Source organism: Hibiscus syriacus, unplaced genomic scaffold, assembly GCF_006381635.1.
Source record: "Hibiscus syriacus cultivar Baekdansim isolate YM2019G1 unplaced genomic scaffold, ASM638163v2 tig00110271_pilon, whole genome shotgun sequence".
In the NCBI taxonomy this organism is placed as follows: Eukaryota; Viridiplantae; Streptophyta; class Magnoliopsida; order Malvales; family Malvaceae; genus Hibiscus; species Hibiscus syriacus.
In genome coordinates, this window is record NW_024062657.1 from 1,528,999 (window position 1) to 1,601,087 (window position 72,089).

General features: G+C 32.8%; 4 protein-coding genes and 1 pseudogene across 4 annotated transcripts; 3 read left to right on the plus strand and 2 right to left on the minus strand.

Moving 5' to 3' along the window:
- The first annotated feature begins 3,848 nt into the window (after window positions 1-3,848).
- LOC120115783 (chromophore lyase CRL, chloroplastic-like) lies at window positions 3,849-6,551 on the plus strand. Its single transcript, XM_039136392.1, has 10 exons — window positions 3,849-4,137; window positions 4,212-4,261; window positions 4,444-4,504; window positions 4,602-4,637; window positions 4,796-4,846; window positions 5,122-5,214; window positions 5,509-5,613; window positions 5,938-6,030; window positions 6,113-6,286; window positions 6,503-6,551. The coding sequence occupies exons 1-9, from the start codon at window positions 3,958-3,960 to the stop codon at window positions 6,254-6,256; spliced, it is 813 nt and encodes a 270-aa protein (XP_038992323.1). The 5' UTR covers window positions 3,849-3,957; the 3' UTR covers window positions 6,257-6,286; window positions 6,503-6,551.
- Window positions 6,552-15,340: 8,789 nt separating this feature from the next.
- On the minus strand, window positions 15,341-19,554 carry LOC120115784 (annotated as a pseudogene).
- Window positions 19,555-23,961: 4,407 nt separating this feature from the next.
- LOC120115786 (probable alpha-mannosidase At5g13980) lies at window positions 23,962-31,095 on the plus strand. Its single transcript, XM_039136394.1, has 29 exons — window positions 23,962-24,361; window positions 24,452-24,535; window positions 24,636-24,724; window positions 24,853-25,027; window positions 25,172-25,291; window positions 25,392-25,475; window positions 25,567-25,638; window positions 25,971-26,084; window positions 26,402-26,502; window positions 26,598-26,691; window positions 26,781-26,948; window positions 27,027-27,116; window positions 27,338-27,403; window positions 27,515-27,571; window positions 27,742-27,961; window positions 28,071-28,219; window positions 28,367-28,426; window positions 28,519-28,578; window positions 28,661-28,732; window positions 28,934-28,981; window positions 29,063-29,182; window positions 29,301-29,366; window positions 29,471-29,583; window positions 29,726-29,810; window positions 29,903-30,013; window positions 30,097-30,192; window positions 30,456-30,503; window positions 30,589-30,657; window positions 30,891-31,095. The coding sequence occupies exons 1-29, from the start codon at window positions 24,164-24,166 to the stop codon at window positions 31,086-31,088; spliced, it is 3,027 nt and encodes a 1,008-aa protein (XP_038992325.1). The 5' UTR covers window positions 23,962-24,163; the 3' UTR covers window positions 31,089-31,095.
- Window positions 31,096-43,091: 11,996 nt separating this feature from the next.
- On the plus strand, window positions 43,092-54,691 carry LOC120115756 (ADP-ribosylation factor GTPase-activating protein AGD1-like). Its single transcript, XM_039136367.1, is given in 17 exon segments — window positions 43,092-43,136; window positions 44,175-44,251; window positions 44,756-44,856; window positions 44,953-45,023; window positions 46,148-46,210; window positions 47,073-47,183; window positions 47,473-47,520; window positions 47,614-47,751; window positions 51,550-51,762; window positions 51,850-51,981; window positions 52,069-52,293; window positions 52,407-52,493; window positions 52,579-52,917; window positions 53,029-53,165; window positions 53,233-53,326; window positions 53,949-54,448; window positions 54,577-54,691. Coding segments are annotated over 17 exon segments (2,496 nt in total).
- A 425-nt stretch (window positions 54,692-55,116) lies between these two features.
- Window positions 55,117-58,631, minus strand: LOC120115785 (pentatricopeptide repeat-containing protein At5g61990, mitochondrial-like). Its single transcript, XM_039136393.1, has one exon. The coding sequence runs from the start codon at window positions 58,495-58,497 to the stop codon at window positions 55,447-55,449; it is 3,051 nt and encodes a 1,016-aa protein (XP_038992324.1). The 5' UTR covers window positions 58,498-58,631; the 3' UTR covers window positions 55,117-55,446.
- Between the last annotated feature and the right edge of the window lie 13,458 nt (window positions 58,632-72,089).

Sequence of the window (72,089 nt, forward strand, 5' to 3'; positions counted from 1 at the left end):
TACCTTAAGATGCAGCCCACGTTGAAGAAGAAGAGAGCAATATGATTTACCAACTCATCTTCCCTTTTTTCTTCATATATATCCCATCCAAAACCATTTAAAAATATCTTCCCCTAAAATTTACTATTTTACCCTTGTTATAATTCCATATTTATTATAATACCCAACACACCAAATTCCTCCATAAATCACTAGACTTATCACTTTATTCTAATTCACCAACTAAATTTATAAGTTCTTACAATTTAGTCACTTACCCGGTAATTGGGATGTTACGTTATTATCAATTAGTCACTAGTAAAATGGTTGAATTGGCATCAACTTATTTTTTTGCGGGAAAAATTATAATAGTGACAATATATTTAGTCAGTATTATTATCCATAATTATGATGAAAACATTTTGTCACAGTCTTAGTTGATGATTTGTGAAGACAATTATTTTTGTCACTAGTCTTAGTTGGTGATTTATGACGACAATCACTATTAAAGTGAATAGTTATGTCCTTCTATTTGGTCATTAATAAGATGCTAGAATTGAAATCAATTTTTTTAACAACAAACAATGTAATAGTTATAGCATGTTAAGTGATCGCTATTATTATTCATAATTGTGACAATAACAATTTTTGACTAGTAATGTTACCATTCTTGAATTATGTCACAAGTATCACTACAAGAATAAATATTTTTACTTATAAATTGATAGTGACTATTAGTAAAATTGTCACAAATATTAAACTTTTGATGAAAAAAAATTGTACGGCACTATTAAAAAATATAATTGTGATGTATTTTTATTTCGTCACAATAACAGTAATAATTATGATGATTTAATATTTCTCACAATTAAATTCTCACTATAAGTATATAATTGTAACACAAATTTCACCCTCACAAAAATTTAGACATTATTAGAATACACAAATTGACGTCAATTATATTTTTGGCGAGATATGATAGTGATAATATATAAAGTGATCGCTGTTATTTGATATTTGTTATGACAATAAAGTTGTTTGTCGCTTAAAATTTTACTTTTTTTGTGATAAATATTGACATCAATAATAATTAAAATTGTTGTTAAGATAAACTAGTTTGTCTAAAATTTTGTTATTAGTCTCTATACTACGTGCAAATTGTTGTTTTAGTTATTATGATCTAATTAATATTTATATGTTTATATTTTAAAACCTAGCTAATTATTTTTATATTTATCTTCCATGAACGTATTTCATATAGGAAATCATAGAAAATTTAATCAAATTATAATAATAATTAATATTATATATATTAAAATAAATATAATTAATTCCAACAATAGTTTAACCTAAATATTATTATTATTTTTCAACAGCAAATATTTGTTTCTTAGCATAGTGTTTAGGCGTTGCACTCTTTCTTGAAGGTCCCAAGTTTAATCATCTTAAAATTCATGCATTGTATTAATTTATCAAAAAATTACATATGAAACCAACAACTAGTTGGCATAGCGGGAAGAGACACTAGATCCTTAAGCAAATTGGGTTGAAAGGATCGACATTGTCTATGTAGTACCCGATCTAGAAAAAAAATGTGGAGATGTCACATTATCTATCGTTAACAATGAATGCAATTCAAGTTCCTAAAGAAGATGGATACAACTAAAATGTAAAATATATACTATAATTGATTTCATGATGATTTTTTTAATTAATCAATTTAATTATGTAGTTGTGATAAAATATTTGTCACTAATAAAGATACTATTAGAGTCTAAATTTTTGTAACTGTTATTAGTCTTTTTATGTCAAAAAACGTAGTCACAAAATATACTTTCAGCTTTAAACAAATTTATCACAATTCTATTGATAATAGTATCAAACATTTGGTCACTAAAAAATACTTAATTTGATAATATTGATGGTCACAAAATATATTTTTAGTGTCAAACAAATTCATCAAAATTTATATTGATAATTGTGTTGAATAAATGTTAAAAAACGAACAATTGTGATAGTTTTTAGAATAATTGTCACTAATATAATAGTGACGGAGTTATTAGTGACGACAAAAATTTTCACTATGCATTTTACTGTTTAAATTTAATGTCTTTAGTGATCATTTCCATCGTCACTAAAGGTGAATTTCCTTGCAATGCAAACTTAAAAATCAATCCACTAATTATTAAAAATTTCAAGTTATTCGAGTCATTCAAATTGTATTTTATAACTAGAGTTGAATTTAAATTTTTTTTAGTCTAGTCAAATTGAAAACATCAATTTTTTTAGTAGAATCGAGTTTTGCTCAACTCTAGTACTAGCATTTTATTTATCATTTTTACCATATTGTTATTAATGTTAAAAAAAACTCAGATGATTCAATCAAATTATGCTTGCATCATGAAAATATAAAAATATTGATTTAAAAAAAAAATAAAATCCAAAGTTTATTTTTAAAAATATCAAATTATTTTTAGTTTTTTTTTATGGTTTTATATTTTATTTTTTAAAAATAAAATAAACATAACTACAATTTTGAAAAAGAATATAACTTTTGAAAATATAATATTTTTAATTTTTATGAGTTTTTTTATATTTTTTTTAATTTTATTACATGTAGACAATTTGATTGGACCACATAACGTTTGTTTAATGGTAACTGAAATTATAACGAAGTGATGAATATAATACTAATATAAAGATAAACTGAAAATGTAATATAGGGACCAAACTAAAAGTTAGACAAAAGTATATGAAGAAATTGGCTATTAATCCTTTAAAAAAATTAGGATAAACTACATATTTAGTCACTCACCTATTCTCGTTATTCCATTTTGGTCACCAACTATTTTTTTAAATAATATCTAAATTTATATTTTGGCTCATTTTTAGTCGTCCACCATTAAAGAAAGTACAATTAAAAAAACATTAAATAAAGTAACGATGATGCTGACATGTCACCATAAGATAACACCATATCATAATTGAAAAAGATAACACCATATCATAATTGAAAAAATAAAGAAAATTAATGCATCATTGGTTTCATTTAGGAACCAAAACATAACGTTAGATATTATTTTAAAGAGTTAATTGCATCATATTCTCCAAACTATAACTCTTATTTTAGATTGATCCTTAAACTTTTGAATTTTTTAATTTCATCTCCAAACTATGAATATCATTCTAAATTAGTCCTTAAACTTTTGAACATTCTAATTACATCCCTAAACTATGACCCTCTTTCTAAATTGGTCTCCAAACTTTTGAATATTCCAATTTCGCCCCCAAATTCATCTAAATATGTAATTAGTTTCAACCATAGTTTAACCTAAATTTTACTTTTTCAAACATATAATAATAAAACTTGGCCTAAATATTTTATTAACAATGAATGTGATTAATATATATATATATGTATAGTTTAGGGTGAATTGAAATGTTCAAAAAGTTTGGGGACTAATTTAGACTGAATACCATAGTTTGGTGATAAAATTGAAATGTTAAAAAATTTAAGGATTGATTTAGAATGATAGTCATAGTTTAGTGATGAAATTAAATTATTTAGAAATTTAAGGACCAATTTAAAATGATGACCATAAATTAAGAATATGTGATATAATTAACTAGATTTAAAAAATAGTTGGATGATGAGTACAGAACCACAAGAATTGATGGTTAACTAACTATATAGTTTAGTCATAAAACTTACATATTAGAAACAAATTTCAGACAAGACCACAATGGTGAACGCTAGTGAAAACAGAAAGAGAAGAATAACGTGTTAATCACTGACACAGCACCAAACCAGCAATAAACCCTCGTTTTCAAATCCAAAACAAATAGTAATTGTTTCCAAATCTAATTTCCCTTTATATCTGGAGAATCCCTATATTATTATTTTCCTCTCAATCTTCGCAGGGAATTATATAAGAACATATGGGTGTTTGGATGCGCTGAGAAGTTTAGGGGAATTATATGGAAAAAGGTTCGGAGTCGGGTTCGAAATCGGACTCGAATGGATGGAGCCGAGCTCGAGGTTTGGTGGTGAAGACCTTGGTTCTAATTGGCGGCGCCTATTTGCTCAAGAAGTTCACCAAATCCACCACTCGTTGGGACCATGCAAAAATCGTTGCTCGTTCTCTTAGCGGTGAAAAGGTGCTTCATTTTCTTTTCCCTTTTGAATTCATTTTGGGTTTCGAATTTGTTTCTTTATTCGTGTTTGTTTGTAGTTCTCGTGGGAGCAAGCCTCTAGAGACCCAGATAATTACTTCAACATCAGGTGCTATTTATTTACTGTATCTAGGATGAAAAAGAAGAAGTTAATTTTAGTTTCTGTGGGTGTTGATTAAGCTTCATGTTACTTGTTTCTTAGTTTATGTTATGGTTCACGGCATATCCAGCAATGGGTATATGGCTGATGCTTTAAATACAGCTAAATTTAAGAAATACTGATCATTGCAGAACACTTACTTGTCCTGCAACAGAGATGGTGGATGGTTCAAAGGTTTTATATTTTGAACAGGTTTTTGTTCAACTCAGTGCCTATTCTATCTTTTCGTTTTGAAAGTTTTATGTTAATATGCTTCAATTTAGTGGTTTGCTCTTTTTTATTGGCTTAGGCATTTTGGAGGACTCCTCAGAAACCCTTTCGGCAGGTATGTTACGGCTCGAAAAGATATAGCAATCAGACAATCTGTATGATAATTGAGTTCCTTCAGTTATATTTGTGCTTTTGTTTTTCGTGTTTTCCTTTGAACTCTTTTTCACTGGAGCACCTTTACCTCGAACAATTCTGACAGTTTTCTGGTTGTAGAGGTTTCTCATGGTGAAGCCTTGTCCAAAAGATTTGAAATGCGACGTTGAGGTTTGTTTCTGCACTGATTTACGATAAGAGTTTACTTTGCGGTTGAAAGATATTGCGTTTAGGATTTAAGAAGAAGATAGAAAGAGGCATGCTAGGAAATAATCTTGGTTACTTTTGAGGAGTTCAAAATCAATGCATTCCTAAATCAATGCCAATGTGTTCTACTTCTTATGTTTAGTATATTCACACTATTTCTTTGGTCAACTATTTTCTTCATTTGAAATCTTTGGAGCTTGCTGGCATTTGGATTTCTGACTTGTATTTTACTGGCACAGGTAAGTTCATTCGCAATTAGAGATGTGGAGGAGTACAAGAATTTCTGTGATCGCCCAAGGGATCAACGTCCCCTAGCTGAAGAAGTTATTGGTGTAAGCCTTTTCACATTATTCCCTTGTGTGGTAGCATCCATGTATTTGATTTCTTTGGTTTTTTTGGTACTTGCTATTTCTATCTTGTCATAGCTTATCATGCTTAGATTCTTGTTTCTTTATTAAATCTGGAAACAATTTTCTTTTCTTTTGCATTTTAGAGCCTGCCAGTGGTTGGTAATCATTTGCAATTTTGTCAGTAAGATGTTTGGTGCATAAATTTGTGTTGAAGGCCTATATTTCGGCAACTTCCAGAAATGTAATCATGTTTGTAAAACTATATTCTCTGAACAGGATATTGCAGAACATCTGACGACTATACATCTTAATCGGTGTGAAAGAGGGAAACGCTGTTTATATGAAGGTTCGACTCCACCAGGTGGATTCCCAAATTCATGGGTATATTCCTCTCGCTGTCCATGATGTTGTCATTCCTTTTTATTTCCAACTTTGCAAGGTTGTAAACATTCACGTCTCTCGTAGTTGGATTTTAGTATGGGGTCTGATCTTACAAATATACGAAAAAAACTAAAGTGCATATCCAAAACGAACACATGCCTCTTATCTCATACTCAATTTTGAGTTCAAGTAACATAGGAAACAGTTCATTATGCATCAATGTATGATTATTTAACAAGCAGCTAGCATGGATTCTCTATTGCAATGAACGGTGCTGTACTAACAAGTTCCATTTGCTACTCTCTTTTTCACTGTTGTTCTAAGAATGGAGTGACATACTGCACTTCCGAACTTTCGGTTTTGAAGAACAACGAAATACATACCTGGGATAGGGGATATGATGATGAAGGAAATCAGGTCAATTTTGACGATCTCTGTTATGCATTCCTCCATATTTGTTTTTCTATAACGATGAAGTGAAAATCTCTTTGTTAAACAGGTGTGGGGAGTGAAGAAAGGCCCTTACGAGTTCAAGCCTGCATCTGCCTCTAGTTTTAACGGCAAGTTTTCGCCTCTAAATTTTCCTCTATCACAGCACCCCATGGAGAAAAGGATAGAAGGGTCATTTGTCTTGCAAGAATAATTGGTTTTTAACTTGTTTATATATATATATATATACATATACATAGGGTTAGGATCCACTTATACAATATAAAATTCTTTTAATTTTACATAAATTCATATTGTTGAGATTAACTCGTTTTTTTTCAGTGAATATCTTTTAATTTTCTACTATTAATCTCAGTCATCTGTTTTTCCTCATTTAACGGTCCTAAATTTATGTAAAATAAAAAGAGTTTTATATTGTATAGTCCCTATACATATTCTTTGTAGCTTGTAAAATTTGATCTCATTTACTTAAGCTTAAAGATGTATTAGTTGTTGTTTACGAGAGGTGGAAGCTTAGGTAATCAGACTCAATGAATACTTTAGGTTTTGTGAAAGGCACAGTGATCATTCTTCATTTTGTCTCATTAATAACACTAAAATATTTAGATGGTTTTATTTTATTTCTTAAAAAATTAAATAAAAACATTTTTCAAAGAATATCAAATGTTTTAAATTCTAATTTTGATTCGCCAAGTAGCCTGCCGTGTACAAAGAATTCCACGTCACTGTTTTCTGGTCACTTAAAAAAAGGCTTAATATATTTTTTTGAGAAAAATAACCTCAGTGACCAAAAATCTCAGATAATATACGATTTTGATCAATTTTTTTTGGATTTGTGAAAATGATCAATAAAATCGCAATACGATCTTCAATTCGCATTGCGATCTCCACTATCGCAAATTCGCGTTGCATTTCGCGTTGCGATTTTTCATTTCGCGTTGCGATTTTCCATTTCGCGTTGCGATTTTCATTTCGCGTTGCGATAGTCTACAATGTCGTTGCGATTTTTCAAATTCGTTGCGATAGTCTACAGTTGTCGTTGCGATTTTTTAAATTCGTTGCGATAGTATACAGTTGTTATTGCGAAAGTCTACAGTTGTCGTTGCGATTTTCCAAATTCGTTGCGATAGTAGACTATCGCAACAACAACTGTAGACTATCGCAACGAATTTAGAAAATCACAACGACAACTGTAGACTATCGCAACGCGAACTGGAAAATCGCAACGCGATTTTCAACTATCGCAACGCGAAATGGAAAATCGCAATGCGATTTTCAACTATCGCAACGCGAAATGCAACGCGAATTTGCAATAGTGGAGATCGCAATGTGAATTAGAGATCGCATTGCGATTTTGTTGGTCATTTTCGTAAATCCAAAAAAAATTGGTCAAAATCGTATATTATCTGAGATTTTTTGTCACTGAGGTTATTTTCTCTATTTTTTTTTTCTTCAAATTATACCTTTTTTTTAAAATGGTGGTTACTTTTTTTTGATTAATTCTATGTTTAATGTTATCAACATTACCACTTTAGGTGTTTTGACTGTAACAATTGTTAAAAAAGCTTGTTAAATTATATATATTATGTTTTGATAATTTTGATTTTTTAAAATTACGAAAGAAAACTTAAAAATATCATTTTATTTAAAAAAACATTTTTCTAAAATTACTTAAAAGCCTCAAATCTTTAAAAGTCCTAATTCCTTAATCCTAACCTTTTCTCTCTTATTGGATGCCGATGTAGCTCTTGTTATCTCCTTTGTCTGTTGTTGTTAGTCTTACTGTCGATATAGCCTTCAGAGTCGTTGTGTGTCGAGAATCGCATGGGTGTCGCGAATTTTGGATGTCGCAATTTTTCAAACTATTGGGTTCGTCGAGTTCGGGGTGGTCGGAACCATCTTGTTGTCAACTGGAAGTTTGGTCGGGTGGGGGATCAATAGTAACAGTGGCAAAAGATGCAGTTGACGTTGGTATAAGATTGAAATTAGGGTTTTAGAGTTTTTGGATTTTTTTAAGATTTTTGAAAATTTTGGATTTTTTAATAAAAAAATATTTTTAAGTTTTTCTAATTTTAAATAAAATTTTAAAAATTATATAAACACGACACGTTTAACTTAACGAAATATTTTAACGGTCATTACGGTCGAGACACATAAAATGGTAATGTTTATAACATTAAACACTTGAATTGGTCGAAAAAATAGTTTAGACACCATTTTAGAAAAAAGTTATATAGTTTGAGATTTTTTTTTAAATATTAAGCCTTAAGAAAAATACTCACATCACTGTTTTCTATGTGCAAAGCACACTTTGCACCCGTAACATTCCAAATAATTTTTTTTATCTAAATCTGATAACTGCAATTTTTTTATCAATAAATGAAATGTATGAAATATATATTAGGTGTGTGACACAGGTCGATCCAGATTAATCAAGACAAAGTCTTAGAAAATCGGGAGGGTAAAAAAATGTGTTAAATATATTAGTGGAATGTTTGCTTAAATAAATGTTAAAAACAAAGACACCAAAAATCTATATCTATATCTTAATTAAATCCATAAAACTTTTGTTCATAATATTATTATATTATAATTTTATGTTAGGCTTACAATATTAATTATAGATTTTTTCTTAGGTTACAATTTTTTTATATTTATAATATTAATTGTTTTTTGTTATACTTTTTATTTTGTTTATAATATTAATTTCAAATTTACAAAAATGTAATGTAAGTGATAAAACATCAATCTAGATCTAACATAAAGTAAATTAATTATCAACCATAAAATTATGTATTTGATAGTTGTAGCGGTAAGCAGTGAGACTTATTTTTGTCACTTTTGGCTCAAGTCCTATGAGCGAAAATTTTTATTTATTTTTATTTTTACAGAATATTGAGCACTTATCGGCAATCTAATAAAATATATAATGAAAATATATAAGTCTGGATGATACTATCAACGTTTATACAATAAGTCAATAATTTATAAATATTAAAAATTAAAAAATTAATATTATAAATATAACAGAAAATTATAACATAACATTTTATAATTTTTTAATATTTATAAATATAAAAATTATGTCAAATTTTAATATTATATATATATACTTTTATGGCGTATATTATATAATCGTGTAATAGTTATATTTTAACATGTACCTAAAGAAATAGTTATTAATTAAAATTAAAATAAAATAAACAATTATGACTCTACAATTTCTTTGAAATTAGCATTTATAATTTGGTTTTACTTTTTATAGTATTTATAATATTGAAATGAATTGATACATGTTGAAAACAATTTGATGTTTCGATATAACAAATATAGTATTATTGAATTTTAAGATTTTATTCAATTTTAAATTACATATTCGATTAAAATTAATTGAATATCAAAAATATTACTCCAAGTTTTCAAACGTCAATTTTTATTCTTACTTAAGTGTAAAATTGTATTTGAGTCTTAAAATATTTTTGAAACAATTTTACAAAGTATTTCGAACCATACTCGAGCCAAAAATAATTTTTACAAAGGGATGTACCGATACACTCTTTAATGTATCGATACACACCCAGCATCGAATGCATTTTGTGTACCGATACACAACCAATGCATCAATACACTCCTGACTCCTAAAAACAACGAATGTAATTTGTGTACCGATACACTTAAGAGTGTACCGATACACTTAAGAGTGTACCGATACACTTAAGAGTATATCGATACACTCGTCGGGTTTTGACTTAAAATCCCTAAAATTCATTCATTTTGTCAAAAACCCAAAACAAAACTCATTGTCGTCGTTCTATCCACTCAACCCCTACTCTCAAACTTGCTCAAATCCAACGTTTCAAGTCGGAATCTATTTGTTTTTCAACTCATAACCTGCTTCACTCAACAAATTCGTGCAAACAACATCTATTCTCACTAAAATCCGAATTTTCAAGGTAATTTTTTAAAACCACTATTTTATTAATTTTTGAACTTAGGACTAGTTCTAGGTTGAATTAGATATCGAGCATTGTTCATATTATGTTTCTAAACTAGATTCTACAACAAATTTTATATCAAAAACACAAATTTTATCAAAAAAATCGAAATAAAAAAATTTTGTTTTTGTTTTTAAATTTTTTTTTATTTAATTATGTTGTGTTCATGAAAACTATACATAATATGATTTTTCAAACATTGTTTTCAAAATATTTTTCAAATTTTGCCCATTAGGATATTATTTAGAGAACCTTGACTATTGCAGACTCATATTGAGTTTTGGGAATTGATTGTTTTGCATACATGTATTTTCAAATTGCAGGTATTCCTTTATCCATTCCAACTTTAAGCATGCCTCACTCCAAACGCCTAAGTCGTCATCTAGTCGGTCAAACCAACCTCAAAATTGACCTCCTATTCCACCTCAAAATCCAAACACAAATGCTCCCGATATAACTATCTGTAATTCTTGCTTTAACCAACCTGGTCGTCGAGAAGATCTCTACCATAGGTTCGTTAACTCATTCGAGTCATAAAATCCGGGAAGAGCGTATACCCTCAATCCAAGCTATGGATGAAATTCGAATATCTTCATACCCTCTGATCTTGGAAATTTGATAAACTCTTTCACCTCAAACCTATTGTTTATCACCAACTAGTCCGCATTTTCTATTCTAATGCGGTTTGTGTCCAAAACGAGTCTCGTACCGCCACCGTAGGAATTCGGTCTTATCTCTTAGGCCAATTCATTTATATTGACTCTGACACAATAGCTAACACCTTTGGGTTAGATAACGATGGTTTAGATAATGAGAGAGAGATTGTAGCTACTCCTTATAGAGCCAAGGCTAGTGCAAGTGCATTGTTAACTGATCACGAGTGTTTTTTTTTCACTTAATCATCTCTTGGTGGTTTAGACCATCCGGAGGTATATATTCTACGATTAGAGTACTAGATCTTTGGTGGATACATTGTATCCAAAATAAAAAGAAAATAAATTTGCCATAAATTATTTTCTCTGAGCTAGTTGAAACCGTAAACAACGTCCCGTCTAAACATGCAGAAACCTTAGTTTACAGTTGTCTTCTTAGCAGTTTGTTTATCAAATCCAACCTTAGGTTCCAGCTTGATGTAGTCATCCCCTAAAGAACCAAATAAATTTCACAACCTTGAAGAAATCAAGATGGTCCGGGGAAAATGATCAATGGGTTCGATCCACCAAGAAAACATCGGGTGCTAGCTCTTTACGAGCTCCTCCAGCATCGGCTGCAAACGATGATTCAGAGGTTGAAGAACTCATACGCGATATAGATGACCACGTACCCGAGGACAAGCCAGTACAACAAGAGACTCAGATGCCTCCAAACTTTCGATCGTTTATGGAGAATCTTGACATGAGGTTTGCATCCATCGAGTCCCATTTAACTGCTAACAACGAAGTGATGAATCATCGATTCGATGCTATGGACGAAATGGTCGACGCGCTTACACGAGATGTGGCTAAAATATGGGCACATCTATCTCCTCCCGATCCACCTATGGATGATTAGACCTTTTTTTTTCTTGCTTTGTTTTCTTAGGTTGATTTAGAACTTAATTGTCAAAACATTTTGGATGTTTGGATTTATATGTTTTGAATGATTATGGATGTTTGAACTTGAATGATTATATATATATATTTGGTTTGATTTAATTTTTTTTAAATTTTAACTTATATTTTGCATCATTCACATTTTAGACATATTATGACCAATTACCATTACACATTATTTATGAATATTGATGGACTAATGGCTAATATTTCTCTTGATTGTGATCTTAGCAGCTTAAGCTTTGAATTTTTATATCAATTGACTATTTTCATTAAGGGGGAGAATATATCTTGTTTAAAAGCGTTTTATAGAGTCTTTTTGATTTAACAAAAAGGGGGAGAATATAGTAAGGGGGAGTAAGGGGAGTAATTTTTCAAAATTGAGATTTCAAAAATATGATTTTTCAAAGAAAATCTTAAAATTACTCAAATGTTTTGTTATATCAAAAAGGGGGAGATTGTTGAAAACATTTTGATGTTTCGATATAACAAATATAGTACTATTGAATTTTAAGATTTTATTCAATTTTAAATTACATATTCGATTAAAATTAATCGAAAAAAAAATTACTCCAAGTTTTCAAACGTCAATTTTAATCATTACTTAAGTGTAAAATTGTATTTGAGTCTTAAAATATTTTTGAAACAATTTTACAAAGTATTTCGAACCATACTCGAGCCAAAAATAATTTTTACAAAGGGATGTACCGATACACTCTTTAATGTATCGATACACACCCAACATCGAATGCATTTTGTGTACCCATACACAACCAATGCATCGATACACTCATGGCTCCTAAAAACATTGAATGTAATTAGTGTACCGATACACTTGGGATGTACTAATACACCAAGTCTAATAACGGTCGAAATATTTGAATTTTACACACAGTGTACCGATACACCCTTGAGAGTGTACCGATACACCTACGCTCCCAACAAATTTTTTAAATGATAATTACACCATAACGGCTCTATTAACTTCACCAATGATTCCCAATGTTCAGAATCAATCCAAGGTGTATTTAAATAAGCTGAGGAGCCATTGATTAACAACAATTAAGAAGAGAAGCTAGAGAATCAAAGAGAAATCATCAAACCTCAAGTTTGAGCATTTCAAACCCATTTTTCATTTAATATTCATTTTGCTTTCAAGAACACCTTTTGTGCTCAATTGTATTCATCTTTGAGTGTTCTTTCTTTGTTCTAGAATTGTGCAAACATCTTGCCTTGTGAGGTTTTTCTGTAAGTTTGCAAAATTTGTGTATTTCTCTTTGGGAGAGAGTGTTCTCAATAATTTGGGGTATAATTCTTGAGGGAGTTGTAAGGTTACTCTTTGTCCTCAAAAGAAAGACAAATTAATGAATTTGTGGAAAATCCATAGTGTGGATAGCTAAGGTAGTGGAGTAGACTTTGGTTAAGAAAGTCGAACCACTCTAAATCGCTGTGCAAATATTTTTTATTTTCTGCAAAAGCTTCCACCAAAATTTGTATTGCCAATTCACCCCCTCTTGGGATTTGCGGAAGCTTGAATCGACAACCAAAATTGTTTGCCAAGAGGGGTCGAGACGGTTCTTGTGTTTAGGGAGTAAGGAGATTGAAAGATAGAAAATTTGCACAACGATTTATAGTGGTTCGACTTCTCCAACAAGTCTACATCTACTACCTTAGCTCCTCACCAAGGATTTTCCAACAAATTCACTAATTTGTTCTTTCTTTTTTAAAGACAAAGAGATAACCTTTACAACTCCCTAATTTTTCACGGGATAAACTAGAACCTTTCTCTAGCTTTTACACGGACTTAGCTAGAACCTTTCCCCTTTACAAAAAGGATAAAAGAAGTAAACAAATAAACCTCTCAAAGGTAGGTGTTTACAAGAATTTAAGCTCACTAGAACAATATTTACAAGAGAGAATGAAAATAAGAATGAAAAACTTATTCTCTTGTGTTTGAATGTTTGGATAGTTGTTCTCTATATTCTTCAAGTGTCTTGAACATGTATTTATAAGTTGGAATGAGTTTGAAGTCGTATATAGCCGTTGGGGATTCATTTTCTGCAAAAATAGGCTACACATAGCATGGTGTATCGGTACACTATCAAGGTGTATCGGTACCCCTTCATAAAATTTGAATTTTATGACCGTTGGGCTGAAATTACTGTAGCAGTGTATCGATACACTGTAGCAGTATCGATACCCATTTCACATTCGATTTTTTTAGCATCGGCACTGTTCATTACTGTTCACACAGTATCTGTACTATTTATATAGTATATGTAGTATTCATACAGTACAATACTATTCATATAAACATTTTTGTGCTTTTAGTAGGGGGAGTAAGGGAGTAATTCAAAATTGAGATTTCAAAAATATGATTTTTATAAGAAAATATTAAAATTACTCAAATGTTTTGTTATATCAAAAAGGGGGAGATTGTTGAAAACATTTTGATGTTTCGATATAACAAATATAGTACTATTGAATTTTAAGATTTTATTCAATTTTAAATTACATATTCGATTAAAATTAATCAAATATAAAAAATATTACTCAAAGTTTTCAAACGTCAATTTTAATCTTACTTAAGTGTAAAACTGTATTTGAGTCTTAAAATATTTTTGAAACAATTTTACAAAGTATTTCGAACCATACTCGAGCCAAAAATATTTTTTACAAAGGGATGTACCGATACACACCCAACATCGAATGCATTTTGTGTACCGATACACAACCAATGCATCGATACAATCCTGGCTTCTAAAAACATCGAATGTAATTAGTGTACCGATACACTTAAGATGTACCGATACACTAAGTCTAATAACGGTCGAAATATTTGAATTTTACACCCAGTGTACCGATACACCCTTGAGAGTGTACCGGTACACCTACGCTCCCAACAATACAAAATAAATTTTTTTTTTTTGAAAAATATTATGGGACTTTAGTCTAATTCAGACATAAAATAAATTAATTCTTAATCACAAACCGAGTGCATATTTTTGGAGCTAAAATTTTTAATTTATTTATTTTTACTAAAATATTGAACATTTGTCATCCACATTATTTAACAAAATATATGACTGAAATATAACAAATAAAATAGTATAACCTAACAATATTATAAAAATTATAAATTTAATTATGATATATATCTAAATTGTTAGTGTCCTTGTTTTTAAAAGAATATTAATAATAAATTTGTTATTATAATTTAGATTGAAAGGAAGTCGGAAGATTATAGACTGTTTTGTTTAATTTAGAGCATTTTCTGGAGAAAAAGACATTGGATTCACATTCAAGCTATAAAAAATGATGGAATTAAAAATTTTGAGGTCCAACAATCATCAGCAACTGTGATCAACAGTTGTCAACGACTACAATGGTAAGTGACAATTGCCACTGGAAAACTTTGGTTGAATTTAAGGATCAAATTTATATTTTATCTAAAATTCATAGTCTAAATGATATTTCATCTAAAATTTAGAGTCAAATTAGTATTGAATCTAAAGTTTAAGAAAAATTTGACCCCTTCTACTAACATGTTACCAACATGAGTTAACGACTAAATGGTTACAATATAACAATTGATAACATAAGTGATCAAAATTTAATAAATCAATAATATAATTTTTCAGAATTGGTGATAAAAAATGAACAGAACTAAAATGAAAGTGACCATTACGATAATTAACCCAAAAATTAAACATCTTTGATATAATGAAAATGTCACAATATCTGAGTTCCGTTCAGAACCGGTTCGTCAGCATCAACATCGGCTAGGTTTTGCCTGTAATAAAAAAACTGTTCACTGACAAATTCCTCTTTCAGAACAAGTTTTGCTCGTGGGAAAGAAAACACTGCTACAAATACGTTACATACACTTCCTGTGCAGTCCAATTTGCAGATCAGAAGATATGGAAATGAGAAGTGGGAAAGAGTAATGCCATACAGCTTTAAAAACTCGTTTCTGATGAGCTTGTATCGACTGGCACGGCTTTCGAGCATTGTACCTGATATCAAAAATGTGGATGACCGGGTCTGCTGAACCAGATGAGAGGTATAAACCATCAGGAGACCAAGCTTGATTGATCAGAGCTGATTGCGAGTCACTGCTCTCTTGCTTCCACCCGAAAGAATGCAGTTCGGTATGCCTCAGTCGTATATCATAGAGACGAAGCTGCTTCTCATGGGCCCTGCAAAAAAGCATGCATCTCATTGTCTAAAACTTCATAGTGAAAATAAAGTTACAAAACATCCTGTAATAGATCACGTGTTTCACAAGTTACACAAAAAGGCAACAATCCAAGGGTAAACTGTACATAGGTCTGCTCAATTTTTTCCATGTCCATAGGAGTTCCTTGAAGGGTAATATTCATATACCCATGTCATGTCGGGAAGGGAGTTCAACTCAGGTACTTCAAGAAAAATAATAAGTCGAGCATCATTGTTATTGTCATGACACAGGCTATAGAAGACCCGAAATTGCTAACATACTAGATAAATCTGTAAATCATATCTCAACAGTGCTAGCGCAGAAACTGATGTATAATATACATCCGAATCTACCAGTTAAATAGCAGTCCTGTTATATACTAACTCAGAATAATCCTGGAACAGACTATTAACGTAACTATAATGATTTTCATTGTTTATAGCAAATATGCTACATTCAAAAGAATCAGCAGGTATATTAAGAAATGTAAAAGGTAAATTAGTCAACAGTCGAAAAGTAGTTATTTCTTACCCAGTTTGAACCATGAATAGGTTGAAGTCACAAGGATTTGGCAGGACACTCATGCATTTACTTTCTATTTGATGCTTGAAGTCTGCTCTTCCAACATGCACATCAAACCCGATAATTCTTTTGTCTGCCCCAGCTGACAATATAATCTGCTTTTGATGCATCCCTGAAACTCCCATGACAGCTGAAGAATGTAGATTCCGATGCAAGGATTTTGGCTTCCATGCATTCTCATCTTTCTCATTCCAAAGCACCACCGCATGATCACTGCCACCAGTCACAAAACATGTATTTTCCCAGGGCATGAATATGATGCTGTTGATGATACCTTTAACATGGGGCTTATTCTCTAAGTAAGTTAAACGGCCTCTCTGTCATTGCAAAAACAAGCAAAAGAAGAGTTTAGTTTACATAAAGATAGGCCCTTCTAAGGTGGAAACAGAATGTTCCAAGTACAAGATCACGGGGGGCTAAGCTCTTCCAACGGCTCCATAGATCCAAGATATACTAATTCTGAATATAGCAGGAGGAAGTTTTTTAAAACAATAAATTACAACCATCGTACTTACCACTTGTGTTTTGTTAAGATTTAATACAGATATCTGAGAATCCCCAGCATCGGCTGTGTATGCACAGAAAAGGCTGTTTCCATGTGGATGCCAGGCTATGTCTTCTGGCCATCTTCTTTCTACTGCAGATCCACAATCCGTGCTAGAGAGAAAAAAGCTGATGACCTAAAGTTCAAGGGGAAAAAAGAATAAGAAACTGTTAGGACTCAATTGAAAGAAAGGGAGAAAAGACTTATGGTTCTAAATACTACTAAGCAACAATCACACAACTTGCTTTGACCCATATCATCTTTGGAAATGTTCTCATAAATGCCATCCAAACAAAAGTATGACCAATGAAAGGAAATGAAATCTATGATGCTGCCTTGATCAAACTAGAGTGTGAAAGAGGAAAAAAGGCTTAATAATAAGAAATCACAGAATATATGACTGGAGCTTCAAAAGTGCTCTGCATAAAACCAACTCGATATTTCATTTTCTGAAGCAAGCCCAGGACATAAACCACACGTTTCAAAATTTAACTTTTGATACCAACTCCTTGCTATACCTAACACAGTTAAGCCTTAATCAAACCACTTGTATCATTTTCCTTTATTACTCATGCAGTCATGCTCTAATCACACTAAACTTAACTTGCTTGCTACTAAACAGAATTGCAAGGATCTTTCAAGCTCCAGCACCACAAAACTTTGTCAAATTCTAGTAAGAGAGCCCTACCCCTCTCTTTACCCAAATGGCAGAACAAATGTCAAAGTTAATAGGCTCTCAGAATCTATAAATTACATTTCCATAAAAAGAAAGCTTCCACTCTTCTATCACATGCATTGTATTCAAATTATGGCATGGTGGTATATATCCTTATCAATTTCAAACCATGTTATAATTAGAAGTTTAATCATAAAAAAAATTGCCTTGTAATCTATGGATCAACAACCGATATAGGCCACAGATAGTAGATAGCAGGTCCAAACAAAATAAGAAATTGACCTTACCCTCTAGCCTGAATTTGCCACAAATGCACTATTCCATCCAAAGCACTGCAAATAGCCCAAGATACCAGCAGAAATTAGATCCTATAGAACATATAGTACAGATTTGAAATGCTAAACAGTTCAAACAATGAGGTGCAGGAGGAATTTCATCATGCTACTAAATGCAAATTCTTGCATGATCAACGACATAAGCTCCTCTTCACTTATCAAAGAGCACACCTGGTCACGAAAAGCTGATCATTCACTGGACACACAGCAAGACTTCTCAACTTTCTTTTGTGCTGACTAGATATGTGATTGCTTGAATAGGAGCCAATTTTGGTCAGCGAAGAGCTGTTCCGTACCAAGGGAATCAACTCTTTGTGCTCTTTTTGTTCTGATACAATAGTAAATTTGAAATGTTCACATAATCCATCATGAAGTGAACAACTCAGTTAGAGGTGATTGCCTTACCAAACTTCCTTTTAGCCCCTCTGTCTTTACTTTCAACAACCTCGGAATTGGAAGAATTTCTATAAGATGCCTCGGCTCTTACTTTCATAGCCCTGTTAGAGGCAGGACTTGCTTCAAGACTAATGGCAGTCTTTTCACTTGACCCTGGCGGTTTTATGGGTTGTGAAATCTTTGGATTCACAGAAGGGATTACAAGTTCAGTTTTTGACTGTGGTTTCATTTTAGAACCCCCATTTATACATTCGGGAGTTGATCTCTGATCCACCTTCACACTTTTACTAGCCAGAGAAGCATTAGAAAATGTTGTATTATGTCGTCGTCGAAGGCGAGCCAATTTAGATTGTGAGTCTTGCAGCCTCTTCTCTGCTTCATCAAGCTATGTTTCAAAAAACAGGAAGAAACAAACAATAAAACAAAGCGGTTCAAATGCATGTGCAAGTCAAAGCTTGAGCTTATACTAAAACAAACCATCATATCAACACTTTTTAACAGCACAAACAAATTTATTAGCACACATTTGATTCACTAATAGTGTGCTTCTAAAATAACCTGATAATAAAATAAAACCAATATAACATTTAACAAAACAAATGAAAGCAGAAGAATGAATTCTAAAAGATGGGTAATTTAATTAGTTCATAGATTAAAAGATTGTTAATTCCCCACTTAAACATCACTTATTTGAACTTTGTACTTGTCATTCTCCAAAGACACATTAAAAGACCATCATTAAAGTGGAGAACTGAAAAGAAGAAACTTTCTCAAATAAAAATTCACAGAATTCTCAGGAAAACAAAAATCCCTCAATTGAAGAAAAAGAGAAAAACCCAAAAATCGGAGGAAAAAATCAAAAAAGATATTCATGAAAAAATTGGAAGAACCTGAGTTTTGTAATAGGAAATACGGTGGCCAAGTTGCTCAACTTCTTTGGTGCGATGCTCGATCAAAGCCACCAATGCTTCTTCTTGCTCAGCTATGGAGTTTTCGTCTTCTTCATCTGCTGCTGTTTCTTCCTTTATTTTCTTCGAAATCGTTGAACCCGCGCTCATTCTTCTTCACTTTTTTATCTTTTCTCTTTACGCCACTTTCCCCACCGCAAAGACGCTTTGTGTTTTCTTGCTTTTATAATCTTCAATTTGTTCTAATAATTTGTCATAGAAACTACTGTCTAAAATTCTTATCATTATTTTAGTTTCGTTTATATGAATTTTTTTATATAAACAATCAGGAAATTTAGAAAGAAAAAAAACCCTTGAATTAATTTGTTTAAACTCTAATTCTACCAAGAGAAAACTTTATAAGTATGAATTAGACATGTTGTGAACATATATTATGGGTAAACTGCATATTTAATACATAACTATCAATTTTGATCTATTTAAGTACTTAAACTTTCATTTTTTTAAATCATACCTAATGTTTAGTTTCTGTTTCATTTTAGTACCTCACCGTTAAAAACTTAACGGACGAGCTAGCCGGCCATCGCGTTTATAGTTGTCGGTCTTCGTATCTGTTAGTCGATGAAGCCCAAACTTTTTAGTCCGTACTTTTTTTGACCCCTTTAATGTTGCCTCCGTTTCACAAGGAAACGCCTAAATCTCCCCAAATTGACAATCAACTATTCAATTTCTTCATCCTCTAATTTTCATGGTCCACTGTTCGATGGGATTGAAACTGGACTATGTTAGTCAAGTCGTCATTCTCTCGTGGTGCACTATTCGAATTAGTCGTCCGTCCACTGGAGTTATGCCACGTCAGCCTGTCCATTAAGTTTTTAACGACAGAGTATTAAAATGAAACAAAAACTAAACGCTAGGCATAGTTTTGAGAAAAAAAAATGAAAGTTTAAGCATTAAAAATGACCAAAATTATAATTTAAATACTAAACGCGTAGTTACCTATATTGATTTATGTTTTCATAAAAACTAAATAGTTAATTGTATCATATATCCTCAAAGTATGATCCTTATTTTAAATTAGTATCTAAACTTTTTAACATTCCAATTTCATCCTTAAACTATGACTATTATTCTAAATTAATCCTCAAATTTTTGAATATTTCAATTTCATCCCCAAACTCTGGCACTCATTCTAAATTGGTCCCCAAATTTTTTGAACAATCCAATTTCATCATAAACTATACGTATATACTAATCATATCCCTCGTTAATAAAATCGTTAGGCCAAGTTATATTTTTATATGTTTGAAAAAATATGGTTAAATTATGGTTGAAATTAATTATATATTTGCATGAATTTGGGGATGTAATTGGAATATTCAAAAGTTTGGGGACCAATTTAGAAAGAGGGTCAAAGTTTAGGTACAAAATTAAAATTTTCAAAAGTTTAAAGGCCAATTTAGAATGTGATTTTAGGGATAAAATTGGAATATTCAAAAGTTTAAGGACTAATTTTAAATGAAGATTATAATTTGAGGACATATAATGCAATTAACTCAAAACTAAATCATTTATATAACCATCATCTATGAATAATAAAAATTAATTATTATATATGATGCGTAATAAATGATTAATTTTTCTCATATGAAAAATGATATAATTGTTTCATAGTCATTTCTCTTAGATCAAACGGGTTAGTTTATAACTGCTTAATTACTATTCAATTAGGGATGGAGACGAGATCCAAACTCAACGGTTTTCGACATGATCTGGTCTTATGAGTTAGATATTTAAAAAAAAGTGGGTTCTAGTCAGTATGGTTAGAGTTTAGGGTAAAAAATATCTAATTCCACTTGATCGAATTTTTTTTTACCTTAAATATTTATAGATAATTACAATAATATCCCTCTATATATTATTTTTTAGTTAAATCACTATTTTTATTGAAAAATAATATATTTTATAAATATATTATTTTAAATCGAATTCGTTTTTATCTAAGAAAAAAAGGTCAAATAAAGGTGTATATTTTTTGAGTCGGATGAAAAGTGAATATTTTTTAAATTTTGAGTCGGGTCAAATTAATCGAAAATCCTACTCAATCCTACCTATACGTCTCCTTAGCTCCAATGTTGCGTAGATAATAAATTTTTTACATCAATAATTAAAGTCATTAAAGTTTTCAAAATATGCAACAATTTTATTTACCGATTAACAAAACTTTAAACAACAATATATTGCACTGCTGTTAATGTATTACTTAATATATTTTTTTGAATATATGTCAAACATCAATATATATCATTAATTTTATAAGATAAAATTTTCAAATAGTCACTAAATTGTGTTAAAATAATCTTTTTAGATATTAAATTTTCAAAAGTTATATTAATGGTCTTTAAACTTTAAATTTTTAATAAGATGAATATTACAACTTTTGATGTCATTAAAGGGGTGAAATGAAATATTAAACTAATAAAATTACCATTTAACCTTTAATTATAATTAAAATTTTATTTTTGATATTTTTATTTTAACAGGTCTACATAATAATTCAAAAAAGTATTTAAAAAAAATATAGAATTGACAATTCATTTTTAAATTATAAAAACATTTTTAAAATTATATATGCATGAATTTGTTAATTCGTCAAATTATTTTATAAATAATATTTTATTTAATTATTATTATAGTTGTAAAATTTATAACTTTTTAAGATCTGACAATTTTAACTATCAGAAATCGAAAGTCACTTTTATTTGTTAAAGAATATGATTCAACTATTTAACTTTTATTGAATAAGTGTAAATATAATTTTAAGAATATATTTATAATTTCAAAAATAAAATTTGAAATTCAATACATTTAATTTTTTTTTTGAAACTATTACTTAAAAGTATTAATAAATATATTAAAATAAAATATTAGTTTCAATTGCGAGACCAAATAAGATATATAAAAACTGTATCAAAATTATTACTTAATGATAATTAAGGATAGATGCTTATATTTTGAATGAGATATAAAAATTAATGTTTATTTTATAACTTTTGATAGTCAAATGACTAATAAAATAATTTTATCATAGTCTAATGATCATTTAAAAAATTTAGTTTATTTTATATCGATGCACATCAATATTTGACGTTCGTGATAGACTCATCTCTTATTATATAATAGAGTAAAAGAAGATAAAATCAATAAATTTAATGATTATTTAATGATTTGTATAACTGAGAAATTAAAATAGGAAAATGCTTTCTATTTATATAGTTTATATTATTTGACACTCAATGTCAAAACCGGCACCATAATTTGCGAAAATATAAAAAAATGACAATTTAATTTAAGGTTAAAAATAATGGAAATAGAGTGACCGAAAATATTATCGTAATACATAATATTTTAGGTTAGACACAACCTAAAATGTTACATTCTTGAAAGTATTATTTTCTTCGTAACATTTTAGGTTCAATCGAAAATGTTACCAAGAAGATAATGTTTTAAGGTGCATCCAAACTAAAATGCTATGTTTTATGATAATATTTTCGGTCACGCCTCATTTTTCACCATTTTTTAGTTTTAAATTATTAGGTTGTACAACAAAACTATCTGCATGATTTACCATTCGTTTGTCGAAAGAAAGCTTTCATGTAAGGATATTCTATATAATTTTATGTTATGAGAGATAAACTTATAAAATTTTAAAAGACGAAAATAAATCTTTAATAAAAAATATAAAAGAAAATAATTAAAATATATAAAATTTAAAATTTGTAAAGAAACGACCTCCTCGATTTATTCTATGAACACTACCGTGGAAGGAAGATTTATTATATTATATGAACACGAACACTCTAACGCTGGGTTCTGCTACTATTATTATTACTCGTAAAGTTATTGTTAATCGAGTTAAATGGATTATTCGGGTACTCAATTTCGGTTGTGGCTGCCGTCGTGGTTGTTGCTGTGGCAGCGCAGTTACGACATATTTTTTTCCCCAATAAAAACTGCTTTTTATGCTGCAGATGCGGTTCGTGATTTGGTGATAACCTTGAAAAAGGTTACGATGCCGCCGTTACAATTGAATAATATTCTACTATACAGGTCTAATATCAAGCTCTGGAAACCGGGATTCTTAAACTTCGTCAGTGCCACCTTCTTCGGCGAACCTCCCTATGGATCAAAGATGGTACGGAAAGGTCGGCGGCGGTGGTTTCGGCCTTGTTTATTGGTTGTTGGTTGAGTTTTGGAGGGAATCTGAAGTTGGTGTGGAAACTTGAAAGATAAAAGGCGCCGAGCACGCCTTTTTCGTTTGACTGAATTACCTATATGTTCTCCCCTGATTTCCTCGATTTCTCGGTCCGATCAGTGAGGGGGAGGTTCGTCTACTACTGAAAAGGAGATTTTGATAAAATTTGCTTGTCATCTTCGGATTGGATAAGAGCTAATTCCCCCTTGATTTCTGTGGGTTCCACCTTGATTTAAGGCGTGTTTGTTTCTGAGGAAAAAGAAAAGATTCGCCTGTCCACTGTTGAAGTGCGAGACACGAGAGTATAATATAAGCTCAAATCAAACACTTCAAGGACAGTTGTTTGTCTCATTCAAGAATCATTTCTTTCAGTTTCTTAATATTTATTTGATTTATTGAAAGCGACCTGTCTTGATCTGTTCACCCCCCTTTCCGCAACTAAACAAATAATTATACAACAAAGAACTGATCGCCCGATTCCATTGTTCTTTGAAATCTTCGCCTGATCGTTGAAGGCAGCTTCGTTTTCATCAATAAAGCAAAGACTTTTTCACTTCATTTCCCTCTCTCTGAGCTGAGTTTATTGGCCAGGATAGCCATGGCGATTCATGGGGCGTGGATTTTGATTACGTTGATGAGCATTTGGTGCGTTGAATCTAAGTATATGGTTTACAATACTACGTCCAAGATTGTTCCTGGGAAACTCAATGTTCATTTGGTTGCTCATACGCATGATGATGTTGGTTGGTTAAAGACTGTTGATCAGTACTACGTCGGCTCCAATAATTCTATTCAGGTCTTTTTCGAATTTCCCTTTTTTCGTCTACTCATATTTACTGAGCAACTTGTGATTTTGTTCTTCATTTTTGGTTGATAATATTTGCAGGGAGCATGTGTTCAGAATGTCTTGGATTCTATTGTTCCGGCATTGTTAGCTGACAAGAACAGGAAGTTCATTTACGTTGAACAGGCAACTATCTTGTTTTCTCAAATTTTTTGAAACCCCATTGAAATATTATTTGGAAATTGAAAATAATGGGAATTATTTGTTTTGTTCTTTGAGATTATAGGCATTTTTCCAAAGATGGTGGAGAGATCAGAGTGAAACTGTTCAAGAGATAGTAAAACAGCTCATCAACTCTGGTCAACTAGAGTTGATGTAAAGGAATAAATTCAATTTTGCTTCTTTTTTTTGTGATAAGTTCTGGGTTTTCATTTATCTTTCACTGGGAAATGTGGGATCATGTAATTTAAGTTTTTGCGGGGCCTTTGATAATTGACTTGCAGAAATGGAGGCATGTGCATGCATGATGAAGCTGCCCCACACTACGTCGACATGATCGATCAAACAACTTTAGGACATCGATTTATCAAACAAGAATTTAACATCACCCCTAGAATTGGTTGGCAAATTGATCCCTTTGGACATTCTGCAGTGCAAGGTTATTTGTTGAGTGCAGAGGTAAGGCTTTTGGTCTTGTGGTCTCCCATAATTTTAACCACTTGTCCGATCAAAACTGTTCTACCCATCTATATTAATTAAACAACACTTTGTAGTTGTTCTCTGTAACAATATGCTAAGTACAAGCTTTTGTTTGCTGCATAGGTTGGATTTGATTCACTTTTCTTCGGGCGAATTGATTACCAAGACAGAGCTAAAAGGAAAGATGAGAAGAGCCTTGAAGTTGTTTGGCGCGGATCGAAGAGTCTTGGCTCATCAGCACAGGTGGGTGGAGAGTGCAATTTGGTTCAGATATTAGGATCAAGGAGATTGTTATTTTTCTAACTTGTTAAGTTCACTGAATGAATCATTTACTTTTCTCTAGATATTTGCTGGTGCATTCCCTGAGAATTATGAGCCTCCGAGTAATTTCTACTATGAAGTTGATGATGATTCACCAATTGTCCAGGTAAATTCTTTGTTATAATGTACACATGAGCTCTTTACTTCATATGTTTGTGCAAAATGAAATTTTATGTTATTGTCCCTTTCACTTGAAGGATAACATGGAGCTGTTTGATTACAATGTCCCCGAGCGTGTCAATGAGTTTGTAGCGGCTGCGTTGTCTCAGGTAAGGTGCCTCATTAGTTGGTATCACATGTTTATCGATTCAAATCACACTGGTATGGCCTGCTTTTATGACTCTTCTGCAGGTTCAGTTTCATTCGTACTGCTTCCCGTCTAAAATATCTGTTGTTATTCCTGGTCTCAGATCGGCATAAAAAAATATTTCCATGTGCTGTTATTTGTATGAATATTCTTAGTTTATGAAGATGCAGTGTATTTGAAATTTTAGAACGAAGATCTTAATTATGGATTTCTGCACTTTCTTTTCAGCACAGCTGCCTTTAGTTGTATTACAAAAGGTTGACGCTTTAACCTAAAATTTCTCGTCATTTCCAGGCTAACATAACTCGAACAAATCATGTGATGTGGACTATGGGAACAGATTTCAAGTATCAATATGCGCACACATGGTTCCGGCAAATGGACAAGTTCATCCATTATGTTAATCAAGTTAGCATTCTCCTAGACCTTTCCTATGCTCATTCATACTTGGAAGTCTGCTGCTTTACAGTTTATCACAATTTACAAACTACACATGATCTAGCTGGCACCAACTTGAAAATACACTAGATATACATCTTCAGGCCTCAACGCCCTTCAAAATGTTTGATTTGATCAACAAGCATCGATCTGACTCGTCTTTTCTTGTGTAATCAGATAGAATCACAAATGCGAGTCTTATGGGAATAATCCTCAGTTAACATTGATATGTTACTGCATTTTTTTGTTGTTGCTAAAAGACTGACTGTTGATTGTAATGCTCATAGGATGGTCGTGTAAATGCCCTATATTCAACCCCATCGATATATACCGATGCAAAATATGCAACAAATGAGGCTTGGCCACTGAAGACTGGTGACTACTTTCCGTATGTTCATATTTTTGAAGCTAAAACTTGTCTATTTAGAAAGTTTTGCTCTGGATATGTAACCAACATTCAAAACTAAATCATGCTGTTATCAGATATGCAGACCGTATAAATGCCTACTGGACTGGATATTTTACAAGCAGGCCTGCACTCAAAGGCTATGTTAGAACAATGAGTGGCTACTATTTGGTAAGGTTAATATCGTATTTAACTGGCATAACGTGTTGCATGTGTCTCAAGATGTTGTTTTAACTTGGATTCCTATGCATAAACAACAGGCAGCAAGACAATTGGAATTCTTTAAGGGAAAAAGTAAAGCCGGATTGAACACTGACTATTTAGCGGATGCTTTGGCACTTGCTCAACATCATGATGCAGTCAGTGGCACTTCAAAGCAGCATGTGGCTAATGACTATGCAAAAAGACTATCCATTGGCTATGAGAAGGTAAAGTTCATATGTCGCTTATTATCCTATTAATACATCAGAGGCTCAGCGGTGATTCTCTCAAAATGGTTCTTACAGGCTGCAAAGGTGGTGGAAACATCGCTTGCATCTATAACAAGATCTTCTTCAAAGACTGAGAGTGGGAGCCCAGTGGCCAAGTTTCAGCAGGCAATAGCATGACTAAACTCTGATCTTTGGTTCGAAATATTTAAAGAATATTTAATCTATGGAGGGGTTAATGGAGCATATTTCAATGCTATTATTAGTTGAATTCTCTAATTGATTGTATATTTTTCCTGGAAGTTCCTATATTAATTAGATTTTAGAGGGATACTGATAATCATTTGCCTTGAGTTTGAGTCTACTGATTCTCAATTTACCCCTTTCAGTGTCCGCTTCTGAATATAAGTTATTGTCCTGCGTCTGAGGTTGATCTGTCTAACGGCAAAAATCTGGTAAATGAGATTAGCATTTCAGAATTTCATCTTTTATTGTAATTTTCCATTGGTAATGAAAAGATTAATCTAATTCTACTTATATCATTCTCTACTGGTTTGTTCTCTCAGGTGGTTGTTGTCTACAATTCTTTGGGATGGAAACGAGAGGAGGTTATACGAATTCCAGTGAGTATATATTTTATTAATGCTATGACCTTTACTTCCAGTCTCACGATATTGTCACATATTGCCGTGATCCTACTTTAGTCTTATAAAAGGAAAAACAACCTTCTGTGTATTTTGCATAGTCCTTGTGCTCCTCAAATGTGATTTTGCATAATCATCACTTGTTGCAGGTTATCGATGAGAATGTCATTGTTAAGGATCATGGAGGAAACGAAATCAAGTCGCAGCTTCTACCTTTTCAAAAAGCTTCTTTGGACTTAAGAAATTACTATTCCATGGCTTATTTGGGGAAATCCCCAAGCGTTACCCCGAAGTATTGGCTTGCATTTTCAGCATCCGCACCTCCTCTTGGGCTTAACACTTACTTCATCTCAAGCGACAAACGAAAAGGTGTAATATATCATTTCTAATCTCCAAAAACACTAATACACAAGACAATGAGATTTCTTATTTGCATTCTTTTGACATAAAAGTATATTTGGTTGTCCTTGTTTCACAGAAACAACCATAGCAGCTCCCTCAAAGTACCATGTAGCATACGGTTCTAAAGGTAAAAAAGATGTAATCAAAGTAGGGCCAGGCAACCTGAAACTTGTCTATTCCGCCAACCAACCAAAACTGATTGGATATGTTAGTAGCAAAAAGATGGTAAGATATCTGCTATTTTGTTTACAATTTTCCATTTTCTTCTCCCTTTATGTATGTATCTATCTATCTATCCATATGCATAATTCGCTACATCTTTTACTGTACATGAATTTCTTACATCTGATTTCTTATTGTTTGAAATTGAAGATAAAGGAATCTGTAAGGCAATCATATAGCTTTTATGCTGGCGCTACTGACATACAACAGGTGATACTGTACCTTTTATGAAAGCCTCTACTTTCTCGTGTATTTGATTAAACGTGTAAAATTTTTGACATAATTGATATAACTTATTGAAGGCATCTGGAGCATACATCTTTCGACCAAACGGCACATATTCTACTAAACCTGATGACCAGGTATCTATTTTTGAAGCATGCTTTTAGGATTTTCATTTTAAAGGAAACTGGTTTAAACTTCATGAGACGGCGAAATTTTCAGGCTTCTTTTACTGTTTTACGGGGACCAATATTGGATGAAGTACATCAGAGAATCAATTCGTGGATATATCAGGTTATCCACTCATCCAATGACCTGTGAATCAAATAATAGACTTGCATGTAAATTGTTGTTTGTTCATGTAGATATCTCCAATACCACCAACTATAAATTGTAAAAGATGAATATTCTCTTTCATGCTTTTTAAACTAGAAAAGTGGCAGTTTTCTTTAACTTTGATTATTTTGTAATTAATGTGATTGTCTGCATAAACAGATCACAAGAGTGTACAAGGAGAAGGAGTATGCTGAATTTGAGTTCACTGTAAGTATTTATCGGAGTATTCATGTAGATATATTTACTGTGAAACAGCTATTTGCATAACAGGCTTGTTCCTAATTTTAGGTTGGTCCAATACCGATCAATGATGGTATTGGAAAAGAAGTTGTGACTCAGATTTCAACACCTATGAAAACCAACAGAACATTCTATACGGATTCCAGTGGTCGGGATTTCCTTGAAAGGGTTTGTTGCCTTCTTATCTTGATATCTTAGCATGTTGATGGAGCATGTGTGACTGCATGCATTATCTGCTATTTGCAATGTGCTTGTATATAGCCTTATCAGAATTATTGTTTTGCAGATTCGAGACTATCGAAATGACTGGACCCTGGACGTGAATCAGCCTATTGCAGGAAACTATTACCCTGTATGCTTTCATCACTGCTTTGAATCTCTTATTATCCCAGTACTGTGCTTGATTGATCTCTTTAAGGCTCTTCCATAAAATTTCCTTTTTTGCTTTCATTTCAGATTAATCTTGGGATGTATATGAAAGATGACAATAAGGAGCTTTCAGTCTTAGTTGATCGATCCGTGGGTGGAGCCAGCATTAAGGATGGTCAATTGGAACTAATGCTCCATAGGTTAATATCTTCCGTTTTCAGTTGCTTGTTCAATTATATATTACGTTTCTGTACTAATGTCTGTGAACAGATGCATTTATAAATTAATTTTTCGTTTTCTACAACTTTACAATCCATTTTTGGTCCTGCTTTCTTTATATAGGAGGTTGCTTCGAGATGATGGTCGAGGTGTTGCAGAAGCCCTAAATGAAACAGTTTGTGTACTAAATAAGTGCAGTGGACTAACAGTAAGCACATTTCAGTTATATCTTTGAACTTTAGTTTGCAGCAAGACCGTACTTTTTTTGCTTGTATATTTGTTAACATTCAAGTTTTATAGATCGTGGGAAAGTATTACCTCAGAATTGATCCTCTCAGAGAGGGAGCTAAGTGGCGTCGATCATTCGGTCAGGAGATTTACTCTCCGTTTCTCTTAGCCTTTACTGAGCAGGTGAAAGCAATAAGCTGAATTATATTGTTAGCAGATTCCTGGTCATCCTGAGTGTTATGAACGTCTAGTTAAACATTTTGCAGGGAGGAGATGAATTGACTAATTCCCACGTTTCATCCTTTTCCGGGATGGATCCGTCCTATGTTTTACCCGATAATGTCGCCATGATAACCCTTGAGGTATATATCTCTTCTCTTTTTCAATGAACAACTCTTGCTGACATGAAAAGGAGAAAGAAAAGCCTGAAAGAAGACATACCCGCCTGGAACTGCATCTTTGTGGACTGCAGTTCCAAGTGTAGTATCAAACACTGGTTAATGTAACTGATATGTGATCAAATAGTTTCAATCACCTTCAGTACTATCAAAGTATCTTCTCACCATGACTTGGAAAGTTTGATTTCTCGATCCAAGTACTTTACCGTATTTCTTAAAATCTGCAGGAATTGGATGATGGAAAAGTTCTTCTTCGGTTTGCACACTTATACGAGGTCGGTTATTTCTTTTTATGCATCGGTAATAGAATTCAACCGTATTTCTTAAATGTTTGATTTCGCTTGTTGTTCAAAATGCAAGGTTGGGGAGGACAAGGATCTCTCAGTCATGGCAAGGGTTCAACTTAAAAAAGTATTCGCACATAAGAAGGTAAAACAATTTCAATGCCGTGTCTGACAATCAGTCTCTCACCAAGTATTGTTTCGATAGATAACTCTTCTATACTACATTAGTTCTAGGGCCATCTAATTGAACGATGATCGGTGTTGACTCGAGAGAAATAACCGGTAACAGACATAAAACGATCACTGCAGTGCATGAGAACTCTTCATCTTGCTCATTATTCAATCATTACATCATTTTTCATTTCGTCTTATGTTCAGATAAATAAAGTGACAGAGATGAGTCTATCTGCTAACCAAGGAAGAACAGAAATGGAAAAGAAAAGGCTGGTTTGGAAAGTCGAAGGCTCCTCCGAAGAATCTCCGAAAGTGGTGAGAGGAGGACCGGTGGATCCGGCGACATTGGTGGTAGAACTTGCTCCTATGGAAATCCGAACATTCGTAATCGAGTTGGAGTAGAAGACAACAAATAAGTTTATCATGAAATAATGTACTAGAGTCGATCAAACAGCCTGTTGTAACATTAAATAAACCATCTGCCTTTTCGTCGTCAGCCTCTGCAAATCCAACCAGCAGTATACAAATTCATACATGTGGTTGACAATGCACAAAAAATAATGTATCAGAGTCAAGTTTATCATGAATAGATTTATTCGGGGATGAGTTTTGAATTAATTAATTAAATGTTCATGTTTATAAACAATAAAATCCACTTATTCCGATTTACAAATTCATATTTTGATTGACATTAAACCTGTAATTTTGGTAACTACCATTGGCTAAATTTATTAATCTATCAAGGAGTTCACTTGAGGAAGAAGTTAGTTGTGTAAAATTTATTAATCTATCAAGGAGTTCACTTGAGGAAGAAGTTAGTTGTGTTTTGTGAGTTTACTTCCATTTTAACAAGTTCAAAATTTGTGTAATTATTAAGAGAAATATTATTCATTTTACTATGTATTAGTTCTTGATGCGTTCACTAGTACTTAAGCGGCTAATTGTATCGTTATTCTTTTCAAACATTCAAAATTCTCTACTTATTTGTGTAGGCTCTATAAAATCAACAATAAATTATCAAGAGAGGGTGAATTGTTGAAAAATGTTTCCCTTTAGAAAAATATTATATCAAAAATAATTTAAACTTCAGAAAATAATAATGAAGAAAAAAATGAAGAACATTTGAAAACAAAAACTCCCCTTTAAAAATACATTTCGTTTAAGATTTTGGGACAAAAACTTTGACAATCAAAAGATACTGAATTTCAGCACAAATGGAAAAAAAACAAATTAGTAAATTCAATAAACCCAAGACTTTATAGAAACTTTATGCAATAATTAGAAATAAAATATTTAATCTCATATGAATAAAGTACTACACAATGCCGTACATTTAATATAGATATCAATTGTTAGTATGATACCATTTTTTTTAGTGAGAACATATGCATGAACGTTTAATATCATTTGCATTTGCATATTAAAAATGTAAGAACTAAGTACACATGCAAATTTGCCAAAAAAGTAAAAGAGATGAATTTCATCAAAATACTAAGATCCAAACATTTAAAATCAAATGATGAAAATTCAAACCAATTGTTACATAATCATGCAATTGAAAAATATTGTTAATAATTACTCTTTGTATGATTTAGATTTTGTATTTATGAAAGTCTATTAAAATTATTTTTCTAGGACTCCCTCTTCCTTAGACATCCCAAGAAAGAAAATTTTTAAAGAGTAAAACCCATAAGATACTAATTTGTTGAAATAAACTATTTAAAATAATACCAATTCATATTTAATATAAAATAAGAATTATGAAATCAATTGTGTACTTGGAGGATGTCAAAGAAAGCATATGCAAGTAAGAGATTTTTTTTTTTTGAAGTTTTCTTACATATACACCTCTCAAAATGATACCAATTAAAAGAGATTTGAAAAAAATTATAATTCTAATAAAATTGAAGCAATTTCAATTGTTAAAAAAATTTAATAAATCAAGGTCATCACTTATTTAAGCGAAATATTTTCAACAAAAAAATTAAGGTCAAGATCTTTCAAAGAAATCATTAAAACATGAAAACATAACTTGACCAAAAACATTATGATGAATTAAAAATTGATAAAAGTATCTAAATTTAAAACAAGCACATCGTAATATATTTTCAATATGCATGAAACAAAAAACAACACATAATCAAGCATGCTCAAAACTATACGTTAAAGCACAAAACAAATGTCAATATGCAACCAAAAAGCACAACCAATAAACTTTAAGATTAGAGGTTATTCATCATTCATTTTTTGATACTAGAGCATTCAAATTCTTCATCTTTATCATCATCGCTCCAACACACTTACAAGAGACATTCAGTTGATTTTTCAAACCTAAATTGCCTTAGGTCCTTGAACATTAGTTTCAATGTCTCTAATTCCTTTAGGAACTCATACTTGTCTAATTTTATAAGATTTTATTTTATTAATAGAAAATATGTAAAACATGACCATGATAATAACAATCTGAGCATTTGATCATTACAAAAGTAGATGAATTATTAAAAATAATTTAATTTTCTTTTATTAAGCTACCAAGCTTTTTCAAGTCAAAATTTTATTTTTTAAACTCTTCATTTTTATTTTTTAAGCTAAATCTTTTTTTCTTCAAAACAAGAGACATTCAGTTGATTTTTCAAACCTAAATTGCCTTAGGTCCTTGAACATTAGTTTCAATGTCTCTAATTCCTTTAGGAACTCATACTTGTCTAATTTTATAAGATTTTATTTTATTAATAGGAAAAATATGTAAAACATGACCATGATAATAACAATCTGAGCATTTGATCATTACAAAAGTAGATGAATTATTAAAAATAATTTAATTTTCTTTTATTAAGCTACCAAGCTTAATTTTCAAGTCAAAATTTTATTTTTTAAACTCTTCATTTTTTATTTTTTAAAGCTCTAAATCTTTTTTTTCTTCAAAATCTCATTTTAACTTTCAAAATTTAATTTTTGTTTTGAAAATAAAATAATTTTAAAATTTGAAATAATTTTATTGTATTTGGATTTTATGGTGGCAAATTCTAAATATAATTCATTATAATCATCTTGTAACTCATCAAAAGAATAAATGATTAAATTCATTTGAGTTAGAAGATATCTCTTTCTCTTTAAGAGCTCTTAAGCATGCCACAAGGCAATTTGATTTCGTTCTCTTCTTCCTTGTCATCATAAAGTTTTTCATGCTTCGCTCATATTTCTTTAGTACTTCTATATGAGATAACTTTGATGGAGATTTCCTTATTCAAGGCACAAAAGAAGAGTTTGTATAGCTTTGACATTTAGTTGAGCCTTCTTTGAATCATTTGCACTCCTTTTCTTTTTCCTTGTAGGAACTTCCAAGAGACTATCTTCGATAATTTTTCAAACATCGACATCGAATGTTTGGATGAAATATTTTATCATATTTCTTCATTGAAAGTAAGAATCTCCTTTGAAGAACGGAGGACACATGATAGAGCAACCTTCTTCGTAATTTGTCAATGTAGACCTGGTTACCATTTTTCTTAGATTGATAAACTTCGAGCTTGATGATCTTTACTCCTGGTTATGAAACTTTCAATGGAGACGAGACTCTAATACCAATTGTAAGCTCGATTGATCAATCAGAAACCACCAAGAAATAGTGAAATGGTCTTTAAAAATCTTTGGTGCAGAAGTAATAATCGATAAGAATTTTGAAAAATTCAATTAAGTCCAGAAACATTTTTATATTTATTTGTTACATCAATATATTATAATTCAAACTTCAGTAAATTGCATTAATGGAAGACTGTGAATAATGTAAATAGTGAGGATTAAATTTGGAGGGTGAGTTATCCATATTTAGGGAGTGGTTGGAGTCTGTAGTTATCATTTGACAACTTTACCTCTCTACTACTCCTATAAAAGTTGTAGACACTCATTTTTGTTCGACCTTTAATTAAAGCTTTAATTTCTAAATTTTGAGCATTTAATTTTATTTCAATTTTTCTCTTTTTAACCTCAACTAACTTTAAGATTAATATTAAATAAATAAATTAGAATTATTAATTTAATAAATCTTAAATTATAAATATGTGAATGTAAATATTTAAGCATTTAAATAAACACTAATGTGATTTTTATTTCTTTGGCGAGCCCCAACAAGCCCATTTACAATTGAGGTTATCCATTTACAATTAAACAGATCCAGTCACATAGATACAACGGTCCAAATATGACCCAAACGTTTGCAACATAAAGAAACCCTAGCTAGAGAACCATCAGCCACCGTCGACTGTTTAGTTTCCCTAAGCGTATGAGGCACTCGCCCAACTCATATCTCACGTGATGCAGCCAAGGAACACCGTTGATGTTGCCACATCAGTCGTGGATCACGACCTCATCGTTCGACCGCTTGTGCATCTCATGCACATTCATAGTCCCTCATTTCTCCTCAGCATACGACAATACCGACCACGTCAACTAGGGACCATTGTTTCCATTGTCCCTTTGTCATATTTTGCAAGCAGATCTGGTACTCTGGCAGAGGCCCTCGCACCAACGACCAAACGACCTTCACTCACGCTTGGCAACATCCTCTCAATGGGATTATAAGAACATGCAACAACCAAATCAAGTAAGGGGGTCTCTTTTTTATCATGCAAGGGGGATTGAACATTTTTTATCAACAAAAAAGAAATCAAAGGAGACAACAAAAAATCACAAAAAAGGAAGCCATTCTCATGAACCAAAAAATCAAGAGTAAAAAAAAAAAAGAAAAACATTTTTCATCAAAAAATTAGTAAGCCATAGAGAAAAAAAAGAGAGATCGAAAGGAGTAAAAAAACCTAGAAAATCTTACCTTTAGCCGTGGTAACCCTCATCGCTTCTTAACCAGAACACAATGAACCCTCTCATCAACCAAAGGTAACCCCTTTCTTCTAAGCTTGGTTTAGGGTCGAGCATCTAAGAAACAAAAAAGGGGTTGCCTTGGAAGGATTTAGGTTTGTAGAGAGCTTTTGTTTTGGGTTCGAGGTTGGAAGGTTTGTAAGAGGATGTTTAGGAGAGGAAAACGGATGCTAATAAAGCTTGATACAAATAGAGATGGCAAACGGGCGGGTCGAGTGCGGATACCCCATCCCCATCCCCATACCCACTTAATATTTTTCAATCCACTACCCGCCCACCACTCATGATGGGTACAAATTTTCAAATCCACACCCGCCTACGCGGGTACATTTTCAAATCCATCCCCACATCCACTATCCACTAGCGACATACCCATCTAGACCCGCCTGACAGCAAACTAATGGGATGTTGGAGTTGTTTCCCAGACAATTCGTGATGGGGTAGCAACGCATGCTTCAATTTGTCAGAGGAGTGGCTCTACGAATGTTATGGAGATAGATTGTAGGGAGCATGTAGTCGCAGAGTTGGATTGTTGAATTGCTTTCGATGTTAATGCTCATAATGCACCTAATATGGGTTTTGAGGGGCTAAAGAACATGAAAATTGCTTCTTTTGATGTTAATGCATATAGTACGACTAATTTGTGTTTGGATGGGCAGCATGGGCTAAAGAACATGGAAAGTGACGTGGTTAGTGAGATTATGAGTTTAATCAAATAACCGAATATTTCCCTAATTAAAGACCAAATATCCTTAATATTTGGTTAAATTATATGTTATATATTATACAATATTAAAATTTATAAATTAGTCTCTAAAATTACACCTAAATTCATAATGGTCAAAAATTTAATAGATATTTAGCGGGGAGGGCGGATGCGGGGCGTGTAATGTCTCAAACCCATTATCCGTCTACCACCCACGACGGGTACCATTTTATAAATCCACACCCGCCCACTACCCGCTAAAATTATACCCATCCCCGCTCCAATTAGAGCAGATGTGGTGCGGAATCCACGAAACTGTACCCGTTTGCCATCCCTAGATACAAATGCATTAGGTTTTTTTAAAGCCTAAACAAGGCTTACTAAAGCAATGGTTCTTCATACTTGTCTAATTTTATAAGATTTTCTTTTCTTAATAGGATAAGTATGTAAAACATGACTATGATAATAACAACACGAGCATTTAGTCATTATAGAACTAGAATTATTAGAAATAATATATTTTTCTTTTATTAAACTATTAAGCTTAATTTTCAAATCAATTTTTTCCAAACTCTTCATTTTTCATTTTTAAAAGGTCTAAATCTTTTTTCAAAATTTTATTTTAGCTTTCCAAATTTAATTTCTATTGTTTTGAAAAATCTTTTTTAACTTTAAAATTTGAAATTCTTTTATTTTTATTTGGAATTTATGATCTCAAATTCCAAGTCTAATTCATCATAAGCATATTGCAACTCATCAAAAGAATATAGATTAAATTCATTTGAGTTAAAAAAGATATCTCTTGCTCTTCAAGAGCCATTAAGCATGCCACCTTTGGATTTGAAAGGATATTTGCACTTGATGGCACATCAATTTCCTTACCACAAGTTGAACATTATCTTTCACAAGACAATTTGATTTCCTTCTTTTCTTCCTTGTCACCATAAAGCTTTTCATGCTTATCTCATATTTCTTTAGCACTTCTACATGAGAGAACTTTGATGGAGATTTATTCATTCAAGACACAAAGAAGAGTGTGCATATCTTTGGCATTTAGTTGAGTATTCTTTAAATCATTTGCACTCATTTTCTTTTTCCTCGTAGGAACATCCAAGAGACCCATCTTTGATAATTTTCCAAACATCGACATCAAATGTTTGGATGAAATATTTTATCATATTTCTCCATTGGAAGTAAGAATCTCATTTGAAGAATTGAAGACACATGATAGAGTGGCATTCTTCATAATTTGTCAATGTAGACTCGATGGCCATTTTTCTTGGATTGATAAACTTCAAACTTAATGATCTTTAATGATCTTTACTCCTTGTTATGAAACCTTCGATGGAGACAAGACTCTAATACCAATTATAGGCTTGATCGGTCAACCAAAAACTGCCAAGAGATAGTGAATTGATCTTTAAAAATCTTTAGTGTGGAAGCAATAAAAGATAATAATTTTGACAAATTCAATTAAGTTCAAAAATATTTTTATATTTATTTTTTATATCAAAATAATATAATTCAAACTTCAACAATTTCCATTAGTGGAGAATTGTGAATAATGGAAATAGTGAGGGTTAAATTCAAAGAGTGAGTTACCCATATTTAGTGAGTGGTTGGAGTGTGATGTCAGGCCCGTTTCTGAGATTTTGGTGGCCTTCAGGCAAACCAAAAAATTAGGCCCTTAATCAGGGATTTAAATTATAGTTTGCATTTTGTGTTTATCGTTATTACAGAAAAATGGTGATATTGTAGTCACTGCAAGTATCGTGGTTGTGAATTTTTAATAACATATGTTATTGTAAATGTAATACCCGAAAAATTTAGGCAATGACTAAAAATGAAAATTTTAAAAGTTTGATGGTCAAAGTATAAAACTTAGGAAAAGTTTAGGGAATTAAGTGATAAATTTCCTAAAAAGATTTTAATTCCATAAATATATGGTTTACTCTTGAGATTGGAGTTTTATGGAAATCATATTGTTGGATTTGGAATTTAGTAAAGAAAGAGTTAAAGCCGGTAAGGAATCGGTAAATTCCGATCGAATTGGAATTTTACAAAAATTTGAAGGATGTTATAAAATGGTTGGAAATATTATTTTAATATTTTGGATCAGAGAAATTTGGTCTGGAAATGTGCAAATTTTCAGATTTAACCGAAACAGTGGAATTTAGTGAGTAAAACGCAAGTTTTGAAAATTTTAGGGCATTTTCGTAGGTCAAAGTCAAATTAAATTATATTTGACTTTGTAATATCAGATGATTTGGTTTTATGGTGATTTTGGAGATTCATTAAGGGTGATTTGGTCTTATCACAATTAAATGAATTTTATATTCATTTAAAGTGAGATATTATGTTAATTAAGATGAAATGCACTCAAAATGTCATCTAAATTTGTTATCTTCTTCTCCAAAACAGACGTGGTCTTCTCCTAAGGTAAGAGCAAGCCTTAACTCATTTTTTCAAGCCATTTCTGTAGGATTATGAGTATGATGAAAATAGAAAATGGTTATTTGCGAAAAACGCTATCATTTGGTACCAATATTGCATGATTATCTTGCTTGATTTCAAAATCCCCAAATCTGAAAATTTGGGTTTATACTATGGTTGTTGAAATTGATGATGATTATTGATGATTTTGAGGCTGTATGAATTGATGAAGAACATAAGGATGAGGTTAAAGAAAAACAGTTTAGATTTTGGGAATTACAGTAGGTTTGAAAATTCACCAGAAAATATATAAAAATAATTTGGAGGTGAATTTTATATATTGTGTTCATATGTGGATCTAGTTTGGTTTAAAATAAACGGGGATCAATTTCAAGTTGTATACAAATATATATGAATTTTTAACTGAGGAAATGTCAGAAAAGTCGGACAGCATAATTCCGTACAAAACAGATTCTGTTGGTGAACTTTGAAAATTCACCATAAATTGTACAGAATGAATTAGAATGAGTTATTTATATGGATAGATTCGTATTCGAGTCTAGTTTTCAATGGAAAAAACGGAATTAAATTCCAGTGTGTGTATCAATACATTTTAATGATTCTTTAAGGGTAGTACGATTTGTTTGAATTCTGGAAAATTGATGGGTTATTGTATAAGTGTTGAATAATTGGCGTACTATGCTGGAATTGTTGTTTGAGAATTGAAAAGAGTGTTATATGTGAAATTGATTATTTTTGGGAAGATTGAAATGATTGGTGATTTAAGTACAACAATTGCATTGTTGGGGTACTTAAATGTATTTATGCTTTTGTAAAAGCATTTGAATGGAAATAATTTCAATGTTGGAATTATTGGTATTAAGAATTTAAGTGGTAAAATGGTGAAGACCATTTTGAGTAAATTGGAAAAGTTGGTTCCAATGTTATAAGGAATTATTAAGAGTTAAATATTTTGATAGATGATGAATTTCAAATATAGTATGGAGATATGATGGAATGTATTTATGTTAGTAAAATACTAACATATGGATTATTATGAATTTGTGATTTATAAAGATTGTGATTGATTTGTAATCGAAGCAAATCAAATATAAAAGGGCTTATGGTGGACAATAGTGAGGCTTATATATTTTGAAAGACATAAAGTGTCAATGTGAGTGCAATACATGCATGAAATTATACATGGATGTTTTATACATCATAAGGAAGACTTGCGATAAGTCGACCTTGTTTATATCGACATGATTTTATATCATTTTTTATAAATTGACATTGATATGTCAGAGTATGAAATTAAAATGCATTGATCACTGATTTTTGCATATGATTTTACCATGAATGTTATTTCGGGTATGAACTGTCCCATTGTTAAATATTGATAATATACTTTGCCATGGATGAATCAAATAAAATAGACTGTATGCCCAAGTCAGTTATTGAGGGACAGTGTATAGTTGGCATGCCATAGAGTAGTAGGCTGCATATTCGGGAATACACTAAAGGATACCTAGTGTATAAGGTGGGCACGACCTTATGTGTCATATTCGGGATTGTACTTAAGGATACCTAGTACATATGGTGGACACGACCTTATGTGTCATATTCGGGATAACACTACGGTGCTTATATTTGACTCGTGTACCCAGGGTCCTCAGAGTTGAATATTGGGCTATAGGCTATGGTTTATGGTTTATTGCTTAATAAAAGGTAAGCATACAAATAAGTTTTACGAGCTTTTGGAATAATGGCAAGTATATGGGTAAAATAAGCTTACGAGCTTATGGAATTTAAATGGTAAGTATTTTGGTAAAATAAGCTTACGAGCTTATGGAATAAATGGTAAGGGATTTTATATTATTTTGATCATGGTAAAAATTATTTTATGGAAACTCAATTTTTGACATTGAAAATCATGCATGAATTGTATTGCACTGTTAAATGTTTTAATTGCCTCACTAAGTTTATACTTAGCGTGTGATGATTTTCACGCGTAGGTAAAAAGCAAAGAATAAGAATAAGAGTTCAGAACGACATCAAGCATCGAGAGGTATATTTCAATATCAGTAAGACATCCTATTGTGAAATTTGATTTTAGATAGTGGCATGTAATTTGAAAATGATCAATATATTTGTTGAATTAATTTTGGAAATTTTTATAGTGATGAAAGGTTAATTTTTATGAATTTATATGTAAATTTTCGGAAGTTACTGTAGCATGAACATTAACCACGTTTTAAACAAAATTTTCCAGAATACATTTGGGGTATCGATTCCCCTGCTACAGGGAATCGATTCCCCCACTGTTCACTGTTCACTATTCGGGTACTATTCACTATTTATAATTAAAAATATTTTGAATTAAATTGGTTACAACGAAACATAATTTTTATGATATGATAATTTTATAATATCATTTACTATTTTAAGAAAATAAATTTTAAATTGCTTTCGAATCCTAAAATGGTTTTAGAAAATTCGGATAACATCTATAATCTGTATAGGTATAATTATACGGGTTATGGGTGTTACAGTAAACATAACAATTGTGAATATTGCAGTTTTGGTGATGTTGTTACTACTACATAAGAATATTTGTTATTGTAACAAACCATTATTTAAGTAATTGTTCATAATAATAAGTGTTGAAAAGTATAAATTATAAGGGTAGCTCCGTAATAACAAGTATTGGAAAAAATGAGTCTCTAATAACAAATATTAAAAAAAAAAATTTTAATAGTATGTTCATACTAACAAATATTGGAAAAAGAATTGGACCTTTAATAAAACTATTGAAAAATTGGGCTCATAATAACAAATAAATATTAGAAAAGAAATTGAAAAGGATGCACCTAATAACAAATATTGAAAAATAGGCCCCTAATAACAAGTATTGAAAAAATTGCCCCCTTAATAACAAATGTTAGAAAAAATATTGGCAAAAAATTGGACAACTATACAAATATTAGAAAAAAATTTAAGAGTAGGCCTCTAATAATAAATATTAGAAAAAATTAAGCCCATAATTATAAACATTAGGAAATAATTAAACCCTTAATTGCAAGTATTAAAAATATTAGACCATGTAACTGATATATAAAATCAATTTTTTTACAATTATAACAATTTGACGGTTTCTTTATTTTTCTCGAAAATTTCTTATCGAAGAGAGAAAAATAAGCAAGTACCACTTTTTCACTTTGGGTGTATGAAGTTTGGAAGGCTAAATTAACTTTGGGGGACAATGTTCACATTCGAAAGTATACTAATATGAACAAAATTGCTTTTAAGATAATAACTTCTACAACGGTACAATAAATCATTATAATTTTTTAATATTTTATTATTACTTGTTAGTCATTACTAACATTATTGTTTTGTAACAGTACTATGTTCTAACAGTTCTTACAGATATTGTGAAGTTGGATTACTATGACAAATGGAAAGTTGTGCTATTTCATTGTGATTGGGGTCGATGAAATACTACTGGAGGGATTAAGAAGGATTGAGTTGTTGGTATTATTCTATCTAAACATCTTAATGGATGGTGTGAGGCTATTTATTATTTTATTTAACTAATACATTGTTATAAATGTAGTTAACATGCTGAGAAAGAGATTGAAAGGTCTAACAGCTGTTCAACCCCATTCATGACTAAACGAAGAAGTAAACTTGAAATTTTAAAAAATTCAGAGGTTTGAATTAAAAATTTTAAATATTTTGAGGGTTTAGTTTTTTTTTTCTTCTAAAAATCAGGGTCCAACTAAATTTTTGAAATTCTGAGAGACTTAATGAGAACTTTTAAAAATTATGGGAGGGGATTTAATTAAGAACATTAAAATTTTTTAAAGTATAATATGAATTTCTAAAAATTTTGAGGAGACCAAATTAACTTTTTAAAAGATTTTAAGGGTCTAAATTATAATTTTTTAAATTTTAAGAAGCTATGACCCACACTAGTCCCTCATATTCCACCACTGCTACGGACATCATACGAGTAACTCTGCCTTCTTAGGTAACACATCGTTTAACTCTATAGTCTAGAGGATTTGATTTAAAAAATCAGCCGTTTAAACCAAAACAAAAATTAAAAAGTAAAAGTACCATTTTCACTAAAAAGAAAGAAAAAGAATCAATTGAGAGAATGTGCTAAGTACAGGGATCAAATGTGTAATTAAGCCTTAATGAGAATTAAATAGTGAGAGAGAGGCAGAAAAGGCGGGTAATAACACAATTCTCCGTTTTGCGCCCTTTCCTCAAAGCCTCCCGTACCCAGCACTAACGAAAATCAAATAAAATCAATCTCTCCTATCACTTTTCATTTCGTTACGAAGAAATCACTCAAATTCTACGTTTCTCAAAAAAGAAAAAAAATGCAATTCTCCCAACTCGAAGATACGCCGATGTTTCGGCAAGAGGTTCGTCTTCTCCATCTTCTTCTTGTTTATATACATATATGGTTGGCATTGCGGTTTTTTTTTTCTTTTTTTCTTTTTGGTTAGGTAATGCAACTATTTCGCGCTTTAGATTGTATGCAGTTAGAGATGAGTATTCGATTAAGTCGAGTTAAATAAAAATATTTTGAGTTATTTGAGTTGATGAGTTATATTTTATAACTTCAATTTTATTTGAATTTTTTAAGTCGAGTCGAATTTATAAAAGTTGAGTCAGTAAGGTCGATTCGAGTTATCGAGTTTCATTTGAAATTCAATTACGATTTATAATATTATGATATAATTTGATTTCAATTTAAACAATTTTTTATGACCATATACAATACATGTATATTTCTTCATATGTGATATACATATATCATATAGAATTGAGAGACTCGACTCAAATTTCAAAATAAATCCACTAATCAATAAAAATTTTGAGTTATTCGAGTTTTATTTAAAACTCGACTCGAATCTGAATTTTTTTTCGAGTTGAATCGAATTTATGAAATTACGAGTCGAGTTTTATTTACACCTACCGGCTCTGTTAATTCTTTTAAGAGAAATTGAAGCCGAAAATAAGGTGTTTTCCTAATGTGGTTATGTTGCCATCTCTTGTGGATTTCCTTTACCAAAATTAGAACCAAACTGATAGAATGTGAAAACATTGGGGGCTAAATGTATTATTATACCACTCATCAACCAAAATAGAATAGTTGAACGACTAACTGTATAGTTTACCCTAAACACTTTTACCTGTATTTTACTAGGATTATCGATGAACTTATTTCTATTTTCCGAAACTTTTTCTTGCTCAGCTTTGAGTGGAATCTTTTGCTTCAAATTTTTAATTATACATGTATACGTGGACGAACCTGTATACTATTTACGCGTGAGCCCCCAAATTTAAGGGCCCTGTGATGTGTCACAGAATAAACATGCAGGGACTGAGCATTAGTAATTTTGCATTGCGTTTAGGTTAGTCTGTGGTAGTAATTGTTGTATTGGTTGCTGAAACAGATACAATGCGTGGAAGAGAATGCTGAGTTGGTGCGAGGAAGATGTTTAAAGTTTTATAAAGGATGTCGAAAATACACGTAAGTCTACATTTTTGTTACCGTTCCAATCGTTTGGGTACATCCTTTATAAAGAGAAACACTCCTCATTTACTAGCGATATCTAGTATTACCTCCGCTTACTTTAGTGATAAAACTTGTTGATAGAGTTTGGCAACTTAAAATTTTAAAAATTTTGGAGGTTTAAATTAAGATTTTTAAAAAATTGGAAGGGTTTAGTTTATATTTTCCCCCCGAAAATTAGGTATAACTATATTTTTAAAATTTTTGAGAGGCTTAATGAAAAATTTTAAAAATCATGGGAGGGAGTTTATTAAGAATATTTTAAAAAAATTAAAATTTAATTTGAATTTCTAAACTTTTGGGGGCAAAGTTGAATTATTTTAAAATTTTTAAGTTTAGCTTGTGTTCCGGTTCTGGAAAAGAAGAAGAAGAAACATGATAACTTATTGATTTAGAAGCTGCTTATGAGTTTTAATGCATAATTGTAGTATTATTGAATGGTCTATTCCATGAAAATGCCAGAGAAGGGCTTGTAGAAGGGTATGCTGGTGACATAGCTTTTGTAAACGCCCTTGAAACGTTTGGAGGGGATCAAAATGATCCTGCATGTGTTGCTTTTGGAGGTACACTTTCTGGCTTGTTATACCCCCTTGAGTAATACCTTGAAAATGCGATAAATTGGTCAAGAAATTAGTGGTGTTCTTGATGATGAAATGCAGGTCCAGTCATGAACAGATTCACTGTTGCATTCAGAGAGATTGCCTCATACAAGGAAGCTCTTCGCTCACAGGTAGTGACTTTTGTGATTTTAGAGATGCCTAGTTAAAACATCATGTATGATCTTTACATTTTCCCTCGGGCTTTGACTATCGAATGTGGTCTATGTTTTATTTCTTGGAGTGAAAAAACTGTCGTTTATTAAGACTTGTAGAACAAGTTTCATCCTTAGTTTTAAAAAAGGCATCAGGCGCAGGTGGACGTCGGAAAAATCGACTCCGGAGACAAAGGCGTAGCGCAGTACAGTAGGTGCGCGCTTCTTCCGCTTTTAGAGCTTTTTGCGCCTTTAGGGGGTGGTGGGAAGAGAGAAATAGAAAGAAATAGAGGAATAACGACGAGGAGAAGAATATTAGAGAGATGGGAAACAAAAGGGAAACGGAAGAGTATTAGAGAGGAAGTGAAAAACAGCGGGGAAGAAAGTCAAAACCAACATATCTTTTAACTCTAATATTTTGGGTTTTATAGCCTATTACAGATAGTAACCCAAACCTATAGCCCAATTACAATGCTTATTTATTTATAAAAAGCCCTTCTAGTACTTAATTTGAACCCTAAAGTCCATTTATGCAAATACCCCTTCTAGCATTTATAGGTTTTTTTTACAAATAGTAACCCAAACCGACATTCATTTACAGGTTTTTATAAATAAAATGGTTCAAATCTTAATACTTATCTTTAATTGATTTATAGGTTTTTTTAGTACAAAAGTGTCCTTACCTACAAAAGACAGCACTTTCGCCTTGTACTTTGTATTTAGGCTCTAAAGACTCTTTGAGCTTCAGTGTGCTTTGCACCTTTCTGAAATTTTAATGTAAATTATGAATAGTTACAAACAAAAATGATACAAAAGGTCTTAATTATGCACCTATAGAGATCCGCCTTAGGCATTAGATTGTTGTGTGTTCGTACGAAATGAACTGGGAAGTTGTTTCTCACAATTTCTCACTTCCTTACATGACTCATCTTTTTCACTAAATTTGCTAGCACATTCTATTGTTCTAGCAATATGCCTGAGACTTCTGGTATTAACCATTAAACTTCTTAGATGTTTCATCCTACCAAGGTAAGCTAATGAGATGTGGAGAAAAATTTTTGAATTAATTTAGTCCTCTTCTGACACTTAATTTACTTTTTCAGACAGAGCACATGCTAAATGATAGGTTGCTTCAGTTTGTCAATGTTGATCTGCAAGATATTAAGGTACTCTTTTATTGTATAAAAGATGTTATTAGGAATAAGTAAAATTCGACTTAATTCGAAAATTTTTTTTTTTTAATTTTGAGTTATTTGTATTGTTCAAGTCAATTCTAATTATTGATTCGTTTTTGAGTTCGAGTCGAGCTGGAATTTGAAAATTTCGAATTACTCAAAAAATCAAAAATGACTATTTTGATAGTTTTATGATTTAGTCCTGATTTCTTATTCCTTCAATTTCTTTTTCATTTTAAGTCTATTTTTTTACTAAATTAAACCACGTGCACTTGACCCATGTGCTTTCAATTTCTTTATTTTATAATATTTTTTATTTTTTAATTTATCCCTCAACTTTTCATGATTTCTTTATTTCTTCAATTCAACCTTCATTTTAAGTATTTTTTTATTAAATTTGAATCACATGCTCCTATACCACTATAGAAAATTATGTAACTTTGCATTTTACCTAATTTGTTCTTTTGATTGCAATTGTTTGCAAATTCTTTCTTTTCATCAATTCTTTGACTCTTTTATACTCTCATTAATACTTTACCCTCAAAATATTTTTTAAAAATATAATATTGTAAATATATTTTGTAATTTTAGATTGTATTTGATATATTAAATAACATTATATTGTTTAAAAATAATTATAATAAAATTTGTATAGAAACTCGAATAACTTGATTCAAATTTATTAAACTCGACTCGATTTGAAAAAATTCAAGTTAAGTTCGAGTCACAATATATGACTTGTCAACTCGAAAAATTTGAATTTTTTTTACTCGACTCGATCGACTTGGAAGTGTTGGTGATGTTAAGTGGCTTCTCTCATATTCTCTGACCCACTGTTAAACCATTGTTTCAGGATGCCCGAAAACCTTTTGACAAGGCTTCACTTGCTTATGATCAGGCACGGGAGAAGTTTATGTCTTTAAGGAAAAGCACAAAGACTGACGTAGCTGCAGCCATAGAGGAGGTATATACAACATGAACTCTCTCTTGACCCCAAAGATTTATCCAACAAGACAGGGATTTAAGTAGCGGTATGTGACCACGATAACGTCCGTTATATAGCGTTGGCGGTACTTTCCGTGATCATTACTGTATGACCGTGATATCTGCAATCACCGCAATAATGCCGCGATAAATGCGACGTGATCGCGACTGCAATTTGAATCCCTGTTATAAAGTGCATAAACTGTTGAACATTTTGTCACGGTTAACCATTACCTTTCATAATCTAATTTGGTAGAGAGACATTCCAGGAATTGCTTACTGCTAAAACCTCATTTGAGCTAGCCCGATTCAATCTGGTAAGTTACTTTTTCCAACAAAGGCATGTTCGGTTTGATGTTCGTTTCTTTACTTGAAGCTGAGAATGTATGTACTCGTTCTGCTACGTCCAGGTTAGTGCTCTATACAAGTTTGAAGCCAAAAAGAGTTTTGAATTTTTGGAGGCTGTTAGCGGGATGATGGAAGCTCACCTACGATTCTTCAAACAGGGATATGAACTCTTACATAAGATGGAACCGTTTATTAACCAGGTTTGTCGTGTTAACTTTTTTTTTTTTTTGTGTGTGGATAAAATGTGTGTATTATATCTAAAGAAGCAGCAAGCTGCTACATATCGACAAGAATCCTACAATAAATCGATCCAATTCCTATACCCCTTACTATACATTTCCGGGTATATTCTTCCTAAGAAGTTTCACCTGTACAATCTCCTCAATACAACCAAGGAGTTCCTCCTCATTCCTAAACAAATTATTGAAACATTCCTAGTCCTCTCTTCCTAAAAGAATTCCATGAAATCTTAAGCATAAAAGTAGAAATGGATTTACCCTTCCACTGCGAGAGAGCCCACTGTAGCTCGCTCTCCCAACCAATGATCCTACGCCGAATACCCCACTAGGATAGTACAGTCCTCCAGATGCCAACCCAAAAAAGCACACTCAAAGAAGAGGTGATTCCTGGTTTCCTCTACAGCTTGCGTAACACACAAACGCCATCAATCGCCACACCCATGCGATGAAGCTTATCCTTTGTAGCCAAACGATCTGACAACGCCAGCCAAGAAATAATAGCATGTCTAGGGACATGCAAAGAAAACCACACCCAATTCTGCCATGAGACTGTCTTTTTTAACTCCTGTCTTATTCCAAATCTACCTTGTCCGAACCAGCAGCATCAAACATTAATTTGCTATACCTTTAGGTTTCTTTCATCCAGTTTATAACTTCTTTTAAAATAAAAATGAAGTGTAATGAAGCTGCTGAAACTAGCTACCATTACACTTGTAAATACAAAAAGTAGCTAGACATACTATTAACTTTTTCTTACACTGCTTTCCTCCGATATTGCTTTCCAATAAAGGCATATCCATATCAATACTCCCCCTGTCGGAATTGAGCTTGTCCTCAAACTCAAATTCAGGATAAGCTTCTTGTAACAATGAAAATGGTTAGAGTATCATCTTTTCGAGAACAACCTGCCCACTGCACTAACATTTCCCATTGATCTAGATTGAGTCTGCTACGAATAATAGCTTGTGGAGTGGGTAAGGCCTTGCCATCGCACGCTAAGGGCAAGTCTCTGTCCGCATCCAGTTGAGGTCTCTTGCATTCTTTAAGCATAGAAACAGGAACACATCATGTATCTTGCTGCTCGCGCAAGCTGATAGGCCATTGTTCATACCTTGTTCAAGACCTTAAAAGGACCAAAATATTTCGAGAGCAGCTTGTGGTACTTCTATTTAGTTATTGTCAACGACGGAACTACAAATTCAGGCAAGCCATGAAGTCAGAATACGTCTGCTAAGAAGACGGTAAAAACATATATAACAGCAAAAAGATGAGCCGAGGGTAAAAACTGAGTGTATTCCGATACTATTTCCACCACCACCGTAGGTACAGATTCCCATTTAACATTAAGTAGACCCCTTACGAGGTCCATGGAGATATCAACCCAAACTTGTTGTGGAATTAGATGAGGTTGAAGCAATCCTACAGGATGTAAATTCTGTCATTTTTGGCGTTGATAAACTAAACAATTCTACACAAATTTGGGTAATTTCAGAATTGCAGCTGCTGAAAGAACAATTTTTAATAGATTGAAAACAACATCAACTTCCATAGTCCAACTAAAGGCATTTTTCTTTACAAGAGATTTTAAGGGCACAGCCACTTGTCCATAGTCCTTGATGAATTTTCGATAGTATCATGCTAACATGAGAAAACCCCCGTAGTCCCTTGGTAGATTGAGAAGTTGGCCCATCAGTCATAGTATAAATTTTAGTATGATCAACCTCTACTCCATCACAATAGATGACATGACCAAGATAGGTTACTCGGGACTTACTAATGAAACACTTGGATTTCTTTAAGAAGATACTATCTCGTAAGAGTTCAAAAAGTGATCCATGTTTTGCTGTAAATTAATATGTCATCAAAGAAGACTATAACAAACTTTTCAAATAAGGGTAGAAAATGTCATTCATCAAACTTTGAAATGTGGAAGAGGCATTGGTAAGCCCAAATGGCATGACAAAGAACTCAAAGTGCCCTTGGTCGGTTGCCATTCTAATTTGAAAATAATTCAAACATAAATCTAACTTTGTAAAATGTTTTGTCCCATGAAGTTCATCCAATAGATCATCCATTACAGGAATCGGATATTTATCCTTAACAATGCAAGCATTAAGCTTACGATGCTCAACACAAAAATCCGCGACTCATCATGCTTCTTTACCAAGAGTACTGGATATTAGAATAGGGATCTATTGCGCTGAATAAGTCCTTGTTATAGCATTTGTTCACATTATTTTTCAATCTAATACTTTTGAAAATGTGGGTACGATGAAGTCTGACTACAGTTGGTCTTGATCCTAGTTTAAGAGGTATGCGATGGTCATATTCGCTGTCAGGAGACAACTCGGATGGCTCTTGGAACAAAGGTGCAAATTCGATCAGTAGTAGTTTATTCAAGACTATAATAGTTGATTTCTATCCTTGCATTAGACTAAGTTGTGGAACTATCTCTTGAAGTTGCCCTCGCTATAGTATCTCCTTTTCGTTTACAGCAAATTTCATAGTCAAATAGCTGAAATCCCATAAATTGGGCCAAGAGTACACGACCATTTTACCCCCAAAATCACATCAAAATTAGCTGACCCTATTCCCATATGTAATGAGGTAAGAGAGAGGTAAGGTAGTAGGCTGTCTCCAACGCCAGGTTGAGAGTAACTTCCGTAGAAGACCTCCATTATGAATTGCTCGATCCCACAACCACAAGGTTAAGAGTCTTGCGCTCTACCAACTGAGCTAGACGGGCAATTCACCCCCAAAATCACATCAAACCCCTCTAATAGTATGGCATAAAAATCAGCTTGAAAGCTATCATTTGCAACCATGAACTGTACTGATTTACTGATGCTTATGGTAGGTACCCGTTCTCCATTTGCCGCAAACTTGCAGCCTAAGTTTTTTCCATACTTCCAATCCTAATTTTTGCATCAAATCTTCACGTAGGAAGTTGTGCTTACTGCTCGAGTCGTCAAGTACTAATATCAGTTGCATAGTAAATGAACTGCGAATCCCGCAAATGGCATGTAAAGAAAATTCAAGATCGTCGACGTCATCATTATCTTTCTCACCTTTATTATCTGGTACTTCAATTCAAAATAACCTTTTACTTTTTTGTCCCATGAAATAATACTCATCACAATTATAAACAACACCTTAGTCCTTCTTTCTGCCATTTATTCCCGTGTCAATCTCTTAATAAAGGACACGGAAGAGCCTACTTTGCCATTGTTCCCATTGGTTTCATCGGCTATTCCCCTCCTATTGCATTGAAGCTCTTAATTATTGGAATGATCGAATTGTTGTCAGTGTTTTGGGAAGTTGGCCAATTCAGTTTGGTTCAAGATGGCATTTTTAAGAGACCTTTTGTTTATGTTTCAATGCTCGAATCATATTCATTTCAATTCCAAGGTTTCCCGGTTGATGCATCTCAAAATCAATTCTAAGTTCCTTTACCAACCCAGAAGTAAAGAGATTCCAATAAAGACATCCACATCAGACACATCAATGAGGCCAATACAGGTTCGGTGATTGATAGCTACCTGCTACAGTGAGATTGATTTCTAAATCTACTTGGAAAAAGAAGTATGATAAGAGCATGGACAAGATCTATTTCTTATCTACTTTACTGCAAAAAGATAATGACTCTAGCCCACAGTGGTATTTGATAATGCTTCAAAATTCTTAAACTGTTTTTAATTGATACCATCGGGGATGCTGCTGTTATTCTTGTGGATAATCACTAGTGTATATGGGTTACAGGTCTTAGATTACGCACAGAAGTCTAGGGAATGTTCGAACTATGAGCAGGAATCTCTAAGTGAAAGGATGCAGGAACATATCAGACAGATTGATCAGGGTAAGCTGTCCTTAACCGGCTACACCGGTCCTTCTGTTGCCGATGGCATGCAACCTTACACAAGGGGATCCCAAAAAGTTATCGAGGCAGTTATGCAATCTGCCGCAAACGGGAAGGTGATATCTCAACTAGTGATTCTTAATCTTGTTTGAATTTATTAATGAGTTCATTTACATTTCCATTTCGATACTACTTCTACATAGGTCCAAACCATACGACAAGGTTATCTTTCAAAGCGTTCCTCAAACCTGAGAGGTGATTGGAAGAGAAGGTTTTTTGTTCTGGACAGTCGAGGGATGCTGTACTACTATCGTAAACCATTTGCATGGTCTTCTGTAAGTCAAATGAAAATCACCATTAATAATATGGGCTGTAAACTGTTGCTCTTTCTCTCTTCTCCACACTAACTGTTACTTATTCAGGCAGGTGGAAGTCAGCCTACTACACAAAAGAGTAGTTCTGAAAATGGTCAAGGGCTGCTGAGTCGATGGCTTTCTAATCATTATCATAGTGGTGCAAATGATGAAAAGTCTGTTACACGTCACACAGTGAACTTGTTGACATCCACAATCAAGGTCGACGCTGATCAGTCAGATTTAATGTTCTGTTTCAGAATTATCTCACCAACAAAAATCTATACATTGCAGGTATTTGTTCAATATTTCACTTTTTTTCCTTCTTGGTAGTGTTTTGTGGTTAATAAGTTTGGAAATGATTCAATTAGCAGCAAACCATTGAAAGTATTAGGTTGGCAATGCAGGCAGAAAATGCACTAGACCAGAGGGATTGGATTGAAAAAATAACAGGAGTGATTACTTCATTATTGAGTTCCCAAACACCTGAAACGGTAATTGATTAAATTTCCTTTTCCCTCACTACATATCCCTTTGGTTTCTTTTTCCATGCAAATGACCTTAAAACGTTTTTGTCAGTCTCTCTCTGCTTTCCCCATGAGAAGTGGTGGTGATAATAGCTCGACTAGTGACAGTTCACTAGTCGAACCCCCTGATGCGTTTCAGACAACAACTGGACAACATATGCCTAAGATTCCCTCCACTGGGAGTCTTTCAGATATGCCTAAAAGTTTGCAACATCAAGAATATTACGAAAAGAGTGAAAAACCAATCGATATCTTAAGAAAAGTACCTGGGAACGATAAATGTGCAGATTGTGGTTCACCTGAGCCAGACTGGGCATCTTTAAACCTTGGTTTACTCGTATGCATTGAATGTTCTGGAGTTCACCGCAATCTTGGCGTACATATATCAAAGGTATATCATATGAATGTGCTCTGGGAACCTTGTGTCTTTCTCATATGTTTCTCTTTTACTTTTGTTTTCTTTGATTGCCTATTCATGCTGCTTTTGTATAACCTTACTCAGGTAAGATCACTGACACTTGATGTTAAAGTGTGGGAACCGTCTGTGTTGGCTTTGTTTCAATCACTGGGAAATGTCTATGTGAACTCAATCTGGGAGGAGTTGTACTCCAGACATACAAAAACTGTCTTACCTGTGGGGTAAGTAAAACTATTCGATTCGATGGGGGCAACTCTTCCTATAATGATACGTTTTATCTTGGTTTAGTTCTTCCAAGTCTGAAGGACAAAAACAGCTTCCCAAAACGAAACCTTCTCACGATGACCCGATCTCAGCGAAGGAGTTGTTTATCCATGCAAAGGTATTGCCTGGTTACCTAGTTTTGCTTCCTTTTCTGAAATAAGACTGCATCAATGATGTCTAATTCACTGGCTTTAACTTTGCAGTTGTTAATACATAGTCAGTTTTTGACATGTTGCTAGATATTTGCAACGTCTATGCCATAACTTGGTACTAGGCTGTAAACGAGCCGAGTCGAGCTCGACTCGAAAACTATGAAATGGAGCTCGACTTGGCTCGAAAACTCACGAGCCTATAATTTTCAAGCTCGACTTGAACTTGAAATCATGAGTTGAAGCTCGAAAAACCTCATAAAAGCTTGAAATAAAAAAAATCTTAAACTTAACCCGGTTAAAGCTCAATCTCAAACCTGAATCTTAAATACATTTATATTGTATTTAAAAAAAACCAACACATAAATATTAATATTATAAATTTTAATATATTATTTTTTTGAGTTGAGTATGAAGTAGTCGTTTCGGCTCGTTAAAAACTCGAGTCGAGTATTTATCGAGCTTTGATCGAGCCTATCTCAAGTAGCTCGCGATCTAGCTCGTCTCATTTATAGCCCTACTTGGTAGCATATGTTGTTTTAGTAACCTTTTTCTTTAGGATGTGGAGTTGATGGTTTCCTATGATTTCAGTATGCAGAGAAAGCTTTTGTTTGTAAGTTAACGGACAATCCGCGTCTCCTTTCGGTAGCAGAAGAGGTGTGGGAAAGGGTTCGTTCTAATGACCCGAAGGCTGTATACCGCCACATTGTTTGCAATGGAGCAGATGTCAATACCATTTATGGTCATGCCTCATATTGTACATCCTACCCCTCTGTCCACAACTCCAGATTAATGTAATGGGAAACACCAAAGAAATCCTTTAATTACAACTTTGATTGCTTTGCAGTTGACTCTCTCTACCAGTCGAGATCCTCGAGCTCGTTAAATGAAAGAGGAGATCAGATTGAAAAGGAACGTTGTGACGGTTGTTCACTGCTACATCTTGCCTGCTTAAACACGGATATCGGCATGGTGGAGCTACTGCTTCAGTATGGTGCAAATGTAAATGCATCCGATTCAAGAGGCCAGGTGCCCCTCCATCTTTGTATTGTTGGCAGAAATTTTGCAATAGCAAAATTGCTTATTTCAAGGTGATTTTGCTTTTTCTTATTTCAAACATTTAGGGTTTCCTACCCTATATTATACATACATATACAGATGATATATTAATAGTTTTGTTTACACTGGTTATCTTCCCAAACTGGTTCCAAAATTGCAGGGGAGCAGACCCACAGGCTGTGGATGGAGAAGGCAAAACTCCTCTTCAGCTCGCATTGACATCAGGGATCAATGATAATGAGCTTTTGGCACTCTTTAGCAGATTTATAGTATAGTAGTTCAGAATCCGAAAAGAGAATGTTAGGCACTGCAAACGGAAGAAATCAACGATGGGCTTTCATCTTTTGCTCTAATTAACCAGGGTTATTCGTATACAAAGTCAAAAGGTGAAACTGCATCATAATGCAAAGGTTTCTTCAAGCCATCTTGGTAGTTCCTTTGGGTGCTCTGTCATGGTAGCTATATATATAATTGTAGGATGTAAATTTTACTTGAGGATTGGGTAGCTTCGGCTGAATTGCAAGAGAAAATGTGACATTAAAACATATGTTCATGCACTTATGAGCAAGTTATAAGAAAATGAATCTTTTTCATCTAAATTTGGAAAGATAATGGTAATATAAGTATCACATGAGAGAATTCAGAAGTTGATTACTTATTTGGTGTATACATTCTTTATTTTGTGTGTTATTCGTATCCACTGGCAACAAACATGAAGAATTTAATCCTAGAAAAAATAATGCAAAAAATAGAGAAATCAACATACAAACAGGTAGATAAAGCATGATATTTCTCAGGGACCATTTATCCATCAGTAAAGAACTCCAGCAAAGGAAAAAGAAGAAGAATACTAGTGGTTTAAACAATGTGAGAAACCTTGTACTCCTTCCGCCTACATCTCTTATTCAAAGTCACCATGTTAGTCACTATCACTGAACTTTCCGAGTGTCTTGATCACCTGAATCGTCGTCCGCTTTGGTTGGAAGCATCCAACATGACAAATTTCTAGTTTTTTCTCCTGTAATCATGCTTACACCTGACAAGGAACTCCACATGTTCCTTGCTTGGTTGAATCGACATCATAATCTTTATCGATTATGCTATTTAGGGTGGTAGAATTTAGAATCCATCCGAACCGGATCAAGCTCTCCAGAATCCTTTCAGCTGTCTCCGGACTTCTTTTATTGTGAAAACCACAAATGAGCTTGTGACATGTGATTGGACTGAGCTTAAGTCCTATCTCTGCCATTTCTTCGAGTAACTTCGGAACTTCCGAAAAGTTCTTTGTATTGCATACTGCATCCAGCAGAAGGAAAGACAGGTTTTTATCAAATGCAACATCCTTCACTAGTATTTCATCCAACAGCTTCAACATTCTGATCAAATTGTTTTCTTTCACGTAAGCCTCAGCAACAAGACCATAGATTATTTCATCAGGCTCAACCCCATTAGTAGCCATCGACTCGAAAAGAGCAAACATCTCGGCTCGCCTCTCTACTCTGTTGTAACCATGTAAAAGCGAGTTGTAAGTTACAACATTCGGAACTAAATTCAGCCTTTGCATCTCCAGAAAGAGATTTTCAGCTTCTTCCATCTCTCCTTCCTTGCAGTGATGATCAATCAGGATACTATAGGTTACATGGTTCGGAGGAATAGACTTATCAATCATAACATCTAACAGCCTCTTAGCTTCATTTGGTTTCCTCAACTTGCATAATCCATCAATCAATGTGTTGAAAGAAAAGATGGAAGCAAAGCCCTTATGCATCATTTCGGAAAATATAGAGAGTGCCTTGTCCATTTCTCCTTCCTTACAGCATCCGTTGATAAGGGCTGAATAAGTAAAACTATCTGGTGGAACACCCTTCGAGTGCATTTTATCCAGTAACAGAAATGCCCGAGTTAAATATCCAGATTTGCAATATCCGTCTATAACCGTAGAATAACTCTTAGTATTAGGTGCTAAGCCTTTCTGCGAGATTTCATTAAACATCTCCCAAGCTTTCTTGGTGTCACCTACCTTACACAGACCATCAATTATCGTATTATATGTAACAATATTCGGAGCAATACCTTTTTGACACATCTTATTATAAAGATTGAGAGCTTCCTCCATATTACCAAGCTTAGAGAAGACAGAAATGAGAGAAGTATAGGTGTATACGTCAGGCACTATACCCTTTTCATTGAGTTGAGAGAAAAGATGCAATGCATCATTAATTCTACCATTTGTCGCGAGGCCATGGATGAGCGCAGTGTAGGTCTTTATATTCGGGAGCACACCTTTTTCAGACATGCACCTATATGTCAATAGAGCCTCAGTTACATTTCCTACCTTGCAAAGGCTGTTAATCAATGCAGAATACATAGAATTATTTGGAGCTATACCATAACTTTGCATCTCTCCGAAACACCTTTCTACGCCCTCCATTTCCCCGGCCTTAGCATATACATGGATGAAAGTCACATAGGTATGTTCATTAGGCTTCAATCCCCTGCCAACCATTTCATCTAAGATGCTCCTCGCTTCATTGATCTTTTGGGCCTTACATAAGCCATTTATAAGAGTATTGCAACAAAAGATATCAGGCATTACCTCATTCTCCATCATTCTGTCGAAGATCCTTCTTGCTTCCTCGAATCTACTTTTCTGGATATGACCTTTCATCAGATTTGTATACAAAATGACATTGGGCTTCAACCCTTTCCTGATCATTTCCTCAAAAACATTATTAGCTCGACAAAGATCTCCACAGTGGCATAGGCCGCTAATTATCATGTTGTAAGTGTACATTGTGGGTTTCAAGTTGCGCTTCTTCATCACTTCAAGCAGTTCATGGGCCTTGACAAAATTCCCTTGTCGACAATAACTCTCTATCATAAAACTAAATGTTTGTGTATCAGGTTCGATACCAATTGATACCATCTCATTGATAAGAGCTTTGCTCTTCTCCAAGTCACCAGCCTTACAAGCACCACTAATAAGCGAATTATATGTGAAAACATTCAATTTAATTCCACAAGCAACCATCTCATCCTTGACTCGGAAAGCCTCAGCCATACTACCCTGTTTTATGAATCCATTGATCAAAGCCGTGTAAGCAATATGGGTAGGATTTAAACCTGCACTACCCATTTCCGCCATCATCAGTTTCGCTTCCGGTAATCTATTCTCCCTACACAACCCATCGATAACTATATTGTAAGTATAAGCATCAGGGTTGATACCCTTTTCAGCAATGGAATTTTTCAACTTCAATGCTTCATCAACAGAACCGGCTCTGCACAATCCACAAATCATAACATTATAAGTAACCAAACCAGGACTAGATCCCTTCTCCTCCATCTCCAAAAGCACCCTTTTTGCTTCCTTGATGCTCCCAACTCGACAATGAGCATTGATCACATTGGTATAAGTATAAACATCGGGCACCAATTTAGCATCGATCATTCCATTGAAAACCTTCCAAAACAAATCCAGTTTATTTAACTTAAGCAAATCGCCTAAAAAGTTATTACAGCAAACCAAACCAGGCAAAACCCCAACTTCTTTAGCACCCAAAAAAACATAAACAGCATCATCCGAAGAACCCATTTTCTTATAACAATCAATCAAAATCTCCAAAATGTCTACATCATTCCCTTCATAATCCTTATAACACCTAATAATTGAACCCAAAACGGCCTGAACCGGCATCCTTGTCCTAACCATATTGTTTAAAACCTGATTGGCATCACGAAACAGTTTTGAATTGCATAAAGTAAGCGCTAGGAACGAAAAAGAATCTAATTTTAGAGGGTTTGGGGATTTGTGACTTGCCCAGTTGAAGAAAAAGAGGAGACGCTTGGGATCAAGAACCGAGTTTTGGAGAAGAAAGGAGTGAATAATTTCTGGGTTTAGCTTGATTTTCAAATCTGATGATGTTTCCAGAAGGCCTTTCCAGTCATCCTTAGTAAGGATAGATGCGATTTGCAAGGCTTCAGCATCATTTCGAGCTGCTGTACAAAGGTAAGCTGATTCGAGACGAGAAAATCTCGTTTTTGTAAAACAATAGAGCCTTCGCTTTGAAGATAAACGCATAGTTTTGAAGGAAAGTGTCCCCTTCTACTCTGAAGAAACGAAAAACAAAAGGCAGCAGCGAGGAAGGAAGGAAGGAATTTAGAAGTTAGAACACACGCTGATAGTCTTTCTGCATTTTGGGCTCAAATAATTCAAAAGCCTATGGATCCTACACTCATGTTTACTTATTTATTTTTTTACTTTTTATAGTTTACTTGTTTATACGATTAGATGTTTGTATTTATATTTTATTCGAGTTTATTAGGTTAGACTTTTTAACTTATTTTTTATGATCATTGTGATCTTAAATGATTATTTTTTGTTATTATTTATAGGAAAATGTCATTATGTATTCAATTTATAATTATAGTTGTAAATTTTCATTATAATTAGATATTTTTTATCTTAAAAAAACTAATCTGTAACCCCATGAATCGATGCGGTTGGCCATATCCGATCCGGGTTTCACATTAGGTCACCGGAGCGACCCACCGTACAAATCCCGAAAAATTAATTTTTTTTTTAAAACATGTAAAATCATATAAACAACTTATAAATACAAAAGTAAAATTTACCAGTATTTAGATATAAAACATATTTCAAACTCAAATATAAAAAAACAAAATACAACTTACATGCCCCCTAATCACATGCACCGTACTCCATAAGCAACACCAGTGGAACTCCCTTACTGATGTCGATAGTTGTACTGGTACGATTCTTTTAACCTGAAATGGTGAGTAATAGAGTGAGCTTTGGGAAGCTCAGTAATACAGAACTACCTATTGATGCTACAGAACATGCAGATAAATGGAAATCCATAAAATTTCCTTATTTAATCAGACATATACAGGTTTTCGGGATGAGTTGTGGTTCCACAGGTAGTTCATCGAGTAAAAGCCATGAAGATCTCAATTCATAGAAAACATTGAGAGAATAATGTTTTCAGGAGATTGGAATAGGGTGATTAGTGTGTTCCAACCAAAACCAGTGAAAATATATAGATCTTTTTAAAACAGTAATCGTTTAAAACATGTTTTCAAAACCATAGTAGAACCCTCCAACCGAACACTGTTATGCAGTTCCCCATAACAGCATCCATAAGGGCTTACCCTAAGTACACAGCAAAGGGAGCCACCCTAAGGGAATGCCTTAGGGCCATAAGGATTTACCAGCTGGATCAGGGCTGAACCTCCATACTCCAGAATTCTACCCATATAAATCCAGTATAAATCATTTTTAACAGTAAACCGTAATATCTAGATTGTGATCCAGTAAAATCTTGTAAACGTGTTAATGAAATAAACCATATAATTGTCCTCCACATGTACACCATATACATAGTCCCATGATTTAACCCAATGGAGTGCCTTGGGGCTTGAGAGCATACCCAAGAAAGTTTCTCGGGGCCTCAAAGCCTACCCAAGGGTCACCTTAGGTCTGTAAGGATTTACCAGCTTGATCATAGCTGAACCTTTAGCCTACCCAGATAATGTCCCAATAAAACAGTTCAAGTAGTAACCAGTGAAAACAGGAAACCATAGTTCATAAATCAGTAGATTTCATTATTCCATAAATCAGGAACAATTCATATTTTTCAGTGAAAACCGTAATCGGAGAACACATACCATGTAGCCATGGTTCATAAGCTAGTAAATCAATAAATTTCGATAAAACACATTTCAAAACATATAAAACAATCATGTAGTACATGGGGAACACACTAGAGGTTCTAAGTATTTTTCAGAAGCACTTAATAGTTATCGGGAAAACATGAAACTTATGTAATTTTATTGGATTCCAGGAATGAGGTCCTATTGAAAGGGATCGATTACTAATTGATCAAAGTATACATTTAAAGTTGATACTTTAGAATCCCGCTATGATTCAGGTGCATTAGGAAGATGTTCAGGAACCTTTATACAGAATAAATCTATATTCAGATTTACTGAGAGTGATTCCATTACCCAAACAATCAGGGGTATTCAGGATTATAAATTGAATTATCAGGATTTTAAGTCCAATTGAACCAAATGGGGTAATCAGGATCATTTGCATCTGAGTTACTTGTGTGTTCAGATATGACCGGAGTGATTTAAGCTGATAAGGGATAAACGAAGATCCAGAACATTTACAATCTGTGTGGATCTATCGGATTATCGAGTTAACTCGAGCTGAACAACTCCCAGAACTAATGCATGTCGATCGGTCAATTCGTTGCCCTCCCAGGGTATTCACTCTATAATACCAACAATTCTTGTCCATAAATCACCTTCAGAATCATCGCTGAATATATATTAAGGAGACGAACAGATATTCCAATTGTCTTTATTCCATTCCCATGTTGCAACACTATTAGGATATGTTGACATACTTGATTCATGGTTCACAACCCATGGAGATAATACATCATGTAAGTTCATCAATGTTTCCAGACTTATCCAAGTCACTCACTTAATTCTAAGTCATTGAGGTTACTTAGGACATTTAGTATTCAAGGTTGATTTATTCTTTAGATGAAAGTATTATTAATTACAATGCTTAGATGTTCATTGGGCCATTTTACATTTCAGAGGCATTCCAATATAGATCCGGAATTAATTTCAATGATTCCAAAGTTCAGGTGAATCATAACATAAATTCTTAGGTCGTCTCCCTTATAATAACCATTCATTGTACTTTTTACACTTTAAGCGTATCATCATCATTCCACTCAATTCTGTCAGTGGCATACTTTCGATATATTAGGCTTGAATGCAATCGAGTCCCTTTAGCATTTAGGGTATTTTGTTCCTTTGATCATTAGAGGTTATTATTATAGTTATTACGAAGCTTGAGGATATTTTAGTAATTTCTTTAAATTTAATCATATGTAGTTTCTTAGATAATTAGTCAACTATGTCATTTCAGAGTTATTTTTCACCATCCGAGGAAATCTTGGTCATTTTTCCATTACAAGGGCATTTTCATAATTTTATCTCATGGTGCTCTTTTCGGTAATTTCATATCCAATTAACCCCGTTGTAATACCCCAAATATCAGGTCAGGGACTTTAGTGAAAAGTTTTAGAATTTGAGGATGTATTTGATTAAATGATAAAGTATAAGAAAATAATTTAGGAATTTGGTTAAGACTAATTTCTAAGAGTGAAAGAATGAAAGGGGTATTTTGGACATTTATAGAGGAAATGAATTATGGTATTTAAGTAAAGAAAAAGGGAAGAGTGTTAATATTTTTGGCTATCTTCTCTTCTTCTTTCCCGTGTTCACTTGGCCTTCTCCATAGATAAGATAAACTTCATCTAATTAGTTTTTCCTTTCGAATTATGGTTTGTTTTTGCAACCTTAAGTGATATGTAAGCTTAAGGAAGGGTTAAATAAGATTTAAACTAAGAGATGGATGAGTTATTGAAGATTAGAGAAAATGGGTTTTTGAATGATATGTTGGAATATGAGGTTTTACAAATGTTTATTAGTATTTTTGACTTGTCAAAGAAGTAAATAAGAGATTAGAAGCTTTAGATATCAGTAAAAACATGCTAGAAAAAGTGATACGATTCTTGAGTTGAGATGTTCTATGGAGATTTTAGATGTTATAAGAGGTTAAATGAAGTAAAGTTAATTGGGTTATGTAAAGAAGAGTTTAATAGTATTGTTGGAGGTAAAAGTAAGATATTAGAGAGGAAAATTTAGTAAAAATCGGGCTGAAAAATGGTAAAATGGGTAAGGGTATCAGTACTGATAGAACAATACTGATACTATAGGCTTAAATGGGTAGAATTGTGACGAACAGTATCGGTAACGATGCAAGTGGTATCGATACTGATGGGGTATCGATACTAAAAGGGAAAGTGTCGATACCATGGATAACAGAATGCCAAAATGGTATCGATACTGAAAAGGAGTATCAGTACCATAGTGTAGTAGTATCGATACTGAGAGAAATGTATTGGTACCATAGTATAGAAGTATCGATGCCATGCTAGGGGTATCGATGCCATGGAGCCTGAAACTATAAGATTGGTTGAAATTGTTATAGAAATGTAAATAATAATACTTGTGAATATTATTAAAGTATAAATGTTAGGAAATATATTAACAAATGATATTGTACGTGTCTTTAATGGATGCTTGAGTAGATCGAAATCAAGCTCCGAGTCAAGCAAAACTAAAGACAAAGGCAAAGTAGCTGAGTAATCAGAATTTGCGTTTTGGATATAATAGTGAGGCAAGCCATGTGAGTGCATTTATTGTGTACCTATATGTGATACTAGTCATAGATGTATGATTGCTTAATATTTGTATGATGATTACCAAATAAGCACTAAGTGTGCAATTCACGGAATTCATCATATGTTGATGAATAATCATTTCAGCACTATGTGTGCAATTCACGAAATTCATCATATGTTGATGAACAATCGTTTCGACACTATGTGTGTAACTCACGGAATTCATCATATGTTGGTGAACAACCGTTTCAACACTAAGTGTGCAATTCACGGAATTCATCATATGTTGATGAACAATCGTTTCGACACTATGTGTGCAATTCACAGAATTCATCATATGTTGATGAACAACCATTTCGGCATTATGTGTGTAACTCACAGAATTCATCATATATTGATGAACAACCATTTCGACACTAAGTGTGCAATTCACGGAATTCATCATATGTTGATGAACGACCATATAGGCACTACGTGTGTATCTTAATAAAATGATCATGACTAGAAAGTTGGTAAATTACTGTGTTAGCACTATGGGTGCAAAATTATAGGGTTTATAATAAATTAAAAGAGTTAATTGATATTATGAATAATTATTAGAGTATAAAATATTCTAAAATAAAAGACTAAATGCCTAACTGTTCATTTGGCAGAAAAGGTGCTAGTAATGCAAGTTAGAAGAAAGGTTAAATGTCTTTAGGATAAAAGACTAATGCCTAACAGTGCATTTTGGCATAAAGGTGTCACTAATACAAGTTAGATGAAGAATAATGCATAATTGGGATGAAAGGATACCATAAATAAAAATATATAACATTGCATAATTGGCATGAAAGGATACCACAAATGAAAATACATAGCGGTATATTAATGGTATATAAGGTGTAACTCTTGATAATTATAAAAGATAAATGACCATTTGGCACTTTGGTGCAATATATGTATAATACTTTCTCATTTAACGTACATAGGGAAAATAAAAAATAATTGAGAAAAATATACAGAAGGATAGATATGCTGGGATTACCAAGAATATTTTCGATGATTGTAGGAAAGAAAAATCTAGTTTAACTGAGAAGGATTTATCTAATCTTTATGTAGTATGCGATTTAGTTCGTCATTAAATAGACATGAGATACTTATGTTTAAATTGCAGATTCTTTACAATATTATGTCTCACTAAGTATATACTTAACGTGTTGATTTCATGTATAGGTAACATCAAAGACTAGACGGGTACTGGGAGCAGGAGAAACTATCATCAATCTAAGGTTGACTCTCATCAGTAACAGTAGGACAATCATATTAATTTGAAAAATTGCTGGCATGTAATCGAAATTAAGAAAAGTTGCTCTAGAATGTATTTGAAGTGATAACTTTGGTAATAGGTTTCAACGACTGTTCTATTGTTGTATAAACATGTTTTTGGTTTTAAATTTCAAGACAAAATTTTATGGGTTTTCAAATGGAGAAATGCTATTAAAAATAATGTGACATTTGTATCACATGTACGGAAAGGTATACGAGAGATGAGTGTTATATTTATTGGTATCAGAGCTACAGGTTTAGCTGATTCTTGGTCGAAATCAAGTTTAATTGAATTGAGAAAAAGGATTACATGCCATTAAGATTGTCAAAGTTACTAATATGGTGTCAATTAAAGTGTGATTGATGTCACTCCTTATTAACTTAAGTGTTATTATTATGTATGCCCTAATAGATTTCGGAAACTAAGGACAAAGGTAAGAAAGTAGATGATATTGAAAAGAAGGTTGAAATACAAATCGACACAAGAGAAGTTTAATCAGATGAGGATCTAGAGGAGATTTTCGAATCTAGCGATGATTCCGAGGTTTCTTCATGTAAGCTTAAATAATTGAGGAAATGATTAAGCAGTAAATACATTGACTGTTAAAAGTTTATAGAAAGAGGATTTACTAGTGGATCAACAGATTATAAGTTTGTTAAGAATAAATGTTAAGTTTTATGGACCTAATAGAGTTATTAGTAGAAGGCAATTTGTGAAAATGATTTTCTACCCATTTCATAATGCAATAAATTATTATTTAAAATCGAGATTAATTCTCGAGAACTTGAAGAATTGTCAAGTTCGTAATGATTGGAAAGAAAGTAAATTTCTTTACTAGTGTGAATTATAGCATTAACTACTATGAAGTTATTGCTACAAAGTTGTCAAGTCTTCTTATTAAATGAGGTTAATTAGACTTTCATAGTTGAGATAGAAAATGTTTCAACTGCACGAGAATATTTTAAATGGATCCATAAAAGTTACACGGATTACCTCAAGAAGGAAATGAAAGATTTTAAAATAAAAGTATTCTATTAAACTTAATCTCGAGTGAGATGATAACGGTAAACCCTAGCGGGTTATGGTACAAGTGTGAGTTAGACAGTTAGTAAACATTTAATAAAGATTCACGGGGCTATGTTCTTGGTGGATCTAATGGAATTGTCATTTGATGAGTTAAAATCATATTGAGTATAAGTTGGTTGTCACCAAAGACGATTAGTTCAGAAATATGCAAAGGGTTTGTAAATTATAGTTTTTAGAGAGAAAGTAAAATCATCGCTCAATGTGATATCGATAATGATGGTGAAGAAAATGATGTCAGAAAGATATATATATATATATATATATATATATATAGCTTTTGTGGTTAATGTGATAGATAATTTCACAAAATAGGGAATTTATAGATGTTTTTTAGATAAAATCTTTGGGTTACTTCCAAATCGAGAGTTGGAATTCAAAGTTTATGGTTATTAAGGTATTGAGAGATAAACCTATGATGTTATGCAGAGATTTTGACAGTTAGAAGAACTTGTATGCCAAACTATACCAATGTGGAATTCTGGTTAGCAGAGATAACTTTCTTTGGCCAGGTTGTTTTAGCATACGATATAAGAAGAGATCATAAGAAAACTCATGTTGTAGTAATTGGAAACTCCCAAAGAATGCTTATGAAGTTCAAATTTCTTTGAGGGCTTGCTAGTTACTATCGAAGGTTAGTGAAAACTTTTCGACGTTAGCCTTGCTGCTAACCAAGTTTTTTTTTAAAGAAATATATATCTTTTATAGAACGAAAAGGGGTCAATAGAGTTTTGAAATGCTAATGAGTATTTTAATAGAGATACCAATGTTTATACAGCTTGAGTTGGGTAAGGATTATGTGGTTTTACTGATGCATCTATCAACGGTTTAGGAAGTATGCTTATTCACAAAGGTAAGGTCGTGGCATATGCCTCGATAAAGTTAAGGACTCACAAGAGGAATTATCTACGCATGATTTATAGTCGGAGTAGTCTAGTTGCCTTAAAAGATTTGACTTCATTATCTGCATAATGAGCGGTGCTAATTAAAAAAGCCTAAAATACTAGTGGAACTGAAAAGAGTGAACCTGAGACAGAAAAGATGGATAGAACCTTTAAAGGTGTATGAAGTGATCATTGATTATCTTCCAAGAAAGACCCATGTTGTTGTAGAGGTACTTGCTCAAAACCTTATGTAGTTTTGCGAGCTATGGATGTGTAATTAGCATTGAATGAAAATGGCATTGTGGAATGAATTAAAGATGACACCAATGTTTATTAGAGCTAATAATAGAATTAAAAAGAAAGATGAAATTTTTTTAATAAGAATTTTATAAGTAGAAAATGAAGAGATTAAGGATTTTTGAGTCCAGGTTCGACGGATGTTCGTATTATCGTGGGATACTTTTTATTCCCGATGATTAAGAATTTATAAACATATTCTTGTTGAGGCATTAAGTCCGTTGTGTAATATCCAAAAAATCAGAACAAGAACTATATTGAAAAGATTTGAAAATTGAGATTTAATTAAATAAGTGGTAAAAGATGAGAAAAATGATTTGGAATAGTGTTTAGATTAACTTGTACCAATAGATAAGTTAAGAGGGAACTTTGGTCTTTTAAGATGAAAAAGGAATTTAAAAATCTATTAGGGTTTTTAAATAGTAGGAAAGAGGATAGTAGAACATTTCCTACTATTTTTCTTCTTCTTCTCGTTGGTGTTGCTCTCATCTCTAATATAAGGTAAACTTCCATTAGCTAGTGTTTCCTTTAAATTATAGGTTGCTTTGGTAACATTAAGATACATGTATGCTCAATGAATGAGGAAATGAGATTAAAACTATGAAATGGATGAAATAACAGAGATTTTAGAAAATGGGTTTGTTGATGTTTACTAGTAGGTTTGACTTGTCAATGAGGTAAATAAGAGATTAGAAGCATTGGATAATATTAAGAACATATTAGGAAAAGTGGCGTGATTATTAGAATTTACGATTCTTGAAAGCTTTTTGATATTTGAAGAGGATAAATGAAGGAATATTAGTATGGATAGTTAAAAAAGAGTTTAATAGTATTATATGGTATAAATATATTGAAATTTGACCCCATTTGGTGTGATAATCAGGCTGAAACTGGAATTTCTAGGCTCGAGTATCGGTAATGATAGAACAATACCATACTATAGGCTAAAATGGGATGAATTTGCTTAGTAGTATCAATACTGATTCAATCAATATCGATACCGAAGAGAGAGTATCGATACTGAGGGGAAGGTATCGATACCATTTAAAAACATAATTCAAAAATGGTATCGATACCATATTATAGTATTGATACCATAGTATGGTAGTATCGCTACCATGGTATGGGTACCGATACTGAGAAGCTAGAAATTTTAAGATAGGTTGAAAACGTCGTAGAAAAGTTAATAATAGGTTCTATTGAGTAATGTTTAAGAGTAATTGTTAGTAGATATACTAACAATTGATATTGAACATGTATTTAATGGATATTGAATAGATCGAAACCAGGCACCCTAGTCTAGTAAAGCAAAAGACAAAGGCCAAGTTCTGGAGTAATCAACTTTACATTTTGGATACCAAAGCTAGGCGAGCCAGGTGAGTACGTTTATTGTATGCAATCTAGACGAAAATGATTAGAAATTAGTCAAGATGTAATATTTAATTTTTTAATATATGTTTTACCGTAATTACTATGTTTTTATTGAATATTTGAAAATGATATTGTGAATGAGTCTAGAGTATGAACTGCTCTAAAACGAATGAAAATAATAATGCATATGGGTGCATTATCAACAGAAAAATATACCATAGTTGAAATGCATATGGGTGCATTATCAACAGAAAAGTATGCTATAGTTGAAATGCATATGGGTGCATTATCAACATAAAAGTATGCCATAGTTGAAATGCATATGGGTGCATTATCAACAAAAAATATGCTATAGTTGAAATGCATATGGGTGCATTATCAATATAAAAGTATGCTATAGTTGAAATGCATATGGGTGCATTATCAACAGAAAATTATGCTATAGTTGAAATGCATATGGGTGCATTATCAACAGAAAAGTATGCTATAGTTGAAATGCATATGGGTGCATTATCAACATAAAAGTATGCAATAGTTAAAATGATATGGGTGCATTATCAACATAAAAGTATGCTATAGTTGAAATGCATATGGGTGCATTATCAACATAAAAGTATGCTATAGTTGAAAATGCATAATGGTTCATTATAAGCATGAATAGAGGTTATAAATGAAAAGAAAGAATAATGACATATGATCATGATAATTGTGAATGAAATACAATTGTATACATAAGGGTTACTTTACAATATTATGACTCACTAAGTAATTACTTAACGTGTGTGTTTCCAAGCGAGGTAACAGCGGAGACTAATCTAGGAAGGAGTGTAGCTGTAACAACAGATATCATCCACTAAGGTTGACTCATCAGTAACATTAGGACAATAATGATCATTTTGTGAACTTATATGGTATTTAATTAAATGTAACAAAATATTTTGTAACTTGTTTTCAACAAATACTTATTTATTTCGTTAAATTCAGGGGAAATTAAGTTTGAAACAAAGTTTTAAAAGTTTTTCAAATGAGAAACAAATTTTTAAATGATGTGACAAATGTACTTCGTATATAGAAACATATACGTGATATGGATATTATATTTATTGGTATCAGAGCTACATGTTTAGCCGATTCTCAGCCAAAACTAGTTCTATTATAAAATAGAAAAAAAGATTACATGCCATAAAGATTGTCAATGTTACTGAGATGGTGCATTAGAGGGTGATTGATGACACTCCTTACTAATTGTATTGTTATTAATATGTATGTTTTAATAGATGTTAGAATCCTCGAACTCGCGAAGAGCGGGGGAACAAGAAATGTAAGAAGGAACGGGTAGTTAAAGCTATGAGGATAATAGTGCACAACCTCTTCCCTCTGAAAATGCAAGTGCACCTGCACCACAATGGATTCCGGTGCCCGAGTTTGGAACTTTCATACAAGCTCTTGATTCCATACTAACTCGGTTTCAACCTCCCCATGCTCTTCCAGTACCTAGAATGTTGATCCTAAAAGAGCTGAAGAGTTTGGGAGCTCCAGAGTTCCGAGGAGATGAGGGTCCTATGGAGGCCGATATGTGGTTAAATGATGTAATGTTAATGCTTGAAAGTCTGCAATGCTAAGATCCAAAAAAGTTGGAAGGAGCTGTATCTTTACTTAGAGGATCAGATCGAGTATGGTGGTCAAACACTATGATGTATGCACCACCGGAACCAGTTACCTGGCAATTTTTCCTGGAAGAATTCAAAAACAAGTATGTGGGTGAACAGTTCAAACGGGTAATGTTGTTGAAGTTCCTTAATCTAAAGCAAGGTGAACGAGCTGTACATGAATTCGAGACTGAGTACAACAAGTTGAGTCATTTTTCCATTGAAGTTGTTCCAAATGATAAGGCAAGATGTGATTGGTTCATAGAGGGTTTGAGGCCAAAGTTGAAAGAGAGCCTTGAACTCGCCGAGTCTACAAGAAGTCATAAACAAAGCCAAAGCTATTGAAAGAGCTCAGGAGGAGACATTAGCGACAGAGCAGAGTGTTCAAAAGGGGAAAAGAGTGGGAATATCTTCCACTCCCCATCATGTTAAAAGAGGCAAGTGCTCGAGTTTCAGATACACTAATAGAGATAGTTTTGCAGTAGCTTCACAGAAAAATAGACAATCCCAGTCTTTTGCTTTTAGCTCGGGTAGAGCATCTGGGGAAAATAATCCATGTCAAACCTGTGGCAAACTGTATCTTGGAGTATGCAAATTTATCAATGGAGCTTGTTTTCTATGTGGCGATATGGGTCATGATGTGATTCCAATCAGCCCTAAATTTCGTCTTGATCTGATTAAATCATTGAAGTTCACCAAGGCTGATTCAAAGGGAGTTATACCTTACTTCATCCTATACCTGCTCATTTATGCACTATATTTTATCATATGTTTGTATTTACCTCTTAGGATATGCTTATCATATGATATCATTCATTGCATGAATTTGCATGACATTTATTGCATTTAATAAGTTTTCTTTTCATTAAAGCATGCATTGCATTTAAGCTGGTATTTCATTTAGGGAAGTAGTTCATTTATGCATCTAGTTATTTAATAAACTACTTCATTCATGCATTTAGTTCATTGAATAAAATTAGTTCATTGAATAATGTTATTTCATTAATCAAACTAACTCTTAATTATCCCATGCATATTTACATGTTATGATTGAATAAAGTTTATCTTTGTTTTTAGGTGCAAGAGGGAAGCTGAACAGTCTCAACAGATGTAAGAATATCAGTCAGAATGTATTCTACTTCTGGAATCTATACAGACATTTTTGGGTCCAGAAACTAATTGGAAATTATTCTTCTATCTCTTAGCTTTCCAACGCCTTTTGAATCACCTCAATCCGATATCGGGAGCTTGAGATATGATCGATTTATTGAAGACAGTGCAGGCTGAAATTTTGTTACGGGAATTTTATGCATGGATGATTTTGATGAGTTTGAGCCAAGGAAGAGTCCTTTCATCTTCTAACAAGAGACAAACAATTGATGGCCATCTTAATTCACTAATTCAATGAATTCAAGGTTGATATTATCACCCATTGAAGGCCATTATGTTCAAGCAAGGGGACATGAAATAACCATCATTCAAAATTTAGTATTCAAGGCCTTTATCATCTTTTGAAGGCTGATCATATTCTTTAAGGGAACAAGCAATGAAGGCTGATATTATTTCATTTAACCACCAAATTACGTGATAAAACAAGCAAGGAATTTGAAGAGACAAGCTGATTTGGACATGTAGGATGTCCACATTCATCCTATGACTTCATTTAACCTCTTTCCTTCCATTTGCAAGCAAAGCAAGGCAACCTAAGAGTCTTCCACCCCTTGGACGAAATTAAGGCCAATTTAAGCTTCAAATTGTCAAGATTCATCCCCAAAATGATTTTCAACTCTTATTTCTCTTTCTTTGTTGCAAATATTTCCTTTTTCTAGTTGTTCTTGCAATTGTGTTTCTTTGACGAAATTGTCAAAACACTCTTGAAGACGAGTTAGACTGAAAGATGCAAAACTGCTTAGCTCACTCCGCGTTGAATTATTGACATTGCTTCTTATTCGAAAATTGGGATCCTCCTTGCAAGATCTTTCGCTCCAATTGGATGTAGAATTAGAAACGAGTCGAGTGTCGTCTCTCCTCTTTACTTGTCTTTTGATATTCGGTGGAGGTATTTGTGAACATGAACCTTTTTCGATTATACGATCCAACTTCTTTGAGATTAAGTTGAGATACTTTTTGAGCAAACTCCTCATTTCTTGATTGAAATCTTGAAATTGAGAATTTGATGAAAAATCTCGTACGTTGTATGCATGGGATAATTAAGAGTTAGTTTGATTAATGAACTAACTTTATTCAATGAACTAGATGCATGAATGAAGTAGCTTACTAAATGATCTAAATATGCATAATTGAACTACTTCCCTAAATGAAATACATGCTTAACTGCAATGCATGCTTTAATGAACAACATACTTATTAAATGGAATGAATGTAATGCAGCTAATAAAACTCATGCAAATTCATACAATGGATGATATCATACGATAAACATATCCTAAGAGGTAAATACAAACATATGATAAAATATAGTGCATAAATGAGTAGGTATAGGATGAAGTAAGGTAGAACTCCCTTTGAATCAGCCTTGGTGAACTTCAATAATTTAATTAGATCAAAACCAAAGTTAGGGTTGATTGGGATCACATCATTCTCTCCCTCTTTAAAGCGATTTGTCCCCAAATCGACGCTTGCTACAAAAGGAAACAATCTTGAATTCCTTCTATCTGGGAACTTCTTCATTCTTGTTTTGCACAAACACCATTCTTTGTAATTAAGTTTTTCTTGCTTGTACACTTCATTTCCATGTTCATCCGAATAGGTGTATGTTCTTTGCACTC

What these genes read in the sequence shown, in the direction of transcription:
- LOC120115785 (XM_039136393.1), bottom strand. Translation starts at nt 58,497, where the DNA reads ATGCGTTTATCTTCAAAGCGAAGGCTCTATTGTTTTACAAAAACGAGA.
- LOC120115783 (XM_039136392.1), top strand. Translation starts at nt 3,958, where the DNA reads ATGGAAAAAGGTTCGGAGTCGGGTTCGAAATCGGACTCGAATGGATGG. An exon ending in GTGGATTCCCAAATTCATGG is followed by an intron (nt 5,614 to 5,937) that starts GTATATTCCTCT and finishes TGTTGTTCTAAG; the next exon opens with AATGGAGTGACATACTGCAC. An exon ending in ATGATGATGAAGGAAATCAG is followed by an intron (nt 6,031 to 6,112) that starts GTCAATTTTGAC and finishes TTTGTTAAACAG; the next exon opens with GTGTGGGGAGTGAAGAAAGG.
- LOC120115786 (XM_039136394.1), top strand. Translation starts at nt 24,164, where the DNA reads ATGGCGATTCATGGGGCGTGGATTTTGATTACGTTGATGAGCATTTGG. An exon ending in GCTCCAATAATTCTATTCAG is followed by an intron (nt 24,362 to 24,451) that starts GTCTTTTTCGAA and finishes TAATATTTGCAG; the next exon opens with GGAGCATGTGTTCAGAATGT. An exon ending in GCGCTACTGACATACAACAG is followed by an intron (nt 28,427 to 28,518) that starts GTGATACTGTAC and finishes AACTTATTGAAG; the next exon opens with GCATCTGGAGCATACATCTT.